We start from the raw sequence: 65,345 nt of genomic DNA, 5'->3' as shown, positions 1-65,345 counted from the left end.
ATACTACCACCAGGTGACCTACAGTGCCATGATTTAGCTAAGAGCATGGTTATCAAATAAGAAAAAAACTTTTCCATTCAACCTTTAAATAAAAGTTTAAATTTGATCACAATAGCTAATTACAATAATTCTAACCGGCAACACAAATCATTATATTTAAGTTTCACATGAAATTAAAGTTTTAAAATAAACCTAGGTCAATTTAAATACCTTGCTCACATTTAGTTTGCTGTTATCAGACATGGCTGACCGTATCCTGAATTTTGGTTCGGGCCAGAGGGACATTCTTTCAATCCATTTGAAAAATCTCCCCTTCTAGTCAAAATCTTCACACCTCTCACCAGTTTCTTAACAGAAAAACTCAGAGATCACATACAGCAATTCCAAACGTGCATTTTGTGAATTATCACTAAGGATTACAAAAACCTCTCTTACAGTCAAGTAAGTATAGGAAACTGGAAAAATAGATTTCTTCACCTCAAAGCTCTGGAGAGCTTTTCACAGGCTAATGTGTGTTTGAGACTCTATGAGACCGAGCTGCTGTGGGTGCAGCAGTTCCTAAGGGTATCTGAGCACAGAATATTGAGGGCAGGGTTGGGGACACATTTCAGGCACTAGCTTTCTACGGAATACCTTCTTGAGAAATCCTAATCTAGAAGCTTCCTTCCAGTCTTGGTTCTTTTCTCTTGTAACAAGCTACCTCTAATGTGTGTGGGAGGTTTTTTAATAGAAAGTTTAAAATGATATTTGTGTTTTGTACAGTTTCAATCCGTAGAAACTTCCTGAACCCCAAGCAGAAGCTGCAAGAAACAAAGCAAGAAACAGTGTATTACTGGCTTTCCAGCCCACCTACTAATCATTAGCTGTCTCTTCTTTATTGTTTTATGCTTGTACATGTAAGTTTATTTTTTTTAAATTTAAGTTTTTATTTTAATTCGAATTAACATACAGTGTAATATTAATTTTAAGTTTTTATTTTAATTCCAGTTTACAGTATAATATTAATTTCAGGTGTACAATATAGTGATTCAACACTTCCATATAACACCCGGTGCTCATCAGGACAAGTGCGCTCCTTAATCCCCATCACCTGTTTAACCCATCCCCTGCCCACCCCCTCTGGTAACCATCAGTTTGTTCTCTGTAATTAAGAGTCTGTTTCTTGGTTGGTCTCTCTCTTATTTTTTTTCCTTTTGCTTGTTTATTTTGTCTTTTGCTTGTATATTTGTCTTTCTCTTATTGGCTTTTTTCACTTATTGTGATACACTCTAGCTCTATCCATGTTGTTGCAAATGGCAAGATTTTATGTTTTTATGACTGAGTAATATTCCATATCTTCTTTATCCATTCATCATCAGTCCATGGACACTTGGGCTGCTTCCATATCTTGGCTATTGTAAATAATGTTGCTGTAAACACAGGGTTGCATGTATTCCTTTGAATTAATGTTCTTGTATTCTGTGGGTAAACATCCAGTAGTGAGATTGCTGGATCACAACGTAGTTCTACTATTAACTTTTTGAGGAACCTCCAATACTGTTTTCCATTGTGGCTGCACCAATTTGCATTCCCACCAGCAGTGCACGAGGGCTCCTTTTTCTCCATAGCCTCGCCAACACCTGTTGTTTCCTGTGTTACCGATTTTAGCCATTCTGACAGATGTGAGGTGATATGTCATTGTAGATTTGTACTTCCCTGATGATGAGTGATGTTGAGCACTTGTCATGTGTCTGTTGGCCATCTGAATGTCTTCTCTGGAGAAATATCTGTTCATGTCTTCTGTCCACTTTTTAATTGGATTATCTATTTTTTGGGTGTTGAGGGTTTTTTTTTTAAGTTCTTTGTGTATTTTGGATACTAAATCCTTTATTGGATATATCATTCCAAATATCATCCCCCATTCTGTAGGTTGCCTTTTAGTTTTGTTAATTATTTCCTTTGCTGTGCAGAAGCTTTTTAATGAAATTTCAACAGCTTATTTTTGCTTTTGTTTCCCTCGCCTCAGGAGACATGGCTAGAAAGAAGTTGCTATGGCCAATGTCAATGAAGTTACTGCCTGTGCTCTCTTCTAGGATTTATGGTTTCAGGTCTCACATTTAGGTCTTTAATCCATTTTGAATTTATTTTTGTGTGTGGTGTAAGAAAGTTGTCCAGTTTCATTCTTTTGCATGTAACTGTCCAGTTTTCCCAACAATATTTGTTGAAGAGACTGTCCTTTTCCCATTGGATAGGCTTTCCTGCTTTGTTGAAGATTAATTGACCATATAATTGTGGGTTTATTTCTGGGTTTCCTATTCTGTTCCATTGACCTGTGTCTATTTTTCTGCCAGTACCATACTGTTTTGATTACTATAGCTTTGTAATATCACTTGAAGTCCAGAATTGTGATGCCTCCAGCTTTGCTTTTCTTTTTCAAGATTGCTTTGGCTATTCAGGGTCCTTTGTGTTTCCATACAAATTTTGGGATTGTTCTAGCTCTGTGAAAAATGCTGTTGGTATTTTGATAGGGATTGCATTAAATGTGTAGATTGCTGTGGGTAGTATGGACATTTTAACAGTATATGTTTTTCCAATCCATGAGCATGGGATGTTTTTCCATTTTTTTGTGTCATCTTCAGTTTCTTTCATCAATGTTTGCAGTTTTCAGAGTACAGGTCTTTCACCTCTTTGGTTAAGTTCATTCCTAGGTATCTTATTATTTTTGGTGCAATTGTAAATGGGATTGTTTTCTTAATTTCACTTTATACTGCTTCATTATTGGTGTATAGAAATGCAACAGATTTCTATACATTGATTTCGTATCCTACAATTTTACTGAATTCATTTATCAGTTCTAGCAGTTTTTTGGTGGAGTCTTTGAGGGTTTTCTATATAGAGTATCATGTCATCTGCAAATAGTGAAAAGTTTTACTTCTTCCTTACTGATTTGGTTCCTTTTATTTCTTTTTGTTGTCTGATTTCTGTGGCTAAGACTTCCAGTACTATGTGAAGCACAGCGGTGAGAGTGGACATCCTTGTCTTGTTCCTGACCTTAGGGAAAAAGCTCTGTGTTTCCGTATTAAGGATAATGTTAGCTGTGGGTTTTTCATAGATGGCTTTTGTTATGTTGAGGTATGTTCCCTCTAAACCTGCTTTGTTGAGGGTTCTTATCATGAATGGATGTTGTACTTGGCCAAATGCTTTTTCTGCATCTATCAAAATGATCATATGGTTCTTATCCTTTCTCTTATTGATGTGATGTATCACATTGATTGATTTGGGAATATTGAACCACCCTTGCATCCCGGGAATAAACCCCACTTGATCCTGGTGAATGATTTTTTAAAATGTATTGTTGAATTCAGTTTGGTAGCATTTTGTTGAGTTTTTTGTTTTTTTGTTTTTTTGGCATCTGTGTTCATCAGGGATATTGGCCTGAGGTCCTTTTCTTTTTTTGGTGTCTTTATCTAGTTTCGATATCAGGGTAATGTTGGCCTCATAGAATAAATTTGGAAGTTTTCCTTCCTTTTCTATTTTTTGGAATAGTTTGAGAAGAATAGATATTAACTCTTCTTTATTTTTTTTAAGGATTTTATTTATTTATTTGACAGAGAGAGACACAGCAAGAGAGGGAACATAAGCAGGGGGAGTGGGAGAGGGAGAAGCAGGCTTCCCGCTGAGCAGGGAGCCCGATGTGGGGCTTGATCCCAGGACCCTGGGATCATGACCTGAGCCGAAGGCAGACACTTAAGGACTGAGCTACCCAGGCGCCCCATTAACTCTTCTTAAATGTTTGTTAGAATTTGCCTGTGAACCCATCTGGTCCTAGACTTCTGTTTGTTGAGAGTCTTTTGTTTACTGGTTCAATTTCTTTGCTAGCAATTGGTCTGTTCACATTTTCTATTTCTTCTGATTTCAGTTTTAGTAGTTTATGTGTTTCTAGGAATTTATCCGTTTTTTCCAGATTGTCCAATATGTCGGCATATAGTTTTTCATAACATTCTCTTATAATTGTTTGTATTTCTATGGTGTTGGTTGTTATTTCTCACTGTCATTTGTGACTTTATTTTGGGGGTCCTTTCTCTTTTCTTTTTGATAAGCCTGGTTAGGGGTTTATCAATTTAATTTTTTCAAAGAAACAGCTTCTGGTTTCATTGATCAGTTCTATTGATTTTTTTAGCTTCTGTATCACATATTTCTGCTCTAATCTCTATTATTTCCTTCCTTCTGCTGGGTTTAGGCTTCATTTGTTCTTCTTTTTCTAACTCTTTTAGGTGTAAGGTTAGGTTGTTTAGGTTGTTTGAGATTTTTCCTGCTTCTTGAGGTAGGCCTGTATTGCTATGAACTTTCCTCTTAGGACCACTTTTGCTGCATCCCAGAGGTTTTGGACTGCTGTGTTTTCATTTTCATTTGTTTCCATGTACTTTATGTCATCTTTTATTTCCTGGTGGCCCATTCATTGTTTAGTACCATGCTGTTTAACCTCCATTTGTGGTCTTTCCAGATTTTTTCTTGTGTTTGAGTTCTAGTTTCATAGCATTTTGGTCAGAAAATATGCATGGTATGATTTCAATCTTCTTGAATTTGTTGAGGTTTATTTTGTGGACAACTATGTGATCTATTCTGGAGAATGTTCCATGTGCACTTGAAAAGAATGTGTATTGTGCTGGTTTAGGCTAGAATATTCTGAATATATCTGTTAAATCCATCTGGTCCAGTGTGTCATTCAAAGCCATTGTTTCTTTGTTGATTTTCTGTTTAGATGATCTGTCCATTGATGTAAGTAGGGTGTTAGAGTTCTCTACTATTATTGCACTATTATTGGTCAGTTCCTTTCTGTTTGTTATTAACTGTTTTACGATTTTGGGTACTCCTATGTTGGATGCATAAATATTTACAATTATTGTGTCGTCTTGTTGGATTGTCCCCTTTATTATTATATAGTGTCCTTTGTCTCTTGTTACAGTCTTTGTTTTAAAGTCTATTTTGTCTGATGTAAGTATTGCTACTCCAGCTTTCTTTCCACAGACATCTATTTGCATAATAAATGTTTCTCCATCCCCTTACTTTCAACCTGCACGTGTCTTTAGGTCTAAAATGAGTCTCTTGTAGGCAGCATATAGATGGGTCTTTTTTTTTTTACCCACTCTGTCACCCCATTTCTTTTGATTGGAGCATTTAGTACATTTACATTCAAAATTATTATTGATAGGGATGCCTGGGTGGCTCAGTCAGTTAAGCGTCTGCCTTCAGCTCAGGTCATGATCCCAGGATCCTAGGATCAAGTACTGCATTGGGCTCCTTGCTCAGAGGGGAGTCTGCTTCTCCCTCTGCCTGCCGCTCCCCCGGCTCCCCCTGCTTGTGCTCTCTCTCTCTCTCTCTCTGACAAATAAAGTCTTTAAAATAAAAAAACAAAATTATTGATAGATATGTATTTATTGCCATTTTATTACTTGTTTTCTGGTTGTTTCTGAAGATTTTCTCTGATCCTTTCTTGTCTTTTTCTCATGTCTTGCTGATTTTCTCTAGTGATATATTTGGATTTTGTTCTCTTTATTCTTTGCATGTTTATTAGTGGTTTTAGATATACAGTTACCATTAGGTTTGTATATAACCTCTTCTTCAAATGGCAGTCTATATTAAGTTGATGGTTGTTCAAGTTTGAACCCATTCTTTTCTCCTCTCCTCCCCACATTTTAGGTATATGCTACTATATTTTATATCCTTTTTTCCCCAAGATTTTATTTATTTGAGAGAGATAGAGAGCATAAGCAGAGGGGAGGGTTGGAGGGAGAGGGAGAAGCAGACTCCCTACTGAGCAGGGAGCCTGACGTGGGGCTCGATTCCAGGACCCCAGGATCATGACCTGAGCCAAAGGTAGACACTTAACCGACTGAGCCACCCAGATACCCCTATATTTTATATCCTTTTTCTCATGTGAGTTCCTAGACTGATTTTTTAGAGAAATACTTGTTTTTACTGCTTTTGTGTTTCCTACCTTTATACTGTCATTTTTGGTCTCCTTTCCATTCAGAGAGTCTCCTTTAATATTTCTTGCAGGGCTGGTTTAATGGTCATGAACTCCTTTAGTGTTTAGTCTGAGAAACTCCACCTCTCCTTCTATCCTGAATGATTAGCTATCTCTTCTTAACCATAGTGTTTAACGAGTTTGCTTCCATACAGATCCACAGAAAGAGAAGTAGACTTGGAGTATGATGCAAGAACTATTGATGTATCATTCACTTCTTTTTTCTTTAAACAAAGCTTTGTTTTAAAAAAAAATTAAATGAGGCTAAATAGAACACTTTCTAGCCACGTCCCAAAGTGCATTAGGAATGTCACTGATGCTTTATGCAGGTGATGTGAGGTCAGAGCCTTTTCCTGATCTAACAAGAATGGTGAACACGGAAAGTCAGGCATGAAATCTGAACTCACTGAACACCATTGGGACCGAACACTGGGTTCCAAACTATTAGTGTGGCCCAGTTCATTGGCTGGAGGGCAGGTGCCAGGGGAGAAGGAAAAAGATGACAGCCCACATATTCTGATTCGTGTAGAGCCCTGGACACAAACCAGAATCCAGTCCTGACCTCCTAGGAGCCTTGACCCACGTGTTTATTATGGTTTCTTAGGAAAAGTTTAGGAGGGGCACCTGGGTGGCTCAGTCGGTTAAGCGTCTGCCTTCGGCTCAGGTCATGATCCCAGGGTCCTGGCATCAAGGCCCGCATCGGGCTCTCTTCTCGGCGGGGGGCCTGCTTCTCACTCTCCCACTCCCCCCTGCTTGTGTTCCTGCTCTTGCTATCTCTCTCTGTCAAATAAATAAATAAAATCTTTAAAAAGAAAAAAAAAAGAAAAGGTTAGGAAACAAATTTGCTTACATGACGTGTGAATATGAGATTGCTCCAGGGTCCAAGGTTAGAAACATTGGCAAATCCCATCCAAAGTACTGACTCAGGGAAATCCACAGTTAGAATTCAAGGAGATAAAATGGGACATCGTGTTTCAAAACCTGGTTACCGGTTCAGATTGTGATTATAAAACTGTGCACATTAGCTTTACAGAGAGAGCACTGTGAGCAGCCTGATCCCTATACCTCTATATCCTGACTCATCCTGGAACTTGTTGCCCACAGAATGGGTCTGCTCCTACCCCTGGTGCTCTGCACACTGGCTGCATGCTGCAGGGCTAGATCTCCACCTATGCCACCCCTCCCCTTACATGTCCTCCCCCGTGGCTGCAATGACTCAGATGTTCTGACAGTCGCAGGCTTTGCCCTTCAGGACATCAACAGGGACCGAAAGGATGGCTACATTCTGAGACTCAACCGAGTGAGCGATGTCCGTGAACACAGACAGGCAAGTGACCGTCCCTTATCTTGGGCAGGTGCTTACACAAGCTGAGGAGGCCAACCAGGGGATGGGACCCCAGAGACATGTGTTGGCAGATGCTTTCCAAATTGGAAACCCTGCTAAGAACGTTCCTCTCTTCCCTGCCAGGGTGTGCTACATGCTCTTGTTATTGTGCTAATAGTTATCCTACTCTGACACTTTGTCTAGTGTCCAACAGGTTATCCAAAATCTTCACAAACATCACAGACTTTGGCTCTGCCATAAACCAGAGACTTTTTGGCCAGTCTTTAGGGGTTTCTGCTTCATGTGGGATGCAGTGCATTTCTCAACCCCCTCTCACAGGTTGACCTGGGATCTCTGTTCTATCTCACACTGGACGTGTTGGAGACTGACTGCCATGTACTCACCAGGAAGGCGTGGAAAGACTGTGAGAAGAGGCACCTTCATAGATCGGTAAGTGCTTGTGTCCAGGCACTCTGGAGAAGCTAGGTGTTCTCTGACCTGGGTGAGGATTGCTCAATGTGTACCATCTCTTCATTATAATCTCTTGGGCATGGTGCCCATGTGATTATTCCAATACTGTAGAGTTTAGTTTTAAAAGTTTAATCAAAGGAGTTTCTGAGTGTCCCATGGGGAGTCATGACCCCAGAACTGAAAAGTTGCCCCAAAATTGTTTTCTACCTCCAAGACCCTCCTATAGGCTCTGAGCTAGTATTTGAATTGTGAGAAAAAAGATTTGAGATGTAGTGCTCTGGATGTGTGTCTAAGGAAGACTATAGAAGCAATGGAGAGAGGGCTTCTTTCTTGGTTTTATTTTGCTTTGTTTCAGTGAACACTGATACAGAATGTGAGGCTGGGGAGAGGGAAGGCTTACAGCATGGGAGCTCCCAGAGGTGCCATAGAAGGATTTCCTGGAATCATAGAACCTAAAAGGCCTCAGAATTCAAGCTTTTAAAGGCGACTATTGAAGAAGCTCAAAAATAACAGAGTCAGCTGTGTTTTGATTCTCAATTATCCTGAGGTTATGTCCATTCATATGAAACTTTATATTTTGAGTGCAGAACTGTGTTTAGAAATAAACTATGTGATCGAGATATCTTTTCTAGTCATTCAACCAAATTTGTCAAATTGCACCTATCTGGTTTTGAAGAGCAGAGTACTTTGCTCTTTGTATTTGTTACAGTGATACTATAGATGCTTTAATATATACCCTAAGAAGTGTATGCTGATTCCAACAGGATAGAAGTTTATTTCTCACTCATGTAAAGTTCAGAATAGAAACTCCTGATCAAGAGGGGGCTTTCCTCCAGAAGTGACCTGGAGCCCCACATGCCTTCCACGTTGTGGTTCTCGACAGCCACCTTCAACCCGTGGTTTCTATGACTGCCATGCTTATTTGCATCAGGCTATGGCAAGAGAAAGAGCGTGGTGGACAGCTCACATGGAGAAAACTTCATGGGCCACCTGGAAATGGTTACAATCACTTCTCACCTCCCTGTGGTTGCAACTCAATTATACAGTCACACCTAATCTGGAAGGAGGCTGGGGAATGTAGACTCGCTGTGTCTCAGAAGAAGGTTGACTATTTGTTGATTTGCTGGCAGTTTCTCATACCCCAAACCGCCAAAACTGACTTTAGTTTTTCATTATTTAAAAAGAAAGTGTCCAGGGGCACCTGAGTGACACAGTCAGTTAAGTGTCCGGCTCTTGGTTTCGGCTCAGGTCGGTGATCTCAGGGTCGTGAGATCGAGCCCTGTGTCAGACTCTGCACTCAGCGTGGAGTCTGCTGGAGATTCTCTCTCTCCCTCGCCCTCTGCCCCTCCTCTCTCTCTCTCTCAAATAAATAAATCTTAAAAAATAAAATGTCCAATCTAATTTTGGGGATATTTTTAAAAGTCAGAGTTTTTGTTCCACCATTTCATAAAATGTGTGTGTTTGTTCCAGGTTTATGGTCAATGCAAAGCAATATTTTATGTAAACATGCCAGCAAGGATTCTCTACTTACCTGCTTATAACTGTACTCTTCGCCCAGGTAAGAGAGCACTCTGATTTTGTTCATTTTAATAAAATATGGAAAAAGAACATTAAATAGGGCTATGCCTAGCGTATACGGGGTTCTCCCATCCTTACTTCCTATTCATACTAAGGCCATGTTCTTCTATCCAGTATTTGCCTCTCCTATAAGTTCAATTTGTACCACTCCTCTTCCCACAAGCAATCTTCTTAAATAACCTGCTTAAATCCTTTATTATAGAGGGCTGCATTAAATCCTAAATGTTTAGTCTGATGGAAATGGCTTCATCTCTACTCTGGTCCCCAGGCTCCCTTTCTAGCTCTCTCTGACATTATTTCCCTGACTACATCAACTCTGCACTTTCTGCAACTGGATGGATGCTTCACTATTTTCCAAGCACACACACTACTTTCCGATGTCCACATCTACTGCTTGCCTCCTCCTCTGCTAAGGATGCCCTCACCCGACACCCTCTGCCCTTAGAACTTACATTCTTTGAGGACCTTGCCAATGTTGCTTCTTCCGTCACGTTCTCTATTCCAGAAAGGAAAGGTGCTCACCTGTTCTCATTCCTATACAGATTTAGCCTAACCACAGAACAGAGACAACGTGCTGCCTTGATTTGGGTCGCCTATCTTCTATCGAGCAGAACATGTATTCCTTCTTCTTGCCTGCCAAAGCCCTCCCTCGGTTCCTATTAAGTGTAAGGAGTCTGTAGTACTGTTGAATAAATGAACTAAGAATGAGGCTGAAACTAATGGCATTTCAAATAGGCACGTGCATTCGTTCTGGATCCTTATTCGGAAAGCAAATATCCAAGGCATGGGAAAATAGGATGTGGCTGCTTGTCAAACTATATGTGAATGTGACTCCCCTGGTGGATCTTGTTCAAGTGCAGATTCTGATTCTAGAGGTGTGGGGTGTTGCCTGAAAGTCTGCATTTCTAATAAGATCCAGGAGATAACAATGTTGCTGGATCCTTTGGGAGATAAAGCAACAGAGCAAATATTAGCCACCGTTTAAGCTTCCTGGTTGTGAAGATGAGTCTTCATAAATGAACCAGAGAACAACCAACAAGACAGATTGGGATTTAAATGGAAGTCATAGGTGACAGAGGTATGGGAGGTCAGGAAGAGACCTGTGGGGACGATGGTGCCAGGAGTGATAAGCTATGGAAACTGCCTCACATTATGCCCCCAAACATGCAAATAAGCATGCAATTGATCAAAACAATGTATTTGCTCTACAGAAATAACTTCCAGAAAAGTTCCCTGGCCTGACTTTCACAGGACTTTTGCCACCCCCAGCTCCTCCCAATCAGAAATGCTCGCTACACGTTTAGCATAATTATTCTATCCAGTCACACAGTGATTTGACCAGTATTTGTTTTCTGGCCCGCCTGTATTTTCTAACTGGGGAGGGTGTGCTTACCTGCTGTATGTCATTCAATAAGCATTTGCTAAGCGCTTACAATGCATTAGACGTTAATGTTATGTGTTGGAGACTAAAAGGTGAATAAGACATGACACTAATGAAATCCCAACATTTTAAGACACTCAGTCCGCCGGGCAGAGGCAATGATGGTAGCAGATACTGAGCTAACTGGGGGAAAGGTTTTATATCAATATAACACACATATATTTTTGGATGCAATTCCTGGGGTAAATACCTTTGTGTGAGGTGAAAAAATCTTGCTTTGATTTTTTTTTTTTTTTGAATTATGAAAGTAGTACGCACTCATTGCAGAAAACTCTCTGCTGACAGCTTTCTTTCTAGATAATGTCTTTTCCATTCATTCCATCCTTGCCAAAATGATTTTTTTCGATCTCTGCCTCTGTTGTGGACGTATGATTTCTGGGATTAAAAATCATTAAGGAGTTTCATTTTTAAACTTCTCTTTGGCATCAACAGTTTCTCAAAGAAAGATTCACAGAATGTGCCCTGACTGCCCCAGAGCCACTGACCTGTCAGATCCCAAGGTTCTGGAAGCTGCCCTTGAATCTCTTGCAAAATACAACAGTGAGAGCACCTCAAAGCAGTATTCTCTCGTCCAAGTCACCCAGGCTTCTAGCCAGGTGAGGCTGAAGTGTCATTACACCAACAATGTGTCTCATAACTGTTACTGTCAGTTCCTAAGCTGAGAGGTGAATATCAAGGCATTCCTTTTAATTTGAACAGAAAAGCCTTTTCTTTATTCCCTACTTGGGTAGACCTGATATACATTCAGTCATGTTTCAGTGTCTGAGTTATGCCATGGGATTTCCACGAGAGTTGTGGGACTCCATTTTACTTCATTGGCCTTAAGGTGAGAAGGGAAATAGACTCATAGTCTCCTTGGTTATTCACTATTTGCTGCTACATTCTCATATTTAATTGACCATGGACCATTTAGCAAGTCAATTTCTGCTTCATCTTAAGGCCTGGAATGGATTGTGAGTTTTACAGATTAGGGAAAATGAAGGCTCATTTGTATTTGGATGATGTTGAATCTATTATATAGAGAAAAGCTAATCTAAAAACTAATCTATGGGAGGAAAAATCAGCTCACCCAAGGGAAGGTTTTTAGAGCTCTTTCAAATCCTTAAGAAGGGAAGAAAAGTATGGTGATTATGTTTTTTAAATGACAAAATCACAGTGCATGCTTTGATCTTGGTGGGGAGTATAGGGACAGTAGGAGTCCTGTGTTGACAATGACTTTGACTGAGGACGTTTGGTTCTCCTAAATAAAATGCTGCCAAACCTGAATTATTTCTCCATATAGTAAGATTTGATTTTTTATTTCTCAACTCTCATCTCATACCAGTGGGTGTTTGGCCTTTCCTACTTTGTGGAATACTTAATCAGAGAGTCACCATGTACCAAATCCCAAGCCAGCAGCTGTGCCCTTCAGCCCCATGACTCCGAGGTAAGTGTTCCTAAATGTCTTCATAATTTAAGATTTTTGTGTTCACAAGTCATCTATCGATACTCATTGAGCATAAATTATTACATGAGGTGTTATAATGCATGAGATGCTTTTCTTCCCCTTAAGGAACAACTGACTAAATAGAGATTGTGCGGGCTCAGATGCAATTATAAAGGATTTTATTTTATCATAACTGCAATTTTCATCAGCAATATGATGGCTTTGCAAAAAAAAAAAAATTAATCATAGGACACTGTAAAACATAGACGAATCTTCTCAGTGGTTTGTGATGGGTCCTGCTTCTATCTGAACAAATCCAGTTACATTTGGAATACAGCATGGTATTCCATTCCTCGGACCACTCTGTTAGAAGGACAAAGAATTCAAAGAGGGCTTCTTTCAAAGAATGCATTCAAGATGTGCAGGGCACCTTGAAACTTGAAACACATCTGGTGGGAAATGTCAATGGACACAATGTCTTGTAGCCCAATTGGGCAAAATGAATCAAAGAGCTTTTTTCTCCTTATTTACTTACTTACACTAACAGCTTCATTAAGTATAATTCACACATCATAAAATTCACCATTTAAGGTATACAATCCAGTGTTTTTTTTCTCTTTTTCCTTTTAGTAGATTCACAGACTTGTGCCACCATCACCACTATGTAATTTTAGAATATTTTCATCAGCCCAAAAAGAAGCCCCTCACCCAAGCCCCTGGAGAATGCTAATCTATTTATTGTCTTTATGATTTTGTCTTCTTTTGGACATTCCATATAATGGAATCATGCTGTGTATGGCCTTTTGTGTCTGCTTTTTTCACTTAAGATAATGTTTTCAAGGTTTATCTGTGTTGTAGCATGGATCAGAGCTTCATTCCTTTTTATGGCCAAATAATATTTCATTGCATGGATGCACCATGTACTGTTTACTCATCCATTAGTCAATGGATATTTGGGTTGCTTCCCCCTTTGCGTTATTATAAATGATGGTGCTGGGAGCGTTTGTATACAAGTTTTTATGTATACTGTGTTTTCATTTCTCCTGTATATATAGTTTGAAGTGGGATTGCTGGGTCACACTTTATGTTTAACCTTTTGACTAACTGCCAAACTGTTTTCCAAAGTGACTGCACCAGTTTTATAATCCCATCTGCAACATATGAGGGTTTCGATTTCTCCACATTTTTGCTCATACTTATTATTATCGTTAGCTGTCTTTTTATTATACCTATCTTATTGAGGATGAAGTGGTATCTCATTTTGGTTGTTACTTGCATTTTCCTCATGGCTAATGATGTTAAGCATTTTTAATGTACTTATTGGCCATTATCGTGTATATATTCTTTGGAGAAATGTCTCTTCAGATCCTTTGACTATTTCAAAATTGGACTATTTATTTTCTTATTGTTGAATTGTAGGAGTTCTTTACATATTCTAGAGACAATCCCTTAATCACATATATGACTGCAAATATTTTCTCTCATTCTCTGGGTTGTCTATTCGTTTTCTTTTCTTTTCTTTTTTTAAGATTTTTATTTATTTGCCAGAGAAAGACACACAGAGAGAGGGAACACAAGCAGGGGGAGTGGGAGAGGGAGAAGCAGGCTTCCCACTGAGCAGGGAGCCCGATGCGGGGCTCGATCCCAGGACCCTGGGATCATGACCTGAGCCTAAGGCAGCCGCTTAATAACTGAGCCACTGGGGCGCCCCATCTATTCATTTTCTTAATGATGTTCTTTGAAGTATAAAAGTTGTACATTCAAATGTACATTGTATATTCTACTGTATATATTTTTAAAAATTGAAATACATGTTTTTCTAGTTTTCTTAATAATTACACACTTTAAAAATAATTAAATACTTAATAATTACATACTTTAAAGATCTAATACCAACCTGCAACAAAAAAATGACATTTTTAGTAAAAAAAAAAAAGTTTTTAATTTCCATGACGTCCCTCTTATTTATTTTTGTTCTCATTGAATGTGCATTTGGAGTCATCTCTAAGAAATCGTTGCCTAATCCAAGATCACTAAGATTTACTCCTATGTATTCTTCAAAGAGTTTTGTAGTTTTAGCTCTTATGTTTAGGTTTGTGACCCATACTGAGTCAATTTTTGTATATTGTGTGAGGTAGGAGGTTCAGCTTCATTCTTTTGCATGTGGATGTCCATTTGTCCTGGAATTATTTGTTGAAAAAAACAATCATTTTTCCCCATTTGAGTGTCTTGGCATACTTCTTGAAGATCACTTGACCATAAATGTCAAGGTTTATTTCTGTACTCTCAATTTTATTCCATGGATCTATGTAACTATCCTTACGCCACTACTTCACTATCTTGAATACTATAGCTTTGTGGCAAATTTTGAAATTGGGACGTGTGAGTCCTCCTATTTTGTTCTTTTTTATTCAAAATTATTTGGGTATTCTGGATCCCTTGCATTTTCATAATAATCTTAGGATCAGCTTGTCATTTTCTATTTCTATTTTAAAAAGGTAGTTAGAAATGTGATAAGAATTGCACTGAATCTGTAGACCAATGTGAGACATATTGTCATCTTAACAATAATAAGTCTTTCAGTCCATGAATATGGATTGTCTTTCCTTTTGTTTAGGACTCACTCAATTTCCTTCAACAATGTTTTGTAGTTTTCCATGTTCAAAACTCATTTATTTGTATATCTAAATATCTTACTCTCTTTGCTGTTAAAATAATGTATTTGTTTCCTTAATTTTATTTTTGAATCGTTTCCTGCAAGTGTATAGAAATACAATTGATTTTTGCATATTGATCTTGCATCCTGTAAACTTGCTGGACTCATTTACTCTTTCTAATAGTTTTCTAGTAGATTCCTTAGGACTTTCTACATACAAGATCATGTCATCTGCAATTAGAGATAGCTTTACTTCTTCCTTTCCAATCTGCATGCCTTTTAATTCTTTTTCTTGCCGAATTTCCCTGGCTAGGACTTCCAGTACAATATTGAACAGAGGTGGGAAGAGTAGACATCCTTATCTTATTCCTGGGGAAAACATTGAGTATTTCATCATTGAATATGATGTTAACTGTAGGTTTTTCATGGATGCCCTCTATTAAATTGAAAAAGTTCTATTTCTAATTTCTGAATGATTTTTAATCAAGAAACAGTGTTAATCAAATTCTTTTTCTGAGTTAATGAGATAACCATGTTTTTTTTTCTCCTTTATTATTATTGTATATAACAATGATTGACTCTTGTATGTTAAAATAATCTTGGGGGCACCTGGGTGGCTCAGTCAGTTAAGCATCTGCCTTTGGCTCAGGTCATGATCCCAGGGTCCTGGGATCAAGCCCCATGTCAGGCTCTCTGCTCAGCAGGAACATGCTTCTCCTTTTGCGTGCCACTCCCCCCCCCGCCCCCCCCCCCCACTTGTACTCTCTCTTTGTCAAATAAATAAATAAAATCTTTTTAAAAAATAAATAAAAATAAAATAATCTTGCACTTTGGAGATGAATCCCAATTGGTCACGGTATGTAATCCTTTTTATGAGTTTCTAAATTCAATTTGCCAGTATTTTTTTATAAGATTTTTCATTTATATTCATGAGATATTAATCTATAGTTTTCTTGTATTGTCTCTGCTTGATTTTCATCTGAGTTTAATATTGGCCTCACAGAATGAGTTGGGAAAATTCCCTCCTCTTCTATTTTATTTTGGGAGAGTTTGCTAAGGATTGGTGTTCATTTTCCTTTAAATGGTAGAATTCACCAGTGGGCCTGAGCTTGTCTTTGTGAGAAGTTTGGGGTTTTCAAAAAATTATTATTAACAATTCAATCTTTTTACTTCTTATAGTTCTATTCAGATTTTCTATTTCTTCTTAAGTTTTGGTAGTTTGTGTCTTCCTAGGAATCTGTCCATTTTATCCAAGTTACCTAATTTCTCAGTATACAGGAAGATGTTCATAGTATTCCCTTCTTATTTCTGAAAGATTGGAAGTGATGTCCCCTCTTTAATTCCAATTTTAGTAATATGAGTCATTTTTTTCTTGGTCAGTCTAGCTAAAGTTTTGTCATTTTTGTTGATCTTTTCAAATAATCAACTTGCAGTTTTATTTTCCATTTTTTAATCATCTAGTTCATTTATTTCCTCTGTGCTCTTTATTATGGCCTTCTTTTTGCTTGCTTTGGGATGAGGTTTTTTTCCTCCCTGTTTCTTAAAGTAGAAGGTTATGTAAATGATATGCAATTTTGTTTTTCTTTTTTAACAATAGCATTTACATCTACAAATTTCCTTCTAAGCAGTGCTTTAGCTAATCTCATACGTTGTGCATGTTTTGTTTTGGTTTCATTCATCTCAAAGTATTTTCTAGTTTTCTTTGTGATTACTTCTTTGACCACTTGGCTATATAGGAGTATGTCATCTAATATTTGCAAAATTCCCCAATTTTTTTTTAATCCATTTCCAATTTCATTCCATTGTGGTTAGAGAATATGCTCCATATGATCTCAAGTCTTTTAAATCTACTGAAGTTTGTTTTAAAATTTAACATAAGGTATATCCTAGAAAATGTTCCATGTACACTTGAGAAGAGTGTATATTCTACTCTCATTAGGTGGAGCATTCTGTAATGATTGGTTTATAGGGTCTTCTATTTCCTTGTTGATGTTATGTATAGTTGTTCTATCCATTACTAAAAGTGAGGTTTCCAACTATTATTGTTGACTTGTCTTTATCTCCTTCGAATTCTGTCAGTTTTGCTTATGTTCTTTGGGGCTCTGTTGTTAGGTACATATATATTTATAGTTGTTGTGTCTTCCTAATAAATTGGCCTTTTTATCATTATAAAGTGTTTTTCCTTGTCTCTACCAACAATTTTTTCTTAGAGTCAATTTTGTCTGATATTTGTATAGCCATTCCAGCTTTCTTTTGGTTACTGTTTGCATTATATATTTTTTTCCATCCTTTTACTTTCAACCTATGTGCATCTTTGAATCTAAAGTGTGTGTCTCAAAAGCCTTGTATAAATATTCAAGTGAATTTTCTCAAGGAATAATTGGGAAACCATTTTCACCCTATTCTGTAGGATCTCTTCTTCTTGCTTATCAATAACATCGTGGGCAGATCCCATAGCTTTCTGGTCATTTTCAATAATAAGAACAATTTCACTTAGGTAATTAAGATTCACTTGCAGGTCTGAAAAAAATCTGTTCAATCAATTCTGAATCAAAACTTGTATCTTATATCCAATGCAAAGCTTTTCTCTCTCTCCATAGCTTCAACCTAACTCAGAGTTTAGGACTTGCTGCGAGAAAGGGGGTCAAGGTCTAGTCTTTCACTCTTTCTCCCTCTTCTGTAATCTTTTGCTTAATTCTTGCTCTTCCAAGTTCCAAGAAGAATGAAAGAGGAGAAGAAAGAAGAGTACAAAGTCTTTTTTATATAACTGCAGTTGTAGTTTTCTCTTGGTCTACCCTGGCCCTCCATAAGACAGGTTCCAGTGCTGGTTCTCTCAGGTGGTACAGGTGTTGGTTCATCCTGGGGTCCTTTCCTGGCAGGATGATATATTCTCTAGCTGAGTCCTTGGAACCATTCCTTCTCAGATTCAGCCCCCACAGATTTTCACTATCACATGCCCCTTCTCTGGAAGATTGTCCATTGGGTAGGTACTTTCAAAAAAGCCTTACCTATGGCATTTGCTTGTCCCAAGGAATTCACACATTTTTACTATTCCAAACAGTGGAAACAGTGTTCCCTTTCCTGCCCCTTCTCCTTACACTACCATAGTAGACTCTTTTAGCCAAGACACTGCCTTCAGAATGCTCTGAGAGAGAAGCAGATACCAATCTTCATAGCCCATACATCCCCAAACTCTAGGGTTCACATGTTAAGCTTGCTCACAAACTCCCTCTTTGTGGTTCACCCTAGATTCAGCATGAATTAGAGTAGCTCAGCAAATCCTAGTCAGAGTGGGAGTAGCCAGGCTCTACTTGGTACAGGTAACTGCAGTCTCTCCAGAAGGTTCTCTTAGAGAGTGTCCCCTATATGATTTGGTGAAGAATTGGAGAAGGAAGAGGCTGAAGCCCCATTCTCCAAGGACTTTCCAATTGGACATGGGTGATACAGTAATATTCAGGCAGTCTGTTTAGCCACATTTTAGTAAAGTCCATGTGAATATTCTTAAGAGTTCTTCTTTAGAAATTGAGGCAGCATTTTATTACAATATTCTATCTGCACTTGAATATATGTACACTCTATGACTCTAAAATTCCTCTTCTAGGAATTTACACTGAGAAAGTAACTAAGAACTTGTTAAATAATGCAGAGGAATATTAGTTAGTGATTATAAAGAAGATCACAGAAGACTATTTAATGCCATTAAAGGATTTTTACAATAGATTATTAAGTGATGAGAGAGTTATAAAATAATATATGTAATATAATCCTATTTATCTAGAAGAAAAATATATATGCATAGGAAAAAAGGTTAGAAGAAAAGAAATCAAATCATTGTGGGAAACAGTTACCTTTCATGCAAGTACAGGTCTTTTTGTTTTCTTTTTGTTTATCCATATTCTAAATACTTATATTTGTATTAAGAAAACAAAATTATTTTATTTCTAAATAGAAGTTGAAGGAGCTGAGAGGAATTTTGTCTGAGAAAGGAAAACTCAGGTGGAACATACACAAAAGGCCACTACTATGTGAGAGATGAGAACAGGTTTTCAAAATGACCCAAAGGAAGAAGAACAGGAGGTAGATGTTCTATAGACACAGATTTCTGCTCAATACAAAGAATTTTCTAATGGTTTGTTCCTCAAGAAATCCTGAGTTTAGGGGCCCCTGGGTGGCTTAGCTGGTTAAATGTCCAACTCTTGATCTCAGCTCAGGTTTTGATCTCGTGGTTGTGAGTTCAACCCTGGCATTGGGCTCTGCACTGGGCATGGAGCCTACTTAAAAAATAAAAATAAGTTTAAAAAGTAAATCCTGGGGAGGGGGGAGGAAAGTTGGCGGAGGAGTAGGGGACCCTATTTCAACTGGTCCCCAGAATTGAGCTGGATATCTACCAGACCACGCTGAGCACCCACAAAACCAGCCTGAGATGTAAGAAGATCTGGATCTCTATAAACAGAATATTGCAGGTGGTTGGTTTTGAGGTAGGAAGCAGAGAGCCGTGATTCCACGGGCAGATATCGGAGGATAAAGGGAGGTGGGAGGGTGCCTGGACGTAGGGATCCTACACCGCCAGTGAGTGACAGCCTCATGCACTGCGGATGGGGCACAGTCTCACAGACCAGTAGCAGCGGGGGAAAGGACTTTAGGGCAGCCCCTGGGGCGGAAACCCAGAGCGGCTGGTCCCGCGTGCGAACTGGGAATGGCTGGTGGTTTTAGAAGCACAAAGGGCAGAGATGTGCCCCGACCTGGAGGCAGGACAGGGAGCGCTGCGGAGGGGCGCACAACCCAGGCCGCTGCAGTTTATAGCGGCACGGACAGAAACGGAGACAGTGTGGCCTGGAGAGCTCACTGAAGAACAGACTGCGGTCTCTCTGCTCTGAGGCAGAGGGTTGGAAACGGTCTCTTGTGCTCTGACTCGCGGAAGAGACGTGGAAAGCCACCAGGGAAAGGCACCAGAGAACAAAAGCCCCAAAGACTGATTCCCACTGAGCCCACCCCCCGCCACAGGGGTGCAGGGCAACTCCGCCCAAACAGGGTTGCCTGAGTAACAGCGCAGCAGGCCCCTCCTGCAGAAGACAGGCTGGGAAAACAAGAAGCCAGAAACCCTAAGGTCCCAAGAAAACAGGTGCATCTTGCTTGGGTTCTGGTCAATAATTTGGACTCTATACATTCCCTCCAAACACCCATCAACAGAATGACTAGGAGGAGGAGCCCCCAAAACAGAAAAGACTCAGAGATTATGACTTCTGCTGCAGATTTACAAATGGATGCAGCTACAACCAAGATGTCGGAGACGGAATTCAGGCTAGCAATTGTGAAGACAATGGCTAGAATGGAGAAATCAATTAATGGCAACATAGAGTCTCTAAGGGCAAAAATGAAAGATGAATTGGCAGAACTTAAGAATGCTATCAATGAGATCCAATCCAATCCAGATAATCTAACAGCTAGGGTAACTGAGGCAGAAGAGAGAATAAGCAACCTGGAGGACAATATAATAGATAAAAAGGGAAAAGAGGAGGCCAGGGAAAAACAACTCAGAATCCATGAAAATAGAATCAGAGAAATAAGTGACACCATGTAGCGTTCCAATGTCAGAAAAATTGGAATCTCGGAGGGAGTGGAGAGAGAGAGGGGACTAGAAGATGTTTTGAGCAAATCGTAGCTGAGAACTTCCCTAATCTGGGGAATGAAACAAACATTCGCGCCCTAGAGACAGAGAGGACCCCTCCTAAGATCAAGGAAAACAGGCCAACACCCCGGCATGTAATAGTAAAACTTGCAAATCTTAGAATCAAGGAAACCATCTTAAGGGCAGTTAGCGGGAAGAGATTCCTTACGTACAGAGGGAGGAACATCAGAATAACATCAGATCTATCCACAGAGACCTGGCAAGCCAGAAAGGCCTGGCAAGACATATTCAGGGTACTAAATGAGAAGAACATGCAGCCAAGAATACTTTACCCGGCAAGGCTTTCATTTAGAATGGATGGAGAGATGCAGAGCTTCCACGACTGGCAGAAACTGAAAGAATATGTGACCACTAAGCCGGCCCTGCAAGAAATATTAAGGCGGGTTCTATAAAAGGAGAAAGACCCCAAGAGTGATATACAACAGAAATTTACAGGGACAATCTATAAAAACAACGTCTTCACAGGCAACATGATGACAATTAATTCATATCTTTCAATAATCACTCTCAACATGAATGGCCTAAACGCTCCCATAAAATGGCACAGGCTTGCAGATTGGATAAAAAGACAGGATCCATCCATATGCTGTCTACAAGAAACTCATTTTGAACCTAAAGATACATCCAGACTGAAAGTGAAGGGATGGAGATCCATCTTCCATGCCAGCGGACCTCAAAAGAAAGCTGGGGTAGCAATTCTTATATCAGACAAATTAGATTTTAAACTAAAGTCTGTAATTAGAGACACAGAAGGACACTATATCATTCTTAAAGGGTCTATCCAACAAGAAGATCTAACAATTGTAAATATCTATGCCCCCAACATGGGAGCAGCCATCTACATAAGCCAACTGTTAACCAAAATAAAAAGTCATATTGATAACAATACGTTAATTGTAGGAGACCTCAATACTCCACTCTCAGCAATGCACAGATCATCTAAGCAGAAAATCACCAAGGAAACAAGAGCTTTGAATGATACATTGGACCAGATGGACCTCATAGATATTTACAGAACATTCCACCCTAAAATAACAGAATACTCATTCTTCTCGAGCGCACATGGAACTTTCTCCAGAATACACCACATACTGGGTCACAAATCAGGTCTCAACCGATACCAAAAGATTGAGATTATTCCCTGCATATTCTCAGACCACAATGCTTTAAAACTGGAACTCAATCACAAGAAAAAAATTGGCAGAAATTCAAACACTTGGAATCTAAAGACCACTCTGCCCAAGAATGTTTGGGTCAACCTGGAAATCAAAGAAGAACTTAAACAATTCATGGAAATCAATGAGAACGAAAACACATCGGTCCAAAACCTATGGGATACTGCAAAGGCGGTCCTAAGGGGGAAATACATAGCCATCCAAGCCTCACTCAAAAAAATAGAAAAATCCCGAATTCACCAACTAACTCTACACCTTAAAGAACTAGAGAAAAGGCAACAAATGATGCTCATGCATCAGAAGAGAAATAATTAAAATTAAAGCAGAGATCAACCAGAAACACAGTAGATCAGATCAACGAAACTAGAAGTTGGTTCTTTGAAAGAATTAATAAGATCGATAAACCACTGGCCAGACTTATCCAAAAGAAAAGAGAAAGGACCCAAATTAATAAAATTATGAATGAAAGGGGAGAGATCATGACTAACACCAAGGAAACAGAAACAATTATTAGAAATTATTATCAACAACTATATGCCAATAAACTGAGCAATCTGGATGAAATGGAGGCCTTCCCGGAAATCTATAAGCTGCCAAGACTGAAACAGGAAGAAATTGACAACCTGAATAGGCCAATAACCAGTAACGAGATTGAAGCAGTGATCCAAAACCTCCCAGAAAACAAGAGTCCAGGGCCTGATGGATTCCCTGGGGAATTCTACCAAACATTCAAAGAAGAAATAATACCTATTCTACTGAAGCTGTTTCAAAAAATAGAAACAGAAGGAAAACTTCCAAACTCATTCTTTGAGGCCAGCATTATCTTAATCCCCAAACCACGCAAAGACCCCATCAAAAAGGAGGATTTCAGACCGATATCCCTGATAAATATGGATTCCAAACTCCTCAACAAAATCCTAGCTAATAGGATCCAACAATACATTAAAAGGATCATCCACCACGACCAAGTGGGATTTATCCCCGGATGCAAGGGTGGTTCAACATTCGCAAATCAATCAATGTGATAGAACACATTAATAAGAGGAGGGAGAAGAACCATATGGTCCTCTCAATTGATGCAGAAAAAGCATTTGACAAAATACAACATCCTTTCCTGATTAAAACTCTTCAGAGTATAGGGATAGAGGGAACATTCCTCAAGTTCATAAAATCCATCTATGAAAAACCCACAGCGAATATCATCCTCTATGGGGAAAAGCTGAGAGCCTTTCCCTTAAGATCAGGAACACGTCAAGGATGCCCACTCTCGCCACTATTGTTCAACATAGTACTAGAAGTCCTAGCAACAGCAATCAGACAACAAAAAGAAATAAAAGGTATTCAAATTGGCAAAGAAGAAGTCAAACTCTCTCTTTCTGCAGACGACATGATACTTTATGTGGAAAACCCAAAAGACTCCACCCCCAAATTACTAGAACTCATACAGCAATTCAGTAATGTGGCAGGATACAAAATCAATGCACAGAAATCAGTTGCTTTCTTATACACTAACAATGCAACTGTAGAAAGAGAAATTAGAGAAACGATTCCATTTACAATAGCACCAAACACCATAAGATACCTCGGAATAAACCTAACCAAAGAGGTAAAGGATCTATACTCTAGGAACTACAGAACACTCATGAAAGAAATTGAAGAAGACACAAAAAGATGGAAAAATATTCCATGCTCATGGATCGGAAGAATAAACATTGTTAAGATGTCTATGCTACCCAGAGCAAGCTATACCTTCAATGCCATCCCGATCAAAATTCCAATGACATTTTTCAAAGTGCCGGAACAGACAATCGTAAAATTTGTATGGAATCAGAAAAGACCCCAAATCGCCAAAGAGATGTTGAAAAAGAAAAACAAAGCTGAGGGCATCACGTTGCCCGATTTCAAGCTATATTACAAAGCCGTGATCACCGAGACAGCATGGTACTGGCACAAAAACAGACATATAGACCAATAGAACAGAATAGAGAACCCAGATATGGACCCCCAACTCTATGGTCAAATAATCTTTGACAAAGCAGGAAAAAACATGCAATGGAAAAAAGACAGTCTCTTCAATAAATGGTGCTGGGAAAATTGGACAGCCACATGCAGAAGAATGAAACTCGACCATTCTCTAACACCATTCACAAAGATAAACTCAAAATGGATGAAAGACCTCAATGTGAGACACGAATCCATCAAAATCCTAGAGGAGAGCATAGGCAGTAACCTCTTTGCCATCGGCCACAGCAACTTCTTTCAAGATACATCTCCAAAGCCTAGTGAAACAAAAGCAAAAATGAACTTTTGGGACTTCATCAAGATAAAAAGCTTCTGCACAGCAAAGGAAACAGCCAACAAAACAAAGAGGCAACCCACAGAATGGGAGAAGATATTTGCAAATGACACTACAGATAAAGGGCTGGTATCCAAGATCTATAAAGAACTTCTCAAACTCGACACCCAAAAAACAAATAATCAAGTCAAAAAGTGGGCAGAAGATATGAAAAGACACTTCTCTGAAGAAGACATACAAATGGCTAACAGACACATGAAAAAGTGTTCATCATCATTAGCCATCAGGGAAATCCAAATCAAAACCACACTGAGATACCACCTTCCACCAGTTAGAAGGGCAAAAATGGACAGGGAAAGAAACAACAAATGTTGGAGAGGTTGTGGAGAAAGGGGAACCCTCTTACACTGTTGGTGGGAATGCAAGTTAGTACAGCCACTTTGGAAAACAGTGTGGAGGTTCCTCAAAAATTTAAAAATAGAGCTACCCTGTGACCCAGCAATTGCACTACTGGGTATTTACCCCAAAGACACAGATGTAGTGAAAAGAAAGGCCATAGGCACCCCAATGTTCATAGCAGCAATGTCCGCAATAGCCAAACTGTGGAAAGAGCCGAGATGCCCTTCAACAGATGAATGGATAAAGAAGATGTGGTCCATATATACAATGGAATATTGTTCAGCCATCAGAAAGGATGAATACCCAACCTTTACATCAACATGGATGGAACTGGAGGAGATTATGCTAAGTGAAATAAGTCAAGCAGAGAAAGTCAATTATCATATGGTTTCACTTATTTGTGGAACATAAGGAATAGCATGGAGGACACTAGGAGAAGGAAGGGAAAAATGAGGGTGGGGGGAATTGGAGGGAGAGATGAACCATGAGAGACTATGGACTCTGAGAAACAGGGATAGAGGGGAGGGGGAAGGGGGGATTGGTTAGCCCAGGGGTGGGTATTCAGGAGGGCACATACTGCATGGAGCACTGGGGGTTGTACAAAAACAATGAATCGTGGATTACTGCATTGAAAACTAGTGGTGTATTGTATGGTGAGTAACATAATATAATAAAATTTTAAAAAAAAGTAAATCCTGAGTTTCACATCTTTGGAGGAAATTTAGCCTAGTTTGGGTGATTATTTGGTAAAAATGATCTAGAGAGAATTGGCTCAGAGCCTACCCATAACATGGTAGGAACATAAAAATGTTGATTGGCTGTGTGTCTACACAAGCAGAAAGCAAGTTGATTTCCATTTATAATCACTGATAATCATAATACTCACAGGATGTTGTATTTTCTCTGTTTTTAGCCTGTTGGTCTTTGCAAAGGTTCTGTGACTGATCGAGAAATAGAAAAGTTTGTCTCCGTGACTTGTGACTTCTTTGAACAACAGGTATTTTTCAATCTAATTGTTTGTCTTCTCATGAAGAAGAGAGCAGATAATCTAAATCCTAACCACCCTCTCCTTTTAATTTCCTAAAATCTGTGATCACCACTTTATTCAGGTTGCCCCAAGGTCACACCCACAGGGCGGCTGGTTAAAGACCGGTCATACTTTTTTTTCTTTCCCAGGTACAATGGGGTCCTACAGAATAAGTAAGACTCCTTCAGAAACAGAGATATCATAGCTCGGATGGCTCAGGCCTCTGAAACATTAAATCCAGTGTCCCAAAGACCCTTACCCTTTCCAAAAGTTATTGAATGTTTACTACGAGGCAGCCAGCTCTAGTTGAGAGTGTGCTTGAGACAGGCCACCTTGTCCCAGTCCTGCTCTGCCACCCGTGAGGTGTGTGACTCTGGGCAAGTTCTTACCTCTCTGAGTCTTGGTTGCCTTGTCTGTAGAATGGGGTTGCAACACCGACCTTGTTCAGATCCCTGTGGGAAACAATGAGAGAAACCGGATGAAGGGCCCTGTGTGGGGCCTGGCAGTGAATAAGCCCTGAATAAAAGTGGTTATGTCCGCACTACTGGGAGTAGGGTGACAGCGCCCTGGGGACTTGGAAGGAGCCATTTAACCTTTCCAAACCATGGTTCAGCTCTGAATTTGTGAGACTTGCAGTCAAGCTTCTGTTGTCTGCTTTTGCTTTTTAACCCTTTAACCAGCAGTCCATCCCTCTAGGTGGTCTCCCTTGGAGACATTCCATCAAAAAGTCCCAGAACAGCTTAGCTTGGTACTAGTCATGGCAGGAGTCTTTCCCGGGAATGTTCCCCTATTTGAAAATGTTCTTATTTCAGGTTCCTGCCCCTGGAGGGGAAGACCCTGCTGTTAACCAGGGACCTGCGCACCTCCCCGGGCTGGAAGAGTCCCAGCAGAAAATCATATCCGCTACTCCCAACTTGCCCCCCAAGGCTGTGCCTAAAGGATCTGTCCTATACCTACCCGACTTGGATGATGAGAAGAAGCCCGAGGATGCTGAGGAAAACAGCCCTGTTGAGGCCTTTCCTGTGAAGCTGGATCTCACCACAAATCCTCGGGGAGAAAGCCTGGATGTGTCCTTCCTTTTCCTGGGGCCTGTGGAGGAGAAGCTGGTTGTCCTGCCTTTTCCCAAGAAAGCACAACGCTCTGCTGAGTGCCCAGGACCAGCCCAGCAGGACAACACTCTTATTCTCCCACCATGAGAACCATGGAGGATTCCATGGGGGTGTAGTGCTCTGCAGAAGAAGAGAGGTACTGGGGAAGGGGGGCAGAGAGACAGCTCAAATGTAGAAGAATGACAAATAAAGTATATCTTTTGACTCTTCTTGGTCTCATCATGTTATCTGGAAGTATAAATAATAAGACTACACTGTCTACTTGTACATGGGGCTGTGTCTCTTCTGAACCATCCATGGCCTCATACCGTGGTCTGATGCTCTCTGCCTCCCCTGTCTTCAGTCTCTCCTGCTGTCTACTTGTACATGGGGCTGTGTCTCTTCTGAACCATCCAAGGCCTCATACCGTGGACAGATGCTCTCTGCCTCCCCTGTCTTCAGTCTCTCCTGCTGTACTCTTACTGACTTTTAGCTAAGTCTCTGATATAGGGCCTGCCATACTTAGGAATGCCCTCTTCTTTCTGGGCAAGAGCACACTGTGATTCTTTTGATCAAAATGAGATGAAAATTGAAGGATATCAAGAGACTGAGATCCATCGGAATGTCATTCTCCCTTTATTCCATAATTTTTTCAACACCAAGTATTGGTCAGATATTGTTTGTACAGCCTTCAATCTGAGGGCGGAATTTTGTGTTGTTTTCTGACCTGTCTGAATAGTCTCTGAGTCCCAGAACTTGATAAACTCACCTATCAATAAGGAGTAGTTGGAAGAGACTGTTGCCTGTGGCCTGTGGTTGAGCCTGGGGAGAACCAAACATTGCTCCAAATTGGGGAGCTTTCTGACTCCTATAATAGTTTTGCTCAGAGTAGAAATTAAGAGCCTGATAACATTCATCCCCAGTTTTTTTCACTTAAAAAATAATAGATATGTATATAATGTATATTATATACATATAATGTACAGGTATATAATGTATATAAGATATGTATATAATGTATATGTATACACATGTATATGTTTGTGTACATATATTTACACAAATATATGTAATACCTGCATATACATATACACACATGTCTTTTGAAATTTGACAGGTGTTATGGGTTGAATTGTTTCCCCACAATTCATATACTGAAGTCGTAACCTCCAGTATCTCAGAATGTGGTTGTATTTGGATATGTCTTTAAAAAGGTGATTTAGTTAGAATGAAATCATTAGTGTGGGCCCTAATACAACATGGGCCCAGATGAGCCCATGGACCCAGATGAGCACAGAAGTAAGACCATGTGGGGCACAGAGAAAAGGTGGCCAAGGACAGAGGCCTCAGAAGAAAGTAACCTGCTGACAACTTGATCTTGGACTTCCAGCCTCCAGGACTGTGAGGAAGTTAATTTCTGTCGTTTCAGCCACTAAGTTTATGGTACTTTCTTATGGCAGTCCTGGCAAGCTAGTACAACAGGGAATTTGCAGGTATAACTATTGTGCTCCAACCCAGCAGCTGTTTCTTAGAAGAGGTACATAGGCCTTGACAGCATTTAAGAGCATCAGACAATATTCACACACTGTTACTCTTAGCTGCTTCCTATAGGAAGGAAAACGATTAAGTAGGGGCATCATGCCGAGTCTTAGACCCTGTCTCACTCAGAGTCCAACAAGAAACACAATGCATCACTAGCACTGTATTGACCTTGAAGGTTCAATGAAGGAAGGGGAAGAGAACGCACGGCTTGTATGAGCACCCCTAAATCTCAGCAAAACTGGAGAAAAAGCTTATCTTCATCCTGGGAGCCTTCCCATCCCCTGCCTTTCCCTCCACCAGCATTTAGGTCCCCCCCGACAGGCACTCTGTATTGGGTGTGGCCAGTACAGCAAGAATAGAAGGCTTCATTAAGGAGCTCAGCTCATCAAAACATGTAAGTTTCTATGTTCATTTATAGTTTTCTCCCTGCCCCACCCCAGGTTCGAGCCCCGTAGTAACACGTTGGCCAGATTCCACACTATTCCTGTCATTCTGAATTTCACTGAAGAGGTCCTATTTGGGTGTTCAAAAGCTAGTGTTGCTAATGCTAAAAGTTCAATATCAAGCACAATTCAAAACGTGTGTCTTCCATGTTTAGCACTTGCTAAGCCAACCTGTGACTCTGGGGAGTGAGGCCTGCTTTTCATTTCCCCTCCCCTTTCCTTTTCTCTTCCAATTCTTTCCCTCCCTTCAGGGTCTGTTTAGAGCCCAGTGGTTCTCAACTGTGAATGTATATTGGAATCACCTGGAAATTTTCAAAGTACCAATACCCGGGTCCACCCCCAGAGATCCTGATTTAATTGCTCTGGGGAGAAGCCTAGACATAAGGATCTTTAAAAGCCCGTCAGGTGATTCTCAGTAGTATGAGAACCACTGCCATGGCCTTTAGAAATACTGCCGAGAGAGCAGGAAGTGGGGAGCGGTTGTTCAAGGGACTGGTCATGGGAGGGAACCTGGGCTGATTCCCTCTGGCCCTTTCTGATGCTGGCCACTGCTGGTGGGAAGAGTGCCTACAGGTATATTGTTTCTCGAGAAGGGTGGGGGTGGGGTACCAGCTTACTCCCAGGTCTGCCCCCCATGCTGAGCCCTCCTAGGTATAGTCCTCCTAACCCCTTTTCTGGGATGGGCATCAAATTACTTGACTCCTACCCTCACCACAATTCTCTTCCACATAAACCAATTTTCTTTAGCACACTTTAGGGGCCACCGAGAACCGGAATGACATGGGGTGCCCCCAACTTCTTCTCATATACACTAGTGATAATGATAACAAGAATACATAGCACCATTTATTCAACACCTGAATCTGTGCCAAGAATTGTACTAGTTACTTTATATGTGTTTTCTTATTTAAGTATCACACAATCCTGCCAAGAGTTGTGAATCTCCATTTTATAAATGAGAAAATTAAGAATCAGAGAACTTTTACAGCTTACCCAGCATCACACAGTAAGAGAACAGGGCAAGTTTGAAATTCAGATCTGACTCCAAAGTAACAGCCTTTTAATCCTTCTATTTTATTCAGAACTCAGTTCCTTTTCTGGTGTTAACCATTTAACGTGTTACCTCCCTTAAACAATGCAGTTAACATTCTACTGAGGACGTTGGGCGCCATAATCAAAGCCGGGAGTGATGGTGGAGATTTCCGGTGGAGACGGGCAGGCAGGTGGAGGAGAACTGCTTTACTTCTAACCCCACCCCACACACCAATGTAGGCAGTGCTTATGGTCAGAAACACTCTCTGAATTTGGTACTACTAGAAAAATCCAGATTTTGTGCAGATCACGGGTCTACCCACTCACCAGTGGCGTGTCTCGACTTTCTGTCCCCAGGGATCCACTAATCATTTACAGCATGTTGACAGATGTTTTAACCAGGGGTCAAGGTGACTCCCTGATTATACAACAGAAATGTATAAAGACTTTGTTTAATCAATTGTGTGTGTGTGTTTGTGTTTTATTTTTTTTTCAAAAGATTTTATTTATTTGACAGAGAGAGAGAGAGAGAGATCACAAGCAGGCAGACAGTCAGACAGAGGCAGAGGGAGAAGCAGGCTCCCCGCTGAGCACAGAGCCCCATGTGAGGCTCGATCCCAGGACTCTGGGATCATGACCTGAGCCGAAGGCAGATGCCCAACCATCTGAGCCACCCAGGCGTCCCTGTTTATGTGTTTTAGAAAGCCTTTATAAAATTCTCTGCTGTGATAAAACTATAGCAAGCGTTGGTGTTCACATTTTAACGAGATGAGCGCCTTCAGAGCCGCACTGCTCCTCATCCCTTTAATTGCAATGCAGAACTCCGGCGCTGTGAGTCCTTCACACTGTGACGCTACTGAGCCCTTTGCTGGGAAAGTGCTAGACCAGCTCAATAAGGGACGGAGGCAGGGCTACCTTTTCCAGTTGCTGCGGGTCGCTGATGCCCATGTGGACAAAGCGGTGAGGAATCGGCAGGGCTAGAGCCGAGCTGGGAGACCAGGAGCCAGGGGAGGGGGGCGGGGGGGGGCAGTGATTCTGGCCCCAAAGCTTACTGCTATGCAGGATGGAGTGGCCTTGGCTAGGGTTTCCCGTTCAGTTTCTGCTGCTGATTTACACTGTTCTTTTTTCCTTCAAACTGACATTTGCTATTTGTATGTCCTTCATTATGAGTCAGTCTCTAAGTACTTAGAAGCAGTTATGCTGAGCCAAGTCAAATGGTAAGTACGGTAAGAGAAGACTTAGAGTAAGCTGTGGGCAGGGCCTCAAGGAAAGAATCATTGGCTCACAGACACACACAGGCAAACTGGATAAAATAGGACACATTCCCATAGCCAAGTGAGTGGTATAGATGCTGAAGCAATCTAAGGAAAGGAGGTCTATTAAAATTGGATGGGAGAAAGATTTGGGTAGGGAATCAGGAAGGAGGGTACCAGGGAGTAATTGCACATAAGCAGAGGGGTGGGGGTGGGGTTCCAGAAGTTTTATGTGGGCTTTGGAGCTATCAGGTTGGAAGAGAAACTAGGCTTATCTTGAAGCAAAGAGAGCCTACTGCTTTCACTTAATAATAAGATTATATGCTCGTTTGGAGGAGATTTGAAGGCTTGATAGAGATTATGGAAGAAGGCTTCCCTCCCTGCCCCACGCCCAAAACAACCTACCCTTTGGTGGAACCACCAAAATCAAGAAGGCCAGACCATGGAGCACCATAGAAGACACGCAGAGGAATTTCTACTTGTTACAAGTATTAGACACGGAGGCACTACATGTTGCAGAGAGCAAGACAGATTGCAGGAGTTTAGGATTCAACCAGCAATTAGTGACCGTTAGTCCCATTTCAGGTTCTCTGCCACATGTGTAGGGCACGGGATGGCTTGGCACGGTGCTACCTCCGAGCGGTGCTAAGAGGGTATGTGGGTGGGTAAGGCAGGGGCACAATGTGCCTGGGGAGATGGAGGCAGGTGACATGAACTAGGAAGCTATTTCATGGGTTCAGGAGGGAGGAAATGAGGACCAGCCCCAGGCAGTGGGAATTAGAGCAGGGAGAATGAAGAAAAACACGAGACATTTCAAAGAAAGACCATGGCGGGCCTGGCGCCTGGATAGTAAAAGCAAAGGAACAAAATCAAAGTTGATCTCCCGATTCTAAGCCAGAGACTAAAGCAATCAATAATTAATGATGCCTCCGACAAAAGACAAGGGAATTTGAGAGCGGGAGCTGGTTTGTAGGAGAAGAAAGTGGTTTCAGCTTTGGGCAAGTTGAAATCAAGGCAAGCAATCCGAGTTCAGGAATAGAGTTGGGTGAGAGGACATAACTGCACATACAGATTGGAAGCTGTCATCACTTACGATTCTGGGCTTGCACCTTCAACACCTCCACCCAAACCCACACTGCTATTTAGTGGTTGCTTTTTAAAGCTTGTGGGCAGAAGCAACATCATGACCAGTTAAAAAGAACATTTGGAAGTAACTTTTTGAAGCTCTTTATTCAGAATAAGTAGATCAAATGACACAAAGGTAGGACATCTGTGATGATTTGGAGAGGAGCAGGAATTCTGTTTCAGAAATAAAGAGACTGCTTTTATTGAAAAAGCACTGGGCTCCCACATGCTATTCACCTGTTGCTCTTTTGGCATTCCTCAGGAATCTGTGGCTGTCTATTACTTAGTCTTGGATGTGAAAGAATCCGACTGTTCAGTCCTATCAGGGAAACACTGGGATGACTGTGAGCCCGCTCTTTCTAAACGTGTATCTGATATAGTAAGTAAGCAAGGTACCATTCTCCTTCTTCTATCGTTCCTGACCTCTGTCTACTCTGCTTACTCAGGGTGGCCGCATGCCTGTGCTAACACAATGAGAAAGGAAGAGCAGAGTCTACCTCTTGACCCATGAAGACTATGTTGACCTTGAGGAATAGTCTCTTGAGAGCCATACCTGGGATCCCGGTTCAAGACGAGTCAGTGGGGATTGTGGTTCCATGGGATAACATGCCCAGCTGTGAGCCCCTGGGTAAATCACCTGAAGTTGCTAGACTTTGGCCTCCTCCACTGTAAGATAAGAGGAGGGGTTTAGAGTAGCTGGACTTCTAAGGTCTACTCTAGGGATCTAGGAACCTCTGAACTTGTGAGTGTGTCCTATAAAGACCGGCCCCATAGGCAGGAATAGCCAAAGGGATTTACTGCAGTGATCTTGAGGAATAGGGTCTTGTTTTACACATTGCTCGTGGGCACTCAGACGCCAGATTCTCCAGCACGGGAAGAGAACACAGAGATGACTAAGCATATACATAAGATTTCACTTCTAGAAAATAAGATGTTGACATACCTAGGACTTCCAGCACTTTTTCCCCTTGAAAATGTTTGGGATATGGTCATGATCTGTTTAAACCATTTCTCCCTGGTTCTCATGAGGGTTTTGGATGTCTACAGCATCCAGCTCACAGAAACAGACTAAGAAAATAGAGGTGGTGAAAGAGGATTTGGTGAGAGAAAACAAAGATGAATTCTCAATGGATAGTAGGAGTAGGTGACATCACTTTTTGTCCCCTCACATTCAACCTGAGGAAAGCAGTTTGCAATGACATGAACCCTTTTCTCTTACAGGTGATCGGACAGTGTAAGGTAATAGCAACACAATGTTTGAATGACTCTCAGCATTTCAGAGTGAATGACTATAACTGCACCACAAGTTCTGGTATGGTCATCTGTGAAAATGCTAATTCTAGATTAATACTGTGGTATTCATCATATAATGCCAAGATGTACATATCAGAAATGGCCCCTGCCTTCATGGACTCAATTATTATTTGCTCTCTTCAGAGGAAAAGGGAGAGGGTTTTATTCTGTTACTGGTATGCCTTCTCTTAAAGAAATTCAACATATAAGAACAGAAATCTATGAGAGGCGGGACTGTGTCATTGTAGAGAACGTAGGCTCTGAGGTCAGATTTGAGTTTGAATCCCAGCTTCCTCACTTATTAGTTGTATCGTCTTGAGGGCAAGTTACTTAACCTCTTTAAGCTTTCCTCCTTTGTAAAATGAGGATAATAATAGTATTAGCCTTCTGGATCCTTCTTAGAATTAAGTAAGATGCTCTATGTAGTGCACTTTGCAGAATACTCAGCACTCAATTATTGATTTCAACATCTAAAAGTTATGTATTACGGTAGAGTTCACAAAGCGGTTACACAGATTATCCCATTTCATCTTACAACAAGACCATATGAGGTAAAGATTATGATACTTTCTATTTTAGAGATAAAATAACTAAGGCTCCAAGAGGTTCAATGCCTTGGCCTTGAGAACACAGCCAAAATGTGAAAGACATGATCCTATTTCACCAGTGTTGACTCTAAATGCCATGCTTTTTTTATTTTTTCCAAAAGAATTATCACAGAATTCCTTTAAAAATTGTCCATTTTCAACATGATTCAGTATACGACAACTTAATAGCCAAGCAACTCCTTCAAGAAGTCACCTTGAAGAAAGGTTGACCTGTATCTTCTCTCTCTGGGCAAAACTCTGTTAATGATGCCCCTCCCTCCTTGGAGAGACAGGAGGAGTTTAGTGAATAATTAACACTTTGTGAGTGACGGGAGGGGTGTCTCAATGGGGTCACAACAGAGACTTAAGCATCAGAAGCATCTGGGTTTAAGTTTAGCTCTACTGCTGACTGGCCGATTTGATCTCAAACAAATCACTTAGCTTCTCCAACCCTCAATTTGCCCACCTGTAAAATGGAAGCTCTGGTTACTCTTGCCACCGTGCTTATGTATATTAAGTCCAGGCATTGACATTGCTGTTTCCAAACTGGTACTGCAAAATTTCCATCTTCTTTCTCCAGTCTCTTCGGCACTGGCCAGTACCAAAGACAGCCCCCTACTCTTCGACTTCTTAGAAGAGCCTGAGCTTTACAGAAAACTAGCCGACAAAGCCCTTGAGAAGTACCAACAAGAGAATGGAGATTTTGCCTCTTTCAGAGTGGACCACTTGGAAAGAGTTGTCAGATGGGTGAGTCTCTACTCATGTCAGCTAGCGTCTGAGGGCCCAGCTCCAACCTGGCAGGTCCAGACTCAGTGGCACTGGCCCTCTCCCCCGGCCTCACATGTCCAGCTCCTTTCTACCTGAGGGCCCTCTTGCAGCCTCAATAGAAAGGCAAGAGATACCAAAGAAACTGTTTTCCTGCAGTTTTTTATTTTTTGGAGTTGTGGGGAGTCGAAATACCTACTGAAGAGGAGGGAAAACTCAGACAGGAAAGAGGGAAAGACAGAAGAGCATATTAGGGTTTTGTGAGTCATTAAAAATCATCCCATCCTAACCTCCTTGTATGATGATGGGAAACTGAGTGACAGAGAAACCGTCTCGGCACACCCAGTGGTGTGGCTGGGGCAAGACAGCTCCCCTGCCTTCCAGGCCAGTGGCCCAAGTGCCTCCCACCCAAAGGGGTCTTATAAAGCAGCTCTTTGATATCTATCTTGCATTTTGAAAATGCCAAGTTAAATTACGGTGTGTACAAGTCATGGAATGAATACGGCACAATTACTAGAGAGAATATGCACGGGGAAGAGTTCCTAAGGGGAAAAGCAGGTTAGAGAATGATACTTAGACTCTGAGCCCATTTATGTAAATTAGATATGTGTGTATATGGGCAACATATTTAGGGAAAGGTTAGGATAAACACATCAGATACGTGGTAGTGGTACCTCTGGGAAGAAGAGATCGGGTGCAGGAAGGGTGAGTTTTCACACTGTGCTTGGTTACGTCTATATTATTTGACCTTTTTAATGAAATAGTATTTACCTTATCACTTATGTGATGAATTTTTAAAAGGCAGCGGCCATAAGAAAAAGGGCACATATTGGTGCTTTTGAATCCCCGTGGTGCTTTACAGTCTACTGGGTAGTAGGTATCTACTGCCTTTTTCTTTTTTTAACTTTTTATGTGCCTGAAACTACTTTGATCCAATTTGTTCTAGAGAGGAGAGGAAAGAACCAACTACTATGTGGACTTCTCTGTGAGGAACTGCTCCAGGAGACGCCATTTTCCCAGGCACCCTTATGTGAGTATAATAAACGTCTCTGAAATACCAGGTAACGTTTAGAGACCGCCCCCCATGTGTCAGGCACCCTTCCAAGTGCTGTACACATACATTATTAACCCCACCACCACCCTGTGAGGAAGATACTAGTTTTATCTCTCTTAGAGATGGAGAAACCAAGGCACAGGGAAGTTAAATGAATCATAAGAGTACGATTTTGTAATAGGCACAATAAATACCTAAACTTAACACTGAGATTTTTTTGAACCCACTAGGGTTAAAGACTTCACTAAAACTAACAACTGGCTTGCGTTAAGAGCCTACACCATGGTGCCTTTGTTCACTACATCTCATTTACTCTTCACGGTGACCCCATGTGACAAATATGGAGTAACTGAGGATCAGCAGAGCGTTTTGCCCCATGTTCATAACCAAGCTGAGATTAGAATCCGGTTCTCCTAATGCTTAGTCCAGTAGGATTTTCCCCCTAATCACTTATTAATTGATACTCATGTATCTGTAGAAAGATTTTATTAATAAAACTCAGTCTTTGTAGGGTGACTTAGAGTTTACAAAACATCTCCACGTATATTCTTGCCTTGTTGGATCCTTGTGACAACCGTGCTGAGGAGAAGCAAATGTCTGCCCCCATTTCCATGGGACAGAAGGGCCCAGAAGTTTAACCACTTGCCTAAGGGCACTCAACTAGAAAGTGTTACGACATCGGATTTTAACAGTGGCCTTCTGATTTCAAGTTCAGGATAACAACACATTCTCGAGAGCTAGAAGAGAGGAAGCATTCATTAGTTCCTTTTCTGGCTGGTCATTGTTCCTACCTGAAGCAGTTCTAGAACCCTGCTTAGTGGCCACCAGAAAAGCTACCTCCCTGTCCCCCTCCCTTCTTCAACAAATCCTTAACAACCCAGTGCAGACACAGGGCAGCTGGAGAAGGAGTCTCAGTGCTGAGTGTTCTTGCAGCATTATCTCATTTAACTAAGCCCTCCCACAACCCGAAGGTAATTAGAAATTTCCTGTAACTTGCCTAAACTCACACAACTAGTAAATGGTGAAGGCAGAATTCACAGAGCTCTGTCTGACTCCAAAGCTGTTCTCAGAATCTCAGCGCTTAACTGTTGCTTCTGGAAAAGCATTGTCTTCTTGTCCTAGTCTGCCTTTGACAGCTGGGTGTAGGAGCCTCTGCCGCATAGGGATGCCAGCCAGTCATATCCCCTGTACTTGAGGTAGGGCCCTAAGTCACTTTGACAGGGTCCAGCAAACCCATTTTCATACCGGTTCCCTCCCTTCCAGCACTTCCCTTCAAGGGTCTGGGTCAAGTTGTACAAATCCCTCTTCTGCACCACTCTTCATTCTCTCTAGGCACAGGAAACTTGGGTCTTCCATGCAGAAGGGTTGGACGAAAGGCAAGGTGTCAGTGATGTGGTATTTCTCATGACCCCCCATGGGGTGACCCCTGGTGGTGACCCCTCATGGAAGAGAACCACAGCAACTTGAAGTGAACCACTTTGGAAACTGCACTTTCTCTAAGTATTGGCTGGGAAAGATCGTTAAATAACTAGCAGAGATATTTGACAATATTACCCTGATTTTTCTAAAGCTCATCTTCTTTCCCAAATGTATAAAAGTTTACAACTCTAGCTGTGCACATTCATACCACCTACACACACACACACACACACACACCCCCATACATACACACACTAACAGGCTTCTCTCTTCTTTATAGGTCTTTGGATTCTGCAGAGCAGATTTGTCCTATGATGTAGGAGTCTCTGACTTGGAAACCCCAGAAGACATTGCCATAAACTGTGAAGTCTTCAATTTTGAGGTGGGTTGCTTAAGTAGTCTTTGTTATGAGCAGTGCCAGACTAAGAGATATTTTCATACACATAGTGTATTTTGTTCTTATAGCTCTGGGGGTGGTGGGGAGATAGAGAGGCAGAGAGATGAGAGGAGGCTGAAAAGAAATACAGAGAGAAGAGGCCCCTGGGGAACGAACGGGGTGCAATTGCTGATATGATACAAAAAGTATAAAAAATTTCCAAGTGGGGAGACGTAAGATTTGTAAAGTAAAATCAACTGATTCAATCAACCTTTAATGAATTTGAAAATGGTCCTTGTAGCCAAGGCTCCAGTCCTGAGACTCAATTCCTAACTTTTATTATTAAGCATAGAACCTAAGGGGAATGAATTAACCTCAAACACATTATATAAAGGTACATAAAATAAGGCACAAAGCAATATTTCACATCTGTCCCAGAAAGCTTTGTTCTGTACCAAGATATTCATCACAGTATTTTTCATGTCAGCAAAAACTGAAAATAATCCAAATGTCTATGTGCCAAACCATAAAACAAAGACGGGGAGGGGCAAGGCAGGTTTATCACCATGAACATGGCTCCACAGATTTTTTTTTTTTAATTAAAATCTGAACAAGAAGGAGAGTGAAGAGATGAAGTGCTCATCCTTTAGGAGTAAGAGATGATTATACCATAAAGCCTCAGAACTCTGTTGAAGATATAAATTATAAGGCACTAGTTTTCCAAATGTTGGTCTACAGATAAGTACCATTCTACAATTTAATTTCACCATTTTATGTTGAAATGAGAAAAGTAGGGATAAGTAAAGTTTTTCATAATACAACATTTATTGCATCTAAAGAACCACGCTTTACTCTGAGATATCTTTCTGACTCTTGTATTATCAAAATAGTGTTCCGATTGTGAAATAATGATGGTGGCAGATGATAGTTTTTGTATTTAATTTTATTTTTTAAGATTTATTTATTTAAAGAGAGAGCACACGCAAGCAGGGCAAGTGCAGAAGGAGAGGAAGAGAGAGAATACTAAACAGATGCCCTGCTGAGTGTGGAGACTGATGCAGGGCTTAATCTCACAACCCTGAGATCATGACATGAGCCGAAACAATGACCAGACGCTTAACTGACTGAGCCACCCAGGCGCCCCACTGTTTGCATTTTAAATGTCAATTTGGCTGGGTAAAAGTTTGAGAGCCCTTTTTTGCTATCCTATTTTTAAAATTGATTTGCAGAATCCAAAAGTCTGGAAGCCATTGGTCTAAATTGAGTTGCACATCTAACTTCTTTTGTGTTATATAATAATACTCACTTTTCTGTATCCTTTACCAGGAATGTAGAAACATCAGTGGTGTACCACACCATTTTGGCCATCCCCACCGCTCTGGTAGGCATGGGCATTCTCTTGCTGGCAAGCCTCCATTTAAGCCTGATGAATTTAGAGATCACCATCATCCCCACAAACCACATAAATTTGAATGCCCACCTCTTCTAGAAGACAGACCACCATTTCAGGCAGGAGCTCCTCCTGTATTGCCCCCTCCAGGGTCAAGATGTCATCACCCCCATTTTGGCACCAGTGGGACCCATGGATACCCTCATAATCATAGTTCCAGTGAGCACCACCCCTATAGACCCCCTCATCATGGATCCCCTCGTCATGGACCCCCTCCTCAAGAACCCCCTCCTCACGGGCCCCCTTCTCACGGGCCCCCTCCTCATGGACCCCCTCCTCATGGGCATCATCACCATGGCCACCATCCCCATGGCCACCATCCCCATGGCCACCATCCCCATAGGCATCATCCCCATGGACACCATCCCCACGGACACCATCCCCATGGCCACAATTTCCTTGACCATGGGCCTTGTGACTCACCACCCCATAGCCAGGGTCGCCGGGGACATGGCCCACCATCTAGGCACTCAAAAGTAAGAGGTCCAGGTAAAAGACCCTTTCCCTTCCACCGGAGACAAATCGGATATGTTTACCAGCTCCCTCCACTAAAGGAAGGTGAAGTTCTTCCTTTTCCCGAAGCCAATTTTCCCAGCTTCTCATTGCCAGGCGACAACAATCCTCTAAAGCCAGAAATTCAGCCCTTCCCTCAATCAGTTTCTGAATCATGCCCAGGGACATTTAAGAGTGAGTTTTCACATGTCTTGAAGTTTTTTGCATACTTGCTTCCAAAATAAAATCTGATTTCCTCGATGGGGTAAAATTAATATTCTGACTTAAACCATAAATAAAATATGACCAATAATGAATACAAAATTCATGTATTTTTATCTTACTTTCATATTCAGGGTAGGGCAAATGTGGGTGGGGGAGAAGATGGCATGAGAAGAGAGAGACAAATGGAAAGGAGAGGAAAGATGTCAGTGCTACAAGTCAGTCACTGACCACTAAATCCTTGCAGCAAATCTCTGATCCTCTTTCTTTCCTGGACTTAACTCCTTTAATTCTAGTGTCTTTCCTCACTGAGTACTTACGCTGTAGTTGGGCATACCAAGAAGGTATGTTTTATCAGTCAAGGGATTATTCTTCAAATCTAAAATTCAAATTCCCCCCTACTTGTTATTTCTAGTCCTCTAAATTTCCCTTTGGAAAGAAATAAGTTCTAAATTCAATTATGATGCAATCAAGGCTTGGGCAATGAATTGCAAAGAACGTTGCAGGTACAAATCATGACCATAAATTCAGGTGCACAAGAAATATCACTTTATTTTCAGAACAAATTAATTTCCATTTCAGGCTGCCATCCTAGTCGGTTAATAGAGAAGACTTAACCTCCGTCCTTCTTTGAGTTCCTTCACCCTGCTACTCCCCACACAAAGTTGTGCCACAGTTATAGAATTTCATGTGGTGCCAAGGTGTTTGGGTGGTGGGTATGAGAAGGAGGTCTGAGTCTTCATCTTTGGTCCACTAGGTTCCCTCCTGCTGAGGGATACTTACTACCCTGTACACCTCCCTCTTTGGGTTTAGTTTATCAGCTACCTCTGTATCAACCTGAAGGTATAAGAGTCTCTGCAAGACTGCTAGTGAACATATCTGCCCTGGACTATTCTCCCTGAGATCTTGCTGCCTTCCAGGCTACATGCCCAGAAAGCAGGGCAGAGGTGTTCTCTGCTTCAGGACACCCAGAGACATCGTTCTTCTCATATCTTGCCCCCCAGGCCAGGGGTGCTCTAGTCTCAAGTAACTTCTCTTTATTCAGTTTTGGTCCAAGAGGACTCTTTCTCCACAATCAAATACTCTTTCTTTTCCCTTCTTCCCAAGTCAGGGCTCAAGCATTTAGACGTAGGCTAATAAAGCTTTGGGCTTGCTACCTGACTTACTGGAAGCAGTTGCAGGTACATAGTGATGGCAGAAGGTAGATTCGTGTGCATGTGTGTGTGTGTGTGTGTGTGTGTCTGAGCCGGGGGCGGGGGGGAGGTTATAGGGGAAAGAAAAAAAAACTAAGGCTAAAAGAGATGTGGGTAAGTTGGTTGTTAGGCTGGGAAAAAGGAGGGGCCCACAAAGAAGCAGAAGGTGAAACTGGAAGAGAGAGGAGATGTCTAACAGCGCACAGTGCAGGAGGAGTTGGAATCAGATCTTGGGGTTTATCAGAAAGGTTCCTTAGGTTTGGTGAGTAGACACCCAAATCCACCACACCAGAAACAAGATGCAAGGATGGGGGACACAGGACTTCACTCAATACATCTCTTCTTATGCTTGTCTCCTGTCTCCTCCACCCTGGGGAGCATTTTCCTTTCTAGAACCAATACAATTGAGTGGAGAGAGGCTGACTTGACCAGAGACCAGAGAGGATGCCCATATTTTACTTTTAGTTGCACCAGCGTCCTGGTGTGGGACTCCCGGCATGCACTATGTCCCTATGCATGGGCTCCCCAGGCGTGCAACGTGATTGGTAGCAGCCTGCTTTTCTGCAGCTAGGTATCTTGCAAAGAAATGATTAAAAGGTATCTGTACATTGTACTCATTGTCACATTGTTGTCCCATGTAGTGACCTTCAGAAAGGGCTTTGGGAAAGTCATTTGGGAAAGGGAATAACAGGTGATTGGTGTTTTTTTCCTCCTTTAATAGTTTCTGTTCTGATTTGTTATACAACATTGTGCAATCACCTGGAAATGTGCTCTGTGCTCCCACGTGCTTCCTGAATGCAAACAAGCAGGTTAACAACCCCAGTGTTGTAATGTTTCAGCCTGAAATCTGCTTGGATAACCCAACAGAGCCATTTGTCCTTTGGAAATAGGGTGAATTGCGTATGGCGGGCAGGAATCCACCAGATTTGGGAGCGCTGAGGCAGAGACACGCACATACAGAAATAAAAGGCTGGGAATAGCTAAAATCGGCATCCAAGTTGGCGCCCGATTCTTGGTGAAACCATCCCTCGGCTTCTGGAGGGAGACTGCTAAATCATGAAATTACTTGCCTTGCTTTTTGTCTGCTCCAGGCTACTACCAAGTTTAACCCAGGAGTCCTCACAAGAAATCGACTGTGATGACGAGGACTTATTTAAGGCAGTGGACACTGCGCTGAAGAAATATAATAGTAGAAACCAAAGCGGCAACCAGTTTGTGTTGTACCGTGTAACTGAGGTCGTCAGGACGGTGAGTGAGCTGTGTCTTACCTTGAGGCCATTTGAGATGTGTGCTGTCACTCGGAGCCCAGCCCCTCCCCCACCACACACACACACACACACCCCAACACCACCACCACCACCACCACCACCACCACCAACAACAACAACACCAACAATCACCAAAGAACCAAGAAGCAAAGGTAGAAGCTTACAGCTCTGAGAAAAGATCAACACCACTCTTTGGCCCCGGGGGTGCAGGGCAGGGTATGACTAGCCCTCAGGCGGCCAAGCTTGGCTTCCTGGGTGATCAGGAAGGCAGGGTGTAATGAGACAAAGGTAGATGGAATCATTTGAAAGAAACTATTCAGAGTGGGAGAATCCAGGAACTCAGTGGGACCGCAACAAAAGGACTTACTGGGTGACCAGCCTAAGGACTGGTCACCCATTAGAAAATATGAAGACCTCCAGACCACAGGTGGGGCAGGAATGCTTATGTCTAACAAATACTGCGTGATCTCACTTATATGTGGAATCTAAAAAAATGTCTAACTCACCGAAGCAGAAAGTAGAATGGTGGTTGCCAGGGGCTCAGGCTGGGGGAAACGGAGGGTGCTGGTCACAGGGTACAAACTTCTCAGTTATAAGACGAGCAGGTCCTCGGGATCTAAGATGCAGCATGGTGACTATAGTTAATAATACTGTAGTGTATACTTGAAATTTGCTATGAGACTAGATTTTAAGTGTTCTCACCACACATACACACCCACAGAAGGTAACTATATTGGGCGATGGATGTGTTAATCAGCTTGTTTGTGACAGTCACTTCACAATGTATGTGTATATATGTATATATATCTCATCACATTGCAAACTTTTGACATACGCAATTTTCATTTGTCAATTATACCTCAAGAAAGCTAGGGGGAAGGGAGAGTTACATCTAAGAGGAGGCAGAAATGAGATTAGCATGCATTAGACAAAATGTCGATCAGTCCGTATGGCTGAATGCATCAAGGGTAACAGTGACGTTCTAGATGGTTTTTAATATTTCTTATAACTAACTGATGCACACAGGTTGGAGACAAATCCTGACAGTATGTGTGATTTCAAAAAATACTAGTCTTTTGATAGTTTGTTTAAATGAATTTCACTATAAAACTCTGTGCCTATCATAGTAAAGTAACTGTTTACTTTGGCAGAGGAGAAAAGTCCGGTCATTTGACATGATTAGGATAAAGAAAAAAGCCCACGGGACATGATTTTTTTTTTCCTAAAAGTAAAATTGAGCCATTCTGTTTCACAAACTAGTGTAATGATGTAGACATTTGGTCCTGGTCCTCTCAAGCAACAGTTGATTGGTGTTCTCTTCGTTGGGTGACATCCATGACAAATGTGCTTTTTTGTTCTAAAATGTCCATGGAATCATGCTTTACTTTGCCATATGGGCACCATCTATACCACTACTGCCTACTTCTTTATCAAAATCTGAGACCTGGAAGGAACTTGGGAGACCATGTTGTTTGACTCAATCATCCCAGATGCAAATAAAGTGATGCAAGCAGGCTCTGAGAGTCAGGAGACTTGGGATCTGGGGCCGGTTCTGCCTTTTCAAGGTGCGCGGGCTGCCTCAGCCCTGCCCGTCTACTTGGGGCTTCCTTTCTTTCACCTGCAAAGTGATGGGCTGGACAACATCACCTCTCTGGTCCCTTGCTGTTTGAATGCCAGGATTTCCCATTTAGAAAGCTCACCTAACTCAACACCTTTGCACTTTCTTTTTTTTTAATTGAAGTGTAGTTGACACACAGAGTTACACTAGTTTCAGGTGTACAACATAATGGTTTGACAACTCTATATGCTATACGATGCTCACTACAAGCGTAACTCCCCTCTGTCACCATACAACGTTATGACGGTATCATTGCCTATATTCCCTAGGCTGTGTCTTTCAGCCCCGTGACTTACTCATTCCATACCTGGAAGCCTGTGACTCCCTCTCCCCTTCACCCATTTTACCCATCCCCACCCTCCTCTGCCCTGGCAACCGTCAGTTTGTTCTCTGTATTTAGGGGTCTGTTTCTGCTTTTGGTTTGTCCATTTGTCTCATTTTTTAGATTCCACATATAAGTGAAATGATATGGTATTTGTCTTTCCTGTCTGATTTATTTTACTTAGCGTAATATGCTGTAGGTCCATCCATGTTGTCATAAATGGCAAGATCTCATTCTTTTGTATGGCTGTGTAATATTCCATTATATAGATATGTATACATCAAGGCGTACATATATATACACACACACATATTCTTTATCCATTCATCTATTGATGGACATTGGAGTTGCTTCTATATCTTGGCTACTGTAAATAATGCTGCAGTAAACATATGGATGCATATATCTTTTCACATTAGTGTTTTTGTTTTCTTTGGGTAAATACACAGTAGTGGATTGCTGGATCATATGGTATTTCTATTTTTAATTCTTTTTAAGGAAGCTTCATACTGTTTTCCATAATGGCTGCACCAGTTTACATTCCCACTGACAGTGCAAGAGGGTTCCTTTTTCTCCATGTCCTCACCAACACTTGTTATTTCTTGTCTTTTGATTCTAGTCATTCTGACAGATGTAAGGTGATATATCATTGTGGTTTTGAATTGCATTTCCCTGATGATTAGTGATGTTGAGCATCTTTTCATGTGTCTGTTGGCCATCTATAGGTCTTCTTTGGAAAAATGTCTATTCAGGTCCTCTGCCCATTTTTTAATTGGATTATTTGTTTTATTTGGTGTTGAGTTGTATAAGTTCTTCATATATTTTGGATGCTAACCCTTTATCAGATATATCATTTGCAAACACCTTCTCCAATTCAGTAGGTTGCCTTTTCATTTTGTTGATGGTTTTCTTTGCTGTGCAAGAGCTTTTTATTTTGGTGTAGTCTTAATCATTTATTTTTGCTTTTGTTCCCCTTGCCTGGGAAGACACATCTAGAAAGATGTTGCCAAGGCCAATGTCAGAGAAATTACTGCCTGTGCTTTCTTCTAGGAGTTTTATATTTTCAGGTCTCACAGTTAGGTATTTAAAGTGCCTTGCACTTTAAAAGTTTTATTTATTATCTCATGTCATGCTAGAAAAAATAAGGCAAATAAAAATACTGAAATTACCAAAAATTAATCCACCATCCAGAGATAACATTTTTTTGAAAATGAGAAGTGTTTCCTCACTGTAAAATAAATATGTTTATTTTTTAAAAAGACAACTCACAAACATTTGTTTAAAGAAGTGAGCAGCTGTACTCCCACTACCGAAAGACAAACATTTTAATAGCTTTGCTTCATAACTTTCCAGACTTTTAAGAATCATATATGTACCTATAAATTGGTTTTTACAAAAATGGGCTAATACTATAGATACCACTTTGTAACTTACAAATATGTATTTATAAATATATTATGAACACTCTTCCAAGTAACTCTTTATAACTTTCAGTATTTTAATTTTTTAAAAAAGATTTTATTTATTTATTTGAGAGAGAGAGAGAGCACAAGTAGGGGGAGGAGCAGAGGGAGAGGGAGAAGCAGACTCCCTGCTGAGCAGGGAGCCCAACACGGAGGTCGATCCCAGGGCCCTGGGATCATGACCTGAGCTGAAGGCAGCCGCTTAACCAACTGAGGCACCCAGGCGCCCCAACTTTAAGTATTTTTAAGAAATGTTTCGGTCTCACTGAATTAAATCAAGATCAAATACTCACATCTGCATTAGATCTCACTCAAATTATTTGCTCTTGGGTCAGTTATATGTCTCTGGTTGTTTTTTTCAGGATGACCCTGACACGTTTTATTCCTTCAAGTACCAAATCAGGGAAGGAAATTGTTCTGTTCAAAGTGGCAAAACCTGGCAGGATTGTGACTACAAAGAATCTGCACAAGCTGTAAGTGGGTTGGTGGTTCCTGAGCCCCCAGTGTTCTCTGTCGAGACTGTCAGATTCTGTCACCAGAGCTGGAGATGGTTAGTATTGTTAGGCCTCTTTGTAAGGGATGCGCATAAACCCTCAAATGCCTAGAAAAGCCAAGGCTCGGCGTCCGTGTTCTCGTTCTCTATGTCAGAACACGAAGAGGCCAGCAGTGAGACATAGAGAAAGCCCTCTCAAGAGACGGGGACTCTAATGACCAATTAGGGCAGGGGACCGGGTCCCAAAGAGACAACAGATCAACATCTGGGCCAAGATCGAGGGCTGCTGAGGAGACAGCATGGATGCTTTCATTGCATAGGCTCTGCTTCCCACCAGCTGACACCCCAGAACCTCCCTCCGTGTTGCCTCTTCAAGGGGAGATAACATTGACCTCATCGGGTTGTTGGAGGATGAAATGAGACACGTATACAAACAACCTTCTTTTGCTGGCAATGCCTACCTCAACCAAATGCCTAGCAAGTGCCTGGCCCAGCAAAGCTGGTTGTTTGCCTTAATGAGGGGCGAGTGCGGGGGGCGTCTGGCCCGATGGAAGCCGCTCTTTCCCCAGTCCCGGGATCCACGCCTGCGTGTCACAACACTGGCCTCGGGCCCGCGCTTTCAACACCGAAATGGAAAGGAAAATCAAGAGGAGAGCCTGGCAGGCTCGCTCTAAGGCACTGCATCCATTTTGGTGAAAAGGAAACTTGTTTTAAAACCTCGCCTTTTTTACTGCCCCTCCCCCAACGTCTCGTGAAATCAGTGCCTTGCCAAAATAATCATGAGGCTACAAAAACTTTCATTCTTGCGTCTCAAAACTGTTTAAAAAAAGAAAAAAAAAAAAAGAAAAAAAAGGAAAAGCTATATTGAGCCATAGTACTAGGTGGACTTCTCCATCTGAAAGGTGAAGATAAATGGTCTCTCTCTCCTTTTTTTTTTTTTTTTTTCTTTTTTCTTTCTAGGCCACAGGAGAATGCTCCGCCACGGTGGGGAAGAGAGGGAATATGAAATTCTCCGTGGCTACGCAGACCTGCCAGATCACTCCAGGTAGCCCTGGGGGACAAGGAACCTGTTCTCTGTGGTGTCAGGAGCACAGCCTAGAGGAGGGCCCCGTCCCCAGGTGGCACCAGCAATGCCTTGGGGGTGGGGTGGGGGAGCGGCAGAGTCCTAGATCAGGGCCGAGCTCAGGCCAATCATCCCCTCCGCGCTATCCCGACTCTCCTCCTGACTGTGGCATTGTATCGGGCATGTGCAGACGCCCTGAGAAGGGACCAGAAGACAGATAACTGCCTTCAACTGTAGGCCAAGAGGGAGGGAGAAAAGCACAGGCTTTGAGGTCGGACTTGGCCTGGAATCTTTCCAAATTCCTCATCTTCTCGGCTTTCCTCTTATCTCTAAAAGGGGATAAGGGATAACAACGATTTCTGCATCAGAGGGTTGTTGTAGACTGCAACTGGAAGATGCTTCTGAAGGTCCCATCGTCATCATCTAGTAAGGCTAACCAGGATACAAGTGATAAGAGCTAACATTTACTGGGCATTTACTGCCCGCCACAGTTCTAAGTGCTTCACATATATTAACTTACTTAATCCTCCCAACTCTAGGAGGTAGGCATTAATATCCCCGCTTTACAGGTAAGAAACTGAGGCCCCCCGCAGTTAGGTATCTTGCCTAAGATCCCACAACTACTAAATAGCAGAGTTGGTATTGTAGATGCTGAATAAACACAATTCCTTTGGGATCTAAGGATGGAGCAGTGGCTCCTTATTGGCTCCTTTCCGAAAATGGCAGAGGGGCCAAATCATATTGAAATGATCCATCTGCAGTTCTTTGTCTCTCACTTGACTTTTACCCAACTGCTTCACACCAGCCACCATTACTAACAAATTAGCGTACCCACGGAGCCTAGCTCAGCGCCTGGCGCGTGACAGCGGATGCAAAACATGTTGGTTGGATTGAATTGATACAAAATGTATTATACTCTGAACCAGGCTTTGAGGAGCTTTAATTCGTGCTAAAAAAATAATAATAATAATAATTTATCTATTATGTTTTACTTTTCCAAAAAAGATTTATTTATTTAGAGAGCGTGAGAGAGTGTGTGGGGGGGTGGAGGACACGGAGGGGCAGAGGGAGAGAGAGGATCTCAAGCAGACTCCCTGCTGAGTGTGGAGCCAGACACGGGGCTCCATCTCACGACCCTGAGATCATGACCTGAGCCGAATCAAGAGTCAGACGCTTAACCGATGGAGCCACCCAGGCGCCCCAATGTTTTACTTTTCGTAAGAGGATAAATCCATGTTGCTTCTATAATTTAAAATTACTTTTAAATAAATTTAAAATAACTATGCCCACTAGTATGTGTGTAAGATGTTCCTAAGCGAATGAGAGGTTTATTGTTCTGGCTAGAGAGCAGTCTTGCATCCTCTTTTTTTAATGCATACTAGGATTTACTGGAAAGTTTATGAGGGCTTTCCAAATTATCTTACTTATTTAGGGCAGTGTATCTAAACGCAGGTCTCACTCATTAATGCTGCCCCTTTGCCTGCTCTTTGTCAAGCCGAGGGCCCTGTGGTGAGAGCTCAGTATGAGTGCCTTGGCTGTGTGCACCCCATCTCGACTGCGAGCCCTGACCTGGAACCCGTTCTAAGACATGCCATTGAACATTTTAACAACAACACGGATCATTCCCACCTCTTTGCTCTTAGAGAAGTGAGAAGGGCCCACAGACAGGTTTGTTCTTTAATTGTTCATTTTGCACCTGTGGTCGGTATTACGTGATCTTTGCAGAGACCGTGAAATGGAAAAGTTATTCTGTCCTTAAGGCTTTAAGAAAACTGTATCATTACCCACCTATCATGAGTCAAAATGGCTCCAAAGATTAAGTTATACCTAAAAATTCTGGATATCCTCTAAATTCTAGGTTCCATATCATCGGGGGGGGGGGAGTAAAAACTTGTAAATCTGGTCTTTTTTGTTGCCTCAGTTCACTAAGCCTCTACTGACAGTTGACTAGGTCCTTTGTATTTCGGCCTCTAATTATGAAGGACTCACTCTGCTCAGTAACATGCCAGGCTTTTAATAGACCTTCCGATTTGCTTTCACGCGAGACCTGTGTTCTGCTCGATTATGTCCATATCCAGCTGTATCAGGGTGCAACTAGTCCAGGATGAAGCAGGAGAAATCTTCCTGCCTGGCAGTCTGGGAACCTGACGCTCTACCAGTAAAGGCCACGCAAGCTCGAAATTTCACAAATTCAGTGGAAGCTTTTCTTCCTGCTGCCTAGCGAGGAAATACTGCTAGGTCTTACTTAGGGAACTAGAGTAACTCCACATGTATATTGCTTTCTGTTGTTAGATGTGTGGGGGTGCAGGGTGTGGGGGTTGTGTGGACAGAGTGAGAGTCATAAAGTGTTTGCTATTTATTCAGAAATTACTTCTGCCTAGTAATAATCATCGTTCGTATTTTTGAGCACTTACGATATGCCAGGCGACATTCTCTGCGCCTCATAATGCTGTCAATGATGTTTAAACTGCCTTTTAAATATTTGCTCCAAAACTGTTTCAGGTGGTGGCTGGATGGAACTATGAAATTACTTACTCAATTGCGCAAACGAATTGTTCCAAGGAGAATTTTCTGTTCTTAACTCCAGATTGCAAGTCCCTTTTGAATGGTGTAAGTAGGCAAAAATCTAATTACAAAATTCTTGGCACTTTGTGTCCAGTCTTTCCAGGTGAGGGAACGCTCAGCTGTGTAGGAAGTCTCAGTCACTAAGATGTTAGATGACATTCACTGATTCACATTCCCTTGGGAACTCCAAAGCTCACACACTGGTCAAGCAGCCCTTCCCACCTAGTCCAGGAATCTGCACACCCAGCAGAGCACTTACAGATGTAAGCAGGGACTAGGAGAGCCTGAGTCTAAGAGACGCCATGATTAAGTCTGTCTTTTCATGCCTTCACTCTCCTGTCTCCTTTTCTTCCCCATGTGCTCCATACCCTTACTCCCAAGCTCTACCCAGAACAGTCCCTCTCTGCTTGTTTTCTCACCTTTCCTCCCCTGCCTTTATCTCCAATAAACACATCCCGAGTCTCTATCCCTTAGTGACCCTTTTTGGGCTGATATCCCATTGTCTGAACCAAAATTATGTTAAAAGAGAGTATCTCGAGGTGACAGTCATTAGTGCATGTTAAGATGGCCAAGGCATGATGACTTCCCCAGGGATATTGGCATAGTCACAGAAGACTATGCTTTAAGCAAGCCCTTTAACCTGGGAATTCAACTTCTAGAATTCTGTTACATGGGAAGAAAATGAGAAATCCAGACAGAAGTAATTTCAGCATTATTATTAATAGAAAAACATTGGAAGTGACATATCTTCAACAGTAGGGAATGGTTAAGTAAATTACAGTGTATCTGTGGTAGAATATGTGCAGCCATTAAAATTACATTTCTAGGTTTTAGTGACTAGTAAAATGACTATAATATGTTAAGTAAAAAAAGGGAACAAAACTATATATACAGAGTCATTCAAAAATATAAGGTAAATGTAAGTATAAAAAGTGATGAGAAACTAATATGCCAAAACATAAAATTAGTTAACTTTCAGTTGGAAATTTAGGTGCTTTTTCTAATTCTTCATACAATTGGAACTCTTCAGTACTTCTCAAGGTCTCTGATGAAGCATGTGTTTATTTCATAACCAGGGAAAAAATTAAAAGGATGGCATTAAGAGAGTAAAAAGACAACCCACAGAGTGGGACACAACAATCCCTTATTTGATAAGGGTTTAGTATGAAGAATATATTATTAAAACCCCTACATTGCAACAACAAAAAGACAACCCAATTTAAAAATGGGCAAAGGAGGGGCGCCTGGGTGGCTCAGTCGTTAAGCATCTTGCCTTCAGCTCACGTCATGGTCCCGGGGTCCTGGGATCGAGCCCCGCATCGGGCTCCCTGCTCCGCGGGAAGCCTGCTTCTCCCTCTCCCACTCCCCCTGCTTGGGTTCCCTCTCTGGCTGTCTCTCTCTGTCAAATAAATAAATACAATCTTTAAAAAAGAAGAAGAAGAAGAAGAGCAACACCTGTCTCACGGAGGGGTTAGCATCGTTCAAGGACATGAAATAGAAATGAAATGTTTTGCCCACAGCTGCTATAGTCCGAGGCACGCTATCCAAAGTGTATTGCAAAGAGCAGCGGTGTCAGCATCACCAGGGGGGGCTGTTAGAAAAGCAGGAGCTCAACTCCACCCGTACCTACTAAATCAGAATCTGCATATTAACAAGATTCTCCGGTGATTTATTTGCATGCTAAAGTCTGAAAAGCACTGATTTGAGAGGTTTCATAAATAGTTTTCTCGGGCCACGTTGCATATTAGAATCACTCAGCTAGCCTTAAAAAACTGCCTATTCCCAGGCCATCCCCCCAGACGGTCTGATCTATGATGTACACCTGAAACTAATAAGATATTAATTATACTTCAGTTTTTTTCTTTTTTTAAAAGATTTTATTTATTTATTTGACAGAGAGAGAGAGAGAACACAAGTAGGCAGAGCGGCAGACAGAGGGAGAGGGAGAAGCAGACTCCCCGCTGAGCAGGGAGCCTGACGTGGGGTTCGATCCCGGGACCCTGGGATCATGACCTGAGCCAAAGGCAGATGCTTAACTGACTGAGCCACCCAGGCGCCCCAAACTTCAGTTTTTTCAAAAAGCTCTTAAAACTCTTGATATATATAGGTTGTTTGCTGAATACATCAATTTATATTCTATCAGCAATGTATACCCCTGATAGAATTCAGTATTAAAAAAAAAACCTTAGGGGTGCCTGGCTGGCTCAGTTGGCAGAGTATGTGTCTCTTGATCTTAGGGTCATGAGTTCAAGGCCCACCTCAGGGGTAGACTTTACTTTTAAAAAAAAAAAAGTAAAAAAGTCATGAGATTAAAAAAAAAAACTTAGCTAATTTCATAGACAAAAACCTTTTTAGTTTTCATTTTATCAGTCAACAATATAGTTAATATGCATTTATTTAACCACTATATTTTCATATCTTGTTAGAAATTTATGGATTGAATTTATAAATTGTCTTCTATATTCTTTGCCCATTTCTCTTTGGAATAAATCTTAAAAGATTTGGAAAATTATATTTCTATAGTAAAGGTATCAGTGCTTTGTCATATTTTCTCAGGGGTTTCCTTTTTAGTTTTCATTATGGTATTTCGGACTTACGAATAGTTTTTGTTTACAGGTTGCCAAATCTACCAATATTTTCATTTGAGTTTTTCCACCATTTGCTCAGCAATCACTTTATTTTTTTTCTTCTAGTTTGTCTACGGTCAATATTTTATAATGTAACTTTCGATCTTATCTGGAATTAATTTTGATGTATCTTGTGATTTTTTTCCCAATCTTTTAAAGAGAATAACCAGATATCTCAACAGTCTTTCCTTCTACATAAATTCATGACAACCTTCGTTCCATAGTAATCTCTTCCAAAAAGTCTGTTCTCTGTTTTTGTACCAACACCACCATGTTTTAGCAGTCATAGATTCATAGAAAGTTTAAATATGTGATTTATTATCCAGTGTCTATATCTTCAAAACCAAACTTAGAAAAAGTTTGTGAGAAAAACTTGTATTGTCACATAGATTGGGATTCCATTACATGTCTAAAGTAATTTGAGGAGAAGTGGCATACATACTCTTATTTAGTCTTTTTAGTCAAGAATTTGGTATACATCTCTATTTAGACAAGTTTCAGTTTATATTTTGAAAATTGTGGGATTTTCTTTATATATACCCAGAATATTGCTCACTGATGATATTTCTATGTTTTGTTTTGTTTTTTTTGTTGTTGTTTTTGGTTATTGCTATCAGGAATTAAATCCTTTTGTTTTTATTTTCTTTTTAATAAGTTATTAGATACAAATGTATACTTTTTTGTGCATTTTTCTTACATTCAGCAACTTCACTGAATTCTTATTAGCTCTAACAGCTTTTCATTGATTCTTTTGATTGTCCTAGATATACAATAATATCTTATGTAAAAAATACTTTTATTTTCTTTTCTGATGCTCATTTTTTTTGTTCTATGTTTTAATGAATTGACCCAAACAAACAGACATAATTTTTGACATAACAGTGATCATCACACACCATCATGTTTTATTCCTGATTATATTGGGAAAGCCTCTAAGATTTTGTCATTATGCATAATATGTGCTGTGGGTTCCAGGTAAATATTCTTTGTCATGTTAAGGAAGCATCCTTACATTCCTGTCCTTTAAAGAGTTTTATTCTTTTCATTTTGTTCTTAAATAAGGAATTGGTATTGAATTCAGGAAATGGTTTAGAACAGATATTAAAGTATCTATTATGTTTTCCTAATTTAATCTGTTATGTTATTTTGACAGCTTTCCTAAAGTAATCTTTAGGTTCCTAAACTAAACTCTATTTGTTTAGTTTAATTATTCTTTGGATATACATTTGGATTCTATTTCTAGGTTAGGAATTCGACATCTATATTTATAAGTGAAAGGTGTTTAATGGTTTTCTAGGTGTGTGTTTGTATGTGTATTCTATTTTTTCAGGTTTTGGTATCAGGATTATAATTTTATAGAATGAAAATAGTTTGCCACTATTTTATTTATTTATTTTTTTAGCTAATAGATTTTTTAATTTTATTATGTTATGTTAATCACCATACATTACATCATTATTTTTGATGTAGTGTTCCATGATTCATTGTTTGCGTATAACACCCAGTGCTCCATTCAATACGTGCCCTCTTTAATACCCATCACCAGGCTAACCCACCCCCCCCACTATTTTATTTTTTTAAGTTTATTTTTTTTTTAGTAATCTCTACACTCAATGTGGGCTCGAACCCACAACCCTGAGATCAAGAGTTGCATGCTCTACTGACTGAGCCAACCAGGCACCTTTGCCAATATTTTCTATATTCAGAAATATCTTATACAACATGAAATATATATACTTCTTTAATTTTTAAAATTATTCTTCCATAAAATATCTATGTTGTTTGGAGGTGAGAAGTGGAATGAAGTTGAGAGTAGGAATAGCATTTTCTCCTTCTCCAGTCATTGATCCATTCAAGTTTTCTTCTTGTTTTTAAGTCAATTGGTTATTTATAATTTTCCAGAAAATTATCTATTTCTTTGGAATTTAAATTATCATGAACTTGTTCATAATATTCTCTTATATTTTTCTACTTCTTTGTATACTTTGCTATGTTGCCTTTTTTATGCACTTGATTTTTTCCTCACCCCAAGAATGATCTTTTGAATTTATTTTTAACGCTAGTGCTGTTTTCAAACTTCTCAGTTTTGCTTTTACCTTCATTGTTTTCTCCTTCTTATTTTCCTGAAGCCTGTTCATTATTCTTTTCTTTAACTTCTTGAGATAAACACCTAGTCTTAGGGATGTTTTGTTTTGTTTCTTGCCTCTCTCCTTAAATTACAAAAGCATATAAAGCCACGAGTTAACTCTAAATGGTGCTCTGGCAATATGATGTGGAATTCTCATTTTTATTTTGTGTATTTTTTTTCCTTTTCTAAGGAACCCTAACTATTTAGGCAAGTGTGTTTATATTTCCAAGTAGTTAGTTTTTATTTGTTTATTTGTTTAAACATGTAAGTAATGTAATATTAATTTTCAGGGAGGTTTTTTTTTTTTCTTTTTGGTGCTGAGGCCAAAGAACATGGCCTATATTATTTCTGATTTGATAAATTTATTGAGACTTTTTTATGACCTAGTGTGGAAGTGATTAAAAATTTTGCATCATACTTATGAAAGTGTCATTTTAAATCATGTGTGTCATATGAGAATATGATTTAAATAAATATTATGTTATTCAAGTCTCCTATGACCTTATTTATTTTTTAATCCACCTCGTCTGTCTTAGATTTATAGTTGTATGTTAAATTTCCCACCACAATGATTTCTATCCATTTCTATTCCTATATGTTTTCTGCTTTATGTATCTTGATTCTGGGCTTCTAGACTATATCTTTTATATAAATAAAATAATCTTTATTACTACCTTTGTGAGTTTTTTGTTACCTTGAATTTTACTTTTTCCAGTATTAATAATACTTTAGCTCCTTTTTGTCATATTTGCCTCATATAGCTTTGCTCATCCATTATATTTAAACCTTTTTTATTATAATATATTATACTTGAAGATGTAATACATTAATTTTGTTTTTAGCTTAATCTACAAGTCTTTGCCTTGCTAAAAGAAAATTTTATCTGTTCACCTATATGGTTATTATATCTATACTAGGTATTCTCATCATCCTGTTTCATGTTTCTGTGGGTTTGTGCCTATGTGTTTGTTGGAGATGCTGTTAACTAATTGTCTTTTATTCTCTCTTTGCAATCAGACTATGTTTTGTTTTCATTTTCTATGTGATGATTTGTAAAGTCAACATCCTATTTTTAGTTATACTAGTTGTTTACTTTAAAGGTTCTTAAAAATGTTCTTACTTTATGTACCTATATACTTTTTAAAAACCAGGATATCGGTGAATGTACAGATCACGCCCACATGGATCTTCAGCTAAGAATTGCTTCTTTCTCGCAGAAGTGTGAACTCTATCCAGGTATGACATGACCCATGTTGGTCCCTGGCAACGGGCTAGGTCTTTTCACAGGAACTGTGCTTTGGTTTCCACGAAGGGCCACAAAGTCTGTGTGATCAGCAGACCTTCCCGAGATCAACTTACCCTGTCTCTGCCCAGCTGTGCGGTGGCAAGTGCAGCTGAGACTGCTCTGGAAGTAGCCAGAAGGGAATATGGTGACCTCAAGGGGAAGTGGCTGGCCTCTGGGTACAACACCAGCTGGTCTTCCCTGTGTGCAAGATGTCCTTATGTCAGGTGCTGTAAATTGGGAAAGCCGCATCTCATTTTTAACCACTTAGAGTAAAATCCTTTCTTTCTTTTTTTTTTTTTTTAAGATTTTATTTATTTGACAGAGAGACACAGTGAGAGAGGGAACACAAGCAGGGGGAGTGGGAGAGGGAGAAGCAGGCTTCCTGTGGAGCAGGGAGCCCAGTGCGGGGCTCGATCCCAGGACCCTGGGACCGTGACCTGAGCCGAAGGCAGACGCTTAACGACTGAGCCACCCAGGCGCCCCAAGTAAAAAATCCTTTCAATTAAAGATTGGGTGTTTTTTTTTTTTTACCCACATGTTACAATGGGAGGGAAAGGGAAATACTGTAAAATTATGGTCAAGTCCTTATTTCTTATACCAAGAATTGGCTTTTCTCATTCTTGGAAGATAGTTGTATGCACTCCATGATGAGAAGCATTACTGAAGCTGCCTGCTCACCAGAATTATAGGACTTAACATTTTCCCACTAGAGAGTCCTTCCTTTAAGTTAAGCACTGCTTTTTACAGGTGGTTCCATCAAAAATGCAACAGCTTAGGAAAAGTACAGCATATTGATTGAGACACTAATACCTACTGATTGAATGTTTCCCTTAACACACTTGGTTCTGAGAAGAGAAAAAGAGAGAGGCCTTAAGGTGAAGGTCAGATAGACAACGTCTACACACTACTGAGCCTCGGGCTGTCACGTGGCCCTCTGTAAAGGGATGCCAGATCACGTGCACGAGAGCTACTAGGCTAGACTTTTCCTTCCCCTGCACACGCTGACTTAAAACCTGTTTCTTTCAGGGGAGGACTTTGTACAACCACCGTCCAAGACTTGCCCTGGCTGCCCCAGAGATATACCGGTCAACAGCCCAGAGCTGGAGGTGGCTCTGAATCATTCCATCGCAAAGCTTAATGCAGAGAATAATGGAACTTTCCATTTCAAGATTGACAGTGTGAAAAGGGCAACAGTACAGGTCTGTAAATTACACCACAAAAATAATGATATTATAACCTAGGTGTGAATTGCTGACTAATTGTGCCATTGTCCTTGGCTCTGCATTGGGAACCAGCATACCCAGGGAATAGGATTTGGGAGATTTGAATTTCAAGTGCCAACCTCACCGCATTCTTTGTGTGTGATCTTGGAAAAGTCCTTTAGAACACGTTCTCCATTTTCTATTTGTAAAGCATAGGGGCGAGGATCAAATAAGAACATATATGTCAATCGCTTTTCAAACTCCAAAGTGCTCTATAAATACTAGCAACTATTATATAATTAACAAAATTCAGTGCTAGGAAAAGCAAGACTTACTCTCTGCGTTTCTAGACTCATTTTCACTGTAGCATCGCTTAGTGCCTTGGGCTCAGCCCCTTTGGTCTGTCATTGTCCAGATTCTTCACTCTCACCTGCATGTCGTTTCTTGCCTGCGTTGGGTGCCCTTCCCTCCTACAGATGTACCCTCTGGGGATTCATCTCTCTTTCCATGCCCTGTCAGTCGAAGCTAAGGAGTGTTCTATTCTGGGGGTCAGGAGACCCAGCTCTACCACAGCATCACCACTGTCCTGGGTGACCCTGGAGTCACTCAGACTCACTCAGCCCTTGTGGCCCCATCTGAAAAAAATGAGTGGCTGGATTAACAGAGCCCAGATTCCTTCCACTCCAGCAGCCTATAACCAATGTAGTCATGGACAGAGTCCTATGCTAGACCTCCAAACTGGCTTCCCTAAATACAAGCTAAAGAAAAGTAATCAAAATAGAACCGAACTGGTACGGCATACCAACATGATCTTTATAATCTGGTGGAAGAAATAGCACTAAAAAAATTCATACTTTTGGCTCAGTAGTGAGTCAGGTTTCTAATTTCTAGAAATATAAACTAGAAGGAGTCTTTATATACAGTGATATTCACTGTAGCTTTAACTATAACCCCCCCCCAAAAAGGTAAACTGTCAAAATGATCAATAAGCTAGAAGTGATTTGATATATCTGGCATATCCATACAATGGAGTATTAAGCAGCAATTTTTTTTTAAAGATTTTATTTATTTATTTGAGAGAGAGCACATGAGAGGGGGGAGGGTCAGAGGGAGAAGCAGACTCCCTGCCGAGCAGGGAGCCCGATGCGGAACTCGATCCCGGGACTCCAGGATCATGACCTGAGCCGAAGGCAGTCGCTTAACCAACTGAGCCACCCAGGCGCCCAAGCAGCAATTTGAAAGCATCTTTGTGAGGCATTCTTGGTGCGGGCAATGACTCGTGCTAAAATATGAAGGGAAAAACAAGAGGCCGTAAAACCGAACATACATTCTGTCCTCACTTGTGTTATTAAAAAGTACAGAAGACATACTAAAAAGAAAGAAATGCCTCAGACTATTCACAGGGGTGGTTTTTAGGTGACAGCGCAATAGGCTATTTATGCTCATCTTTCCAATTTCCTGTCCTAGTTTTATGACTGGAAGAAAACCTCTAAACAAACAGTATTAAAGTAAATCAAACCTGACCCTCTGTCTCCTACTCAGGTGCTTGTTCCTGTCCCCGAGGCCGGCCTCCTCTCCCTGGTCTCTCGGGCAGGGGACCGGCATGGGGCTCCCTCCCGGAAGATGCTAATCCATGCTACTCCTGTCCGTCAACTCTTCTTGGCCCCCACCTCTCTGCTTTCTTCCCACCGTCCCTTGTTCTGAACGATGCAGGAGTTGTGCAGCGCCCTGCCATTTATTACAGGTCCGACATTTGCTGTCAGGAGGAGAACCACGCGTTCCCATGCATGAATATTTAGTCTTCTTGGTAGTTCCAGTTCTCTCTGTAAATTAGTGAATCAACTCTCTAGAGTGTATGCGTGTTTGTTTATGCAAAGGAGGCCAGGGAACCACAGGAGGTAACGCTGTGAATGGAAGGCAACTTCCATTGCCAAATCAATCTGGAATATTGTGAAGATTTCAAACTTACTTTTAAGAGATAGATCTTTACTGATGCTTATGTTTAAAGAGAGAGCCGTTTGACTGATCCGACATAGATATTCAAGGCAGCCTTGGTGGAAGTGGTCCCTTTACCAAAACTCAATTTATCATGAGATGAATTTGCTAAGAGCCAAGCTCCAAATGACCAATCTGCCAAATTGCTAAAGATTTCTTTTACAGTTTTAGTCTTGCCTTGGCTTTGCGTGTTTAGTCCTGTGTGGATGCATATCTATTCCTATTTCAGAAACCGCGAACTTCTTAAATCCTCCATTTTTCGCACGTGAATGGTTGCTGTTTGCGTCACATGCCCCTTATTTGGCCCCACCCCTGCTGCTTCTGTCCCCCCTTCTATCAGCGTTCCTCCCCGCCTCTGCTCAGATGAATATACTTCAAGGATCTGTGTGTGCGCATCGAGGAGCTTCTCCTTTGACAAAATCTTGGAGATGTCAAGGAATATGTATATGTCTAAGACTTAATGCAAATGGCCAAATTACAAAATTATTTGCAATTATGCCAATTTACATTCACACCAACTGGGTATAAGACACTGATTGATGATCTCGTATTATATTCCTACCAGCAGTGATCGAGGCTGCATGTTCCCCACACCTGGCCAACAGCAGGCCTCATCACTGGCTTCCGTCTTGGCCAACATGAAAGATTAAAAATGATGTTGCATTGCTTTTTTAATGTGCATATCCTTGGTTATTAATGAAGTAGACTTTTTTTCCCCAGGATAAATGATCATTTTAACTTCTTTCCTGAAATACCTGTTCATGTCCTTTGCACATTTGTTTTGGCATTAGACTTTTTATTGATCCTATGTCATATTTTTTCCCAATTGCCTTGCTACTTCACTTACTGTGATTTTGACAGTAAGTTCTCATTTTTGTCTAGTCAAATTTAGACATTTTCCCCTTCCTTTAGGTTTCCTTCCTCTGCTCTTCCCCTAAGAAAGGCCTTCCTCATCCTCAGGTCTGATGAATATTTACATCTGTCTAGCTCATTAATTTTAATTTTTAAATGCCATTAGAACTTATATTGCTATATAGTGTTCTCCATTTTAAAAACAAAACTTGGACAGGGTGGATTTCAGCAGGGAAGACTTCTGATAAGAATGACACTTGATGATGATGGTGATATATGGATGTGACCTTGAGGCCCTCAAACAGAAGATGGTATTAGGTCTCCTTCATTTCTCTCCTCTGGACCCTGAAGAGAGCTGTCAGTTAGCATTATATGTTGTCAACTCTCTTAGGCAACATCACATTGATCAACTCTAAGGCCAAAAAATTGGATTGAAGTATACCCTGAAATGAGCAAGAAAATTTTTGATCACTGAAGTATAGATGCTAAAACCCTCTTAGAAACTTCCTCTCTACTTACACATACACTTGGAGTTTTAAAAGTTAATTATTATATTTCTCTTAAGATTTTAACCATGCTTACCCAGCAAGACAATGCCAAGAAAGAAGGAAGAGGAGCTTAGTTCTTCCTACAACTCTGCTTTCCTCATCTGCCTCTCATCAGGCTTTCCCCATGTTTTTACAAAGTATAAAGAGATAGGGAAGACTGTTAAGGTTTGCTTTTATAAAAATGGGATTGTACTATCACCCTATAACTTCATTTTTTCAATAATGGTCATCCTTCTAGGTCAACAGATATGTATGATGTATTCTCTTGACAGCTACATAATCTCTCTCTCCCACTCTCTCTTCCTCTCTCCCTCTCTCTCTCTCTCTCTCTCACACACACACACACACACACACACACACAGTCGGCTTAGACTACCATAGCAAAATATCAAAGATTGAGTGATTTAAACAACAGGAGTTTTTTTCTCACAGTGCCTAAGGCTTAGAAGTCTAAAAGCCAACCAATTAGGTTCCCTGGTGAGGGCTCTCTTCCTGGCTTGCAAGTGGCCACCTTCTTGCTGTGTCTTCAACTTCAGAGAGAGCGAGCTCTCTTATAAGACCCTTCTAAAGACACTTCTTATAAGGATGCTAAGCCCATTATGAGGGCCCTATCCACATGACCTCATCTAAATCTAACTGCCTCCCAAAGGCTCCACCTTCCAATACCATTGCATTGGAGGTTAGGGCTTCAATATATGAGTTTGGTGGGGGACATAGTCAGTCCATGACACACACACACACACACACACACTTAAATCCTAGAATTAAATACCAAATAACTTGGTCTAGAAACCACATCAACTTTTTAATACATAATTTAAAAACATTTTTATCAAGTGTATTTTTCAGGGTATAAGAATTATAAGATATGGCATTTTTAAATGACTTAAAAAGCCATCCCTGGGATTTTGTTGAAGTCAGAGTAGTTTAAAAACATGAGCTTAATTTCTTAAATGAATAAATGAGGTGTGTTTCTTCTAGACTAAAAAAAAAAATTGGGCCACAAATTGCTTAATGGAAGACAGCATTGTGTAATGATTAAGGTTGTTGCTAGAGATTAAAGCATATTCTTAATATAAAAAAGAAGTAGAAGCAGGCTCGAAAATCCAAATAATTTTTCTAATCATATAATTTCTATAGTGGTACCAACTCAGTATTTCTCGACCTAAGATTTGGCAGGATGATAAGGCATTTCAAAAAAAATATTTAACTTTTTCTTCCTACTTTTCTTAGATTCTATTACAACTTGAGCCCTTGAATTATTCGTGACTTTTGCAGCTGTTAAACAATAAAACTCAGGAAAATATAAAAATAGAAATTATAGCTTGCTTCCACCCCCATTTTGAAAAGGAAATGAGGCCAGTCATTAGCCAAATATTTTTCACACGCACACAGATTGAAAATTTTGTTGTCAAACATTTGTACTTTTCTGTGTAACTCTCATTTGTTCAGTATATAATTAAAATGTCAATATTCTACCCAAAAACTTCTTAGAGTGAAAACATATGATTTATTATACAATATTAATTAAGCTCCTACTTTGTGCTAATTAATTATCCAGGTGGTGGCTGGAGAGAAATTTTCTATTGTGTTCATAGCCAGGGAAACCATGTGTTCCAAGGAAAGTAACGAAGAGTTGGCAGAAAGTTGCCAGATCAATAAATACGGAGTGAGTAGTAACGCAACTGTGTACTTGCTCCCTGGAAACCTTTTTGATATTTTATACTTGTTTAAGCATCACATGAACACTGTTCTTTCTTTTGGCTTCTGTCTTCATGGATAGCAAATCCTAGAATGTAAAGCCGAAGTTTTTGTGATACGTTGGGAGAAAAAAATTTACCCTACTGTCAACTGTCAGCCACTGAAAAAGGTATGATTTGCAGTCAGCTCGGGTCAACTTTGCTCATTCTGAAAAGTCATATTTGAGGGTTGAAAGTGAACCGTTATTTAAATGAATTGGGAGACTATCTTCTTAAAATGGGGAAGAACGCTCACATTTCTGTGCTGACCTCTTTATGGCTAGACATGAGAGTAGCAGTCCTTGTAATTACTTACCATGCCTTGTCAGCGTCCCATTGGCAGGGGGCCCTCGCTTGGTGAAGTGCAGGCCCTGCTGTGGAGGGCCCATGCTAGCCATGCACCTGCAAGGTGTGCCTGAGGCGAGGCCCTGCTCTCCCATGCCCACTGCTTACAGCCAAGGAGCTCGGGAGGAATGCAGATCTCAGCCCCCACTCCACATCAGTTGACTCAAAATCTGCATTTTTAACATGATCCCCGGGGCTGGGGGGTGGGGGGTGGGGAGGAGGTCATAACATGTTCAAGTTCAGGAAGCATTAGTTTGCATCATTTTTTTTTTTTTAATTTTTAAAAGATCCCTGGGAAGTAAGTAAGACTTTCCCCATTGTCAAGGATGACATCCTAAAAATTACAAAGATGCTGAGGTCCTAGGGTGAATAATAACATTACCAAGTGTACTCTCTGTCCCAGGCACTGTACTGAGAGCTTCACACATATTTCCCTCCTGACACCTCTATGAGGCAGGTGCTGTTATTATCCTATTTACAGATGAGAAAAGTGAAGCCAGTGATGCTCGGATTCAAATCTAGATCAAATCAGAGCCCACCCTATTCACTATGATGCTGATTCCTAGTAGGGTCTGACTTGTTTGACTCTCCAAACCATGTTCTTTGTACCACCAAACACTGCCTCTGACCATCACATTCTCACAGGTAGTGGAAGTGTAGGTGGAAATAACCCACAAGACCGTATCTTCAGTACAATTTGCCTCTTCTTACTTTCTCCTGATTTACATTTTTGCCATGTGTCGGTATGTACAGAGTCTAACAGAAACATGATACAAAGACTGCGTTTCAAGCTGGTGACAATTCCTAATGTGTTTCCATCCAACAAAGTAGCTGTGGCTATATGCTCCCTAGATATTCAGCTCATAAAGCCACTTAGCGCCTTTTAGGATAAAAAGAGTAATTGTGCTAATAGAAACAGTATCAATGAATAAATAATATGTCATGGCTTTACATAACCATGGGCTTAGAAGTACCCTAGAGATTATGTGGTACCACCACCCAACTTTTCCCAGTGAAGGAAAAACTCTCCAGCTTAGAGTATTAAGAACAATAATCAATAACCACAAACTATAAAATCAACCAAAGAGGAAAAAATATTCATTATCATCCTCTCTGGAATATTAATATAGTATTTAAAGTCTGATAGATTTGCCCCATTGTAAACAAAGATAGCATTGCCAGGACTCAGTCCCTTCTTTCTTCATTGGTAGCATGGTTTTCATAGTAACGCATTCATCTTAATATTTCCTGTTTAGATCATGTTGATGAAAAGGCCTCCAGGTTTTTCACCTTTCCGATCAGTACCCTTGGAGAAAACAGAAGAAGGAACAACTGTAAGTCCACCCCACACTTCCATGGCACCTGTACAAGATGAAGAGCGGGATTCAGGAAAAGAACATGGACACACTCATGGGCATGGCTGGGGCCATTACAAGCAAATAAAACATGGCTTTGGCCATGGCCATAAACATGAGCATGACCAAGGCCATGGGTACCACAGGGGACGTGGCCTTGGCCATAGACATCAAAAGCAACATGGCCTTGGTCATGAACATCCACAGGAACTTAACTATGATCTTGAACACCGAGGGAGACATGGCCTTGGCCATGGACATCAAAGGGAACATGGCCTAGCCCATGGACATATACATGAACATGGCCAAGGCCATGGAAAGTATAAAAATAAAAGAAAAAACGATGGAAAGCACAATGGTTGGAAAACAGAGCATTTGGCAAGTTCTTCTGAAGCTAGTACTACGTCTTCTGCACAGACACAAGAGAAGACAGAAGGGCCAACACCCCTCCCTTCCCTAGCCCAGCCTGATACAGCGACTGCTGTGCCTGACTTTCAGGACTCAGATCTCATTGCAGCCGTGCTGCCTAAGCCACCAGCTCCCACAGAGAGTGATGATGATTGGATCCCTGACATCCAGATAGAGCCAAATAGCCTTTCATTTAACCTGATATCTGACTTTCCAGAAAAAACCTCCCCCAGATGTCCTGGGCGCCCCTGGAAGCCAGTTAATGGAATGAATCCAGCTGTGGAAGTGAAAGAATTTCATGATTTCGATCTCACTGATGCTTTCTTTTAATTTATGCCGCCATGAGTCTTTAACACTTCATCATTCTTCTCCCCATTGTCTAAATATCCTGATATAACACAACAAAAGCCCTGAAGCTTCAGAACAGCTTAGAGAGAAGGGGTGAGACTCCCAATGGGGACACCGTCAATCTCTATGGACGACGTAAAACTGTGTGCAGAATCCTAAATTCCCTCTGGGTCTTCCTCACAAGTTTTCTTATCTAACACAGAAAATGGACAAACTCATGTGCCTTATGGCCTATTGCAATTTGCTTTTCTGACAACAAATGTGTACCTTAAAATGTATGTCATGGACTTTCATACAATTATTGACATTCTGAATGAACTTTGGCATGTGGTCCCTGAACATGTGAAAATAAGGGAAGTCAAGAGACTGAATGCTGAATTTCTTAATGGGAAAAGAAATAATAAAACCTCTAGAGGTTAAAGAGGGATAGCAGGAAAGAAAGACAGATTGGCCCAAGAGAGGACAGGGGGAAGTAAATTAATTGACTTTCAGTTTCCAGAATGACTAGTATATCAAATAGTTACTCCCACTTGACAAAGTTGTCCTGATAATTCTCTTTCTAGGTGAGAGGGTTTCTTGTAAGTCAGTCATTTCCGTTTACTCATTAAGTACCTTTTGCAACAAGGCTTTCAAATGGGAGTTTTCCGTTTGTTCATTTGTTGCCCACTCTATATTGAGTAATCCTGAGCTTTCAGCAACTCTGAGTTTAATGATAAGGACGGAAAGCAGAGGAAGTAGTATAGAGGCAGTTTTGCCAAGGAAAACGTTTTTTAAATAATTGACAAGGGAATATCATGGGATGTGATGCAAATTTCATTCAGAAATTTTATGAGGAAATTCCTTTCTAACCTCACTTTATGATCATATCATCTTTTTGCTATGACATTGAAGAGCACTG

General features: G+C 40.8%; 3 protein-coding genes across 3 annotated transcripts; all 3 read left to right on the top strand.

Annotated features, from left to right (window-relative positions):
* The first annotated feature begins 6,846 nt into the window (after positions 1-6,846).
* On the top strand, positions 6,847-26,796 carry FETUB (fetuin B). Its single transcript, XM_045863668.3, has 7 exons — positions 6,847-7,334; positions 7,671-7,781; positions 9,273-9,360; positions 11,254-11,417; positions 12,146-12,247; positions 25,376-25,459; positions 26,302-26,796. Exons 1-7 carry the CDS (start codon positions 7,113-7,115, stop codon positions 26,683-26,685), a joined length of 1,155 nt encoding a protein of 384 aa, XP_045719624.1. The 5' UTR covers positions 6,847-7,112; the 3' UTR covers positions 26,686-26,796.
* Positions 26,797-30,362: 3,566 nt separating this feature from the next.
* Positions 30,363-39,693, top strand: HRG (histidine rich glycoprotein). The gene is made up of 7 exons (XM_045863667.2): positions 30,363-30,554; positions 32,235-32,351; positions 33,194-33,284; positions 34,433-34,599; positions 35,564-35,647; positions 37,371-37,472; positions 38,793-39,693. The coding sequence occupies exons 1-7, from the start codon at positions 30,363-30,365 to the stop codon at positions 39,651-39,653; spliced, it is 1,614 nt and encodes a 537-aa protein (XP_045719623.1). The 3' UTR covers positions 39,654-39,693.
* Positions 39,694-41,669: 1,976 nt separating this feature from the next.
* KNG1 (kininogen 1) lies at positions 41,670-64,715 on the top strand. Its single transcript, XM_045863663.2, has 10 exons — positions 41,670-42,071; positions 45,857-45,967; positions 46,948-47,032; positions 48,546-48,718; positions 49,553-49,660; positions 55,522-55,606; positions 56,682-56,854; positions 61,814-61,921; positions 62,036-62,122; positions 63,593-64,715. Exons 1-10 carry the CDS (start codon positions 41,880-41,882, stop codon positions 64,427-64,429), a joined length of 1,959 nt encoding a protein of 652 aa, XP_045719619.1. The 5' UTR covers positions 41,670-41,879; the 3' UTR covers positions 64,430-64,715.
* Positions 64,716-65,345: the final 630 nt, after the last annotated feature.

The sequence above is a fragment of the Mirounga angustirostris genome, unplaced genomic scaffold (assembly GCF_029215605.1).
Source record: "Mirounga angustirostris isolate CCGP_5_RB_7025 unplaced genomic scaffold, mMirAng1.0.hap1 SCAF_1, whole genome shotgun sequence".
NCBI lineage: Eukaryota > Metazoa > Chordata > Mammalia > Carnivora > Phocidae > Mirounga > Mirounga angustirostris.
This window is presented reverse-complemented; position numbering and strand designations above follow the sequence as displayed.

Coding starts and splice junctions, on each gene's coding strand:
- FETUB (XM_045863668.3), top strand. CDS start 7,113: ATGGGTCTGCTCCTACCCCTGGTGCTCTGCACACTGGCTGCATGCTGC. Junction 7,782..9,272: donor AGAGGCACCTTCATAGATCG/GTAAGTGCTTGT, acceptor TGTTTGTTCCAG/GTTTATGGTCAATGCAAAGC. Junction 12,248..25,375: donor TTCAGCCCCATGACTCCGAG/GTAAGTGTTCCT, acceptor CTCTGTTTTTAG/CCTGTTGGTCTTTGCAAAGG.
- HRG (XM_045863667.2), top strand. CDS start 30,363: ATGAGCGCCTTCAGAGCCGCACTGCTCCTCATCCCTTTAATTGCAATG. Junction 30,555..32,234: donor ATGCCCATGTGGACAAAGCG/GTGAGGAATCGG, acceptor GGCATTCCTCAG/GAATCTGTGGCTGTCTATTA. Junction 32,352..33,193: donor CTAAACGTGTATCTGATATA/GTAAGTAAGCAA, acceptor TTTCTCTTACAG/GTGATCGGACAGTGTAAGGT.
- KNG1 (XM_045863663.2), top strand. CDS start 41,880: ATGAAATTACTTGCCTTGCTTTTTGTCTGCTCCAGGCTACTACCAAGT. Junction 48,719..49,552: donor TGAGAAGGGCCCACAGACAG/GTTTGTTCTTTA, acceptor AAACTGTTTCAG/GTGGTGGCTGGATGGAACTA. Junction 61,922..62,035: donor GCCAGATCAATAAATACGGA/GTGAGTAGTAAC, acceptor CTTCATGGATAG/CAAATCCTAGAATGTAAAGC.